The 71,842-nt window shown below is 38.7% G+C and overlaps 5 protein-coding genes across 5 annotated transcripts in view; 2 read left to right on the top strand and 3 right to left on the bottom strand.

Moving 5' to 3' along the window:
* Window positions 1-13,240, bottom strand: part of LOC134004385 (basic helix-loop-helix ARNT-like protein 2) — a 22,062-nt gene extending 8,822 nt beyond the window's left edge. Inside the window, exons 1-9 of the mRNA XM_062443630.1 lie at window positions 13,091-13,240; window positions 4,459-4,570; window positions 4,325-4,363; window positions 4,200-4,241; window positions 3,834-3,991; window positions 3,670-3,752; window positions 3,483-3,575; window positions 2,040-2,157; window positions 1,729-1,863 (exon numbers count right to left, since the gene is read on the bottom strand). Coding sequence (XP_062299614.1) covers window positions 1,729-1,863; window positions 2,040-2,157; window positions 3,483-3,575; window positions 3,670-3,752; window positions 3,834-3,991; window positions 4,200-4,241; window positions 4,325-4,363; window positions 4,459-4,570; window positions 13,091-13,133 — 823 coding nt within the window. The 5' untranslated portion in view covers window positions 13,134-13,240. The remainder of the gene's footprint in view (window positions 1-1,728; window positions 1,864-2,039; window positions 2,158-3,482; window positions 3,576-3,669; window positions 3,753-3,833; window positions 3,992-4,199; window positions 4,242-4,324; window positions 4,364-4,458; window positions 4,571-13,090) is intronic.
* A 7,106-nt stretch (window positions 13,241-20,346) lies between these two features.
* LOC134004576 (serine/threonine-protein kinase 38-like) lies at window positions 20,347-36,617 on the bottom strand. The gene is made up of 14 exons (XM_062443902.1): window positions 36,279-36,617; window positions 29,595-29,734; window positions 29,112-29,163; window positions 28,898-29,020; window positions 28,666-28,749; window positions 28,466-28,589; window positions 27,907-28,061; window positions 27,582-27,684; window positions 27,393-27,454; window positions 26,121-26,238; window positions 25,826-25,949; window positions 25,608-25,703; window positions 25,378-25,469; window positions 20,347-25,111 (listed from the first exon to the last, which is right to left on the bottom strand). Exons 2-14 carry the CDS (start codon window positions 29,720-29,722, stop codon window positions 24,987-24,989), a joined length of 1,386 nt encoding a protein of 461 aa, XP_062299886.1. The 5' UTR covers window positions 29,723-29,734; window positions 36,279-36,617; the 3' UTR covers window positions 20,347-24,986.
* Window positions 36,618-39,371: 2,754 nt separating this feature from the next.
* med21 (mediator complex subunit 21) lies at window positions 39,372-45,995 on the bottom strand. Its single transcript, XM_062443417.1, has 4 exons — window positions 45,954-45,995; window positions 45,473-45,587; window positions 42,957-43,057; window positions 39,372-40,226 (listed from the first exon to the last, which is right to left on the bottom strand). Exons 1-4 carry the CDS (start codon window positions 45,993-45,995, stop codon window positions 40,047-40,049), a joined length of 438 nt encoding a protein of 145 aa, XP_062299401.1. The 3' UTR covers window positions 39,372-40,046.
* Window positions 45,996-46,076: 81 nt separating this feature from the next.
* Window positions 46,077-51,742, top strand: fgfr1op2 (FGFR1 oncogene partner 2). The gene is made up of 6 exons (XM_062443415.1): window positions 46,077-46,334; window positions 48,420-48,556; window positions 48,762-48,879; window positions 49,043-49,185; window positions 49,291-49,404; window positions 51,224-51,742. The coding sequence occupies exons 1-6, from the start codon at window positions 46,256-46,258 to the stop codon at window positions 51,359-51,361; spliced, it is 729 nt and encodes a 242-aa protein (XP_062299399.1). The 5' UTR covers window positions 46,077-46,255; the 3' UTR covers window positions 51,362-51,742.
* A 1,443-nt stretch (window positions 51,743-53,185) lies between these two features.
* On the top strand, window positions 53,186-69,930 carry tm7sf3 (transmembrane 7 superfamily member 3). Its single transcript, XM_062443414.1, has 12 exons — window positions 53,186-53,427; window positions 57,609-57,763; window positions 62,253-62,403; window positions 62,714-62,834; window positions 64,523-64,694; window positions 64,895-65,072; window positions 65,378-65,464; window positions 67,156-67,236; window positions 67,385-67,537; window positions 67,648-67,748; window positions 68,130-68,292; window positions 68,408-69,930. Exons 1-12 carry the CDS (start codon window positions 53,358-53,360, stop codon window positions 68,659-68,661), a joined length of 1,686 nt encoding a protein of 561 aa, XP_062299398.1. The 5' UTR covers window positions 53,186-53,357; the 3' UTR covers window positions 68,662-69,930.
* The last annotated feature ends 1,912 nt before the right edge of the window (window positions 69,931-71,842 follow it).

The raw sequence follows: 71,842 nt of genomic DNA, 5'->3' as shown, positions 1-71,842 counted from the left end.
AGAACATTCTGACCCACATTGTACAAAGTTTGGAAAATGACCTTTTCCTGTGTATTTTAACAACAGATGTATTTATGTCATTACATTTTGGTCATTACTAAAAACATTGCTTTGTTTCTTCTCAATATTTAAGTAACTTTCAATGTATCAATTCATTCATTTGATTTATAGAGGCTCAAAATACATCAGATGTTTTCTTGATCTTTACTGTGGACATTCAGTCATGCCCTGGCTTAGGAATAAAGGACAAGGCTCAACTACTTATACTCAAAGCCAGCAAACCTTTGCAAACAGGTGGAGGGGGATCCAGAGCAGATCATTTGTTTGTTTCCACCTACACAGCCGCTATTTCCCTTCTTTTTTTTAGTTTGTTTTCCACTGGCTGCCTGAACACTGACCTCATTGCCTAGAAACACATTTAAATATCTTTAATTTAAATATGCATTTGTATACCTCCTCCCTCTTCTCATCTGTTTGAGCCCCACAGGTCCAGGAGTTTATGCTGAATAGATCCACCTTTTCAAGACAAACTCAATCAAGCCGTTACTCTTAGTTGAATAACCTCAATGCTCTCTTATTTGTATGTATAAAAATACCGGAGATTCTCATAATGAATCTGAATTCTTGTAGAATTTTTGTCTTTAAATAATAGAGAAATCTGAAAACTGCAGTAAAGTCCAATTCAAAAAACGATTTTGGATTTTGTGTAAACTTTCTGCCACTTGTTGTGTTGCCCTCAGCGGCACATCCCATCCATCTGGTATTCCAAGTGGAGCAAATCTGAGAATCATTTAGACATACTTACTTGATCCAGGGCTGGAAAATAGGACACAGTATGGAGCAACAACCAGATTGGAGAAACTTGTGGTCATGGGAAATGAAGGAGAGTCATGTTCTCTGTCTTTAAATATTTATCTGAAATAGAGCTTTCCTTTATAACTGAGTGGATATGGAGAAGAAGAATATTGAAGCATAGAGAGCACTGAAGTCAGATTTTATTAGCTGAATAGCACCAGTTGTTTCGTTCATGCTTTGCAATTGCTGGCTTAATCACCAGCTGTGCGGCTATCAAATGACCAGTCACGTCCAATCATATTCATGCAGGTGTAGCACGGCCATAAGGCCACATAGCCACAGAGCTATAATTGCTAAATTTCTCCACAATTGAGCCTAAATTTTAGATTGTAAAAAGTTTTCTCACCACAGTAATCTTTAGTGTCCCCTTGCCATCAGCTGTTATGTAACAGAATTTTAAGCTAGGTGTTTAGATGTTTCCTGCCAAAATTCAAGGCCACCGTACAAAATGCAACTTGGGAATTGTCGTTAATTTCTACTTCTGTGTTTTTATGTACACAGGCTTGTACTACAACATTTTGTAAAAGAAACAGATACTTTGTAACACAGTAGTCAATTTTTTAATGCCGATCCCTTTGAGTCATGTAACATAGTCTAAGCGAAATGCACAGGTTTTTTATGTAAGGGACGGGCATCAAAAATTGCTCCTCCACTTCATGAATCTTTTATTAACTGATATTTCTAACTATTATATCTTTGTTTTTACTGTTGTCTGCAACAGACTGTATAACCATTTGCTATAAATGCTCAATGAAAATGCCTCTAACTGAACTTAGTTGGATGTTATCGTCATGACATCACTAAGTGAGTATGTAAAACTGGCCGGTGAAGGTGCTTCGTAAACCTTGTAGTGTGAATCACAATCTAACCCACCTTTCTTTTTGGAAGTAGTAGGCAGCGAGCTCCCTGCCACTCGGCTATGTTTCATACGGCAGAAGAAGGATCGTCGGGCTCCAGTGGACAAGTGGGATGCCCTGACAGGGGTATCCGCCTGGACTTGGACCCCAGCTGTGCACAGATAGACCACATTCATGGGAATTAAAAACTGTTTTGGATTCTTGTCAGTTTGCCAGAATTGATAATTCAACTGATTCCCATCTTGATTAGTTGCCTTTAGCTCTTCCATATATGGTTACAGTGTCAACTGCAGTTTATAGTCAAACCTGGCATGGCAAGACACGTACTTGCAGCATCAATTAGGCGTTGGCGGGGGGACAGTTCAGAAGACGACAGCTGTTCCTTTAACTTGTTGATGTCTTTGGGATGAATTAAATCGAACAAGCTCTGCCCTGTCAAATCCACCTGTGAATGCAAATGACCCACATACATAAATTCACTTTTTTCCTATCTCCACTTTACTTTCCTGTCTATGTCAGTGTTGCAATTTCACATCTGCTATGCAAACCTGCTTGATTTGAAAAATATTTATCAGCTCAGCACACAAGAAATGTATCTGGACCATAATCGAGGGCTTTGAATAGAACCAATAAGAGAATTGTTACAGCGTTCCCAGTCATGGTTTAGTGGTAAGTCCCCAAATAACACATGCTGCCCTGCAGACGTGGAGTCAAATTTCTCTAGAAGCTTTTCACTTGTGTCTCTCCTAATCTGCATCCCTCTCCGCTGTACTTGCCTACAGTCCATCTCAAAGCTAGACAATTTGGTCAAGAATGTGGAGCAGGTGTGGTTATCATTGCAGCTGCCAAGAACTACAAACTGACTTTCAGAAAATGTATCAAATCTAAGAGATTGCAAGCCAAGCACATTTTGAAAGAATTTGACCTGGATTTCTTTATTTATAGTTTGATCAGAATTTCACCAAAGCAGAGGTCTGTAAAATGTTTTATGAGTTTCTCTTTTCTCATAGATTCTGTAGACTGACATACATTTGTGTCCACAACAATTTGTGTTGTAAAGATTTGTTTCCTCAACCCCAAAAGGATCATGTAGTAACAGCACAAACTGAGGATGTTGAGAGCAAGTGTAGTGGAGCTTTATATATGAAACCCAGGAATTGACTAAATTAAGTTATCAGATCAGTCAAAAATATGATTAAATGTATTAATAAATATTACTGTTATATAATAATTAAACTTGACTGTAAAAAGAAATGTAGTTTTATACTTTTCCTTTAATCCTCAAGTAGTCAATCAAAAATCTCATTGTGTAAATATTTTCTGAAAGCACCAATAGTTATCCATACTGTATAGTTGTAATATCAGTATACAGCATTTTGTACACTTCAACCAGCCATAATGGAAATCCTGTATCACTCTCTTTTCAATTCTCTTTTTGGTCGCCATCAATGCCTGAGGGAAACTATGTTAACCAGCAACTCAATATTATTTATTCATGTTTTGAGTTATATTGTTTAGTCATCCAGTAACCTTTTACTACATTTTGTCAGTTTCGGGGCTTCATATGTTATACCTCAAAGATTCAATGCCATTAACATTACGAATGTCATTTAATTTTGATAACAAATGCACAAAAGGTCCAATTACATTTCAATTTAATGAAGTGCAACTTAGCCAGCAAAACCAACAGGATGCACTGCACCTCTGCTTTTTAATACTTATAATTGATGACGACAGCAATATGAGTGTGTGTTGGGGACTTTAACACACCCGGCTAAAGTTGAGGACCTTGGAGACAGTCTCAGAGATGAACACGATTTTGGCCCGGTCACAACTCACAACTAAAAGGAAACCGTCTGCAGCCTGGTAGATAGAAAGATAAATACATAAATAGACTGATGCAATAGATGGATAAATAGCTGTATCATCAAATGGCACCAGTTGTTGTTGTACATACCCTGAGCAGGAGGTGTCTGAGGTCATCATGAGGCAGGATGGAAGGCTTGTGGGTGGTATCAGTAAAGGCGCTGCTCGTCCCAGCTGAGAACACACACACAAAAACACTAAATTAGATGGAGCACAATAGACATTCCCTGAAATTTTTAAAGGGTTAATAGTTACCTTTGAGGGCTTTCAGGTGTTGTACAGCCTTCCGCAGCACAGTGAGTTTGTCAAGTTTACGAGAAATGGGCTGACAGGCGGGGATCATGGCAGACAGCTCGTCAATGAGGTTGTTCATTTTGTCCCTCCTCCGCTTCTCAATCTGGCGGTGAGGTTCCCTGTAAATGCAATTTAAAACTGTAAAGGAAGAGTTGTAAAAAAACAAAATCCTACCTCCCATAGTTATTTTTGGAGGAAAATAATAAACTGAAATTCATACTGCAGCTACTCTGTGAGAGTCATTATGGTTTGAAATTGCTGATCACATCACACGCAAGCTATTCAAGAGACATATGCCACAGTAATTAGATTTTAAAATAGAATCACCTGAAGCATTTCATTTTGACTTGCTGATCTTCTCCTTCAGATCTGCAGATAAAGAGGGATCAAAATCAACATTTTCCTTGCTTTTATTTACACAGTAGGTAAATAAAGCCAAGAATTCAGTGTACCTGCTGAGGTCATCATCCATTTGGAAATCGAGGTTTTTCCTGCAAAATCAAATGGAAATATATGGAATACATTGTATGCCATGTAGTATAAAATAAGAACAGTACAGTAAACAAAAGTAAGAAGCTCCTCTTACTGTACATGGTTGTCTGACCTATCCTCCACATCTCCCTTTCGTTTCCTTGGCAGCTCGACAGCTGGCAGCGAGGAGCCTGCTTGGTTTGGGCCTTCTTCCTCTGCAGCGAGATCTGAACAGCAACAGCCAACCATACAGTGATGTGAGATTGCAAATAAATACTTCAACCTTGAGCGCCGGCTTGTCGGATGCTGTATTAATAATTCACCATGAATGAATGAATGAATAAGACTTGCTCTGCCACTGGGGTGTGTTGTGCATTCAAAGAACCACATACAAAGAAATAATCCAGAGGAGTGAAGCTGACTGGACTCTAATCAAAGACTAGTGCAATCCCTTGAAACAAACACAGAAAAACAAATCAGCAAGACCACACTTGCATTGGATAACAGAAAGCAAACAAGGACAATGGTGCACCTTCAGGCTATGAAAGATATGTTGGACAAATTACTCTCAACACCCTGCAGCCGCTCCCAAAAAACTAACAAAAATGTTATTATCATAATTGAAGCCCTGTAAATGAATCACAGAGGTAATTATAAAATGTATGCATTATGGCGTCTGGTGAAAACAGCTGGGCCCAGCAGGGCTTGTTGTTAGAGGACTACACACATACTCATACAACTGGAGTTATATCCAGGTAACTACTCTTTTATGTTGCATGTGCTCTGCCCTCTAATGGGCTTCACGGTTGGTTAAAATCTAAGGAGAAAGCTGTTGGGGACTTAGCTGTTGGGGACTTAGTATGGTGCAAACCCAGCCAAAAGAAAATACCAACAGTCCCCTGGCTGAGCGCTGCCTACCTGAGGGTCTTGCACTGGGCTGCACAAGCCAGCAAACCTGGGCTCACCTCAGTCTGATCCAGCCATGGTTCCTCCCGACAGTGCACTAGCACTGAATGGGACACAGAGTCTGCAGTGATGTCCCTGATATATGACTGTGCAAAGGTCTAAGTGGACAGCCAGGAGGTGACCAGACAGATGTCCTTCAATGAGACATCCCTGAAAAGTGCCATTAAGGACGTGACACCACTGGTGGAATGTGTCCTCAAGCACATTCTACGCTTCTCCAGCAGTTGTGTAGTCATGGCGTAGAGCAGGGGTATCTGCTGACTAGGATGTCGGATGGTGACTGGCTTAGTATGCTGGGGAAAGTGGCAGTACAGATCAGTCAGGTCTATGAATGTCATCCAGTCGCCTGGCTGGTTACACTCCAGCAGCTGTTTGAATGTAGCATATGTAAAGGGCCTCTGTGTCATGTGGCCGTCTAGGACACACAGGTCCAGTATGGGTCTCGTGCCCAACTTGGGCACGAGGGAATAACAGGAGAAGAAGCCTATCCGAGCCTCGGAGAGGGGTCTGTCACAAACACTGCTGCTTCTCCCAGGGGAGCATGAGGCAGGCGGGCCAGGAGTCGAACTCCTCCTGATACCACAGGCCAAGGCAGAAGAAACAGGACTCGTGCCTGTCTGTCTACTCTACATCATAGGTGTGGCACAGGTGAAACAGGGTTTTGTATCCAACATGATGAAACAAGTTAAAAGCTGCAAAACCGGGTGGTGGACCAAGAAATCGCAGTGTAGATCTCAAGGTGGCTGAGTAAAAAAAGGGAGGCGAGCAACGGGGGCAATGGGCCTCTATAGGTGGAAGGGTGCAGTACACATGTTACCCCCTGATTGGAAAGTCAATGAAAACAATTTTTTCTCAGGGTGCCACTGCCGCGCCTCGTAGGGGTAAACCCACAGTGAAGCCCATTAGAGAGCAGAACATGTACAATATAGAACATAATCTCACTGGACAGAGGTCTGCTCAGTTTGTCATCCTTGGTAGCCTGAAAGTTCAAGTTTGAGTTCCACCAATCGACTTGTTTCTTTTTTTTATCTAACCCTAACCCTAGCCCTGATCATAACCACTACTTGCCTAATCCTAACCCTAACCTTAACTACTGACCCATAAATCTGCTTTTTCCCAATTGAGGAGACGCATTTTGTCCCCAGTTGGACAAACTGTTCCCAATTAACTGTCCCCAAAAGTAGCCTGAGAGAACACATCACACACACACACACATACACACACACACACAGGTTTAGCTCCACCCCACTCTGTAGTCATCTGTTTCTAGGTGAACTCTCGATGCACTGGCTGAAAGTTTCCATTGAATGGCGCCAAACCTCCAGCTATGCTGGGAGTTTGTCAGTTTAGAAGGCACGTGAGAGTAAATGGGTTTGGGCTCCTAACATTTATATAATGCTGTTACACTGACCTATTTATACTCAGGACTCCCATACATCAAATTGTGACATCCATTTGGGTAAAAAAAAGTGTTGATAAAAGTGAAGAAAGCTATTCAACATCACTGTTGATGACTGTTGATGATGACTGGCCCATATTCTCCCACTGTTCCGCTGGACTCACACTTAAGAAAATACATTTATATTAATGATAATTAATTATTAACTCATATTTTTCAAGCTACTTTCATAATACAGTCAGGGACACTGTTATTTTTCAAGCATTAAAGTTCATTTCAATGTTTATCCTCAACTTTTGAACAACACTTTATTCAGAGATTTTTAAAGAAAACCTAGTAAAGTAAGGGGAGCGTGGCTGAAAGGTCAAACTGAACTGTTACACCTCACCTCACAAACAAAAACAGCACATTTTTCAACCCTGCATGTCTTCAACAGTTCGATCAGCACCGAGGGAACTTTAATTATACTGACATCATTTTCTTTAATCCCTTCAGAGGAGTTTAGTGGGTCACCACTGACGCAAAAGTGGAATGTGGGAGCAGACACTCGCCGGCTCTCCCTTCCACCCACCACATCTCTCCACCGCTGATGCTGCACAACACGCTGCCTCAAACGTCACACTGTTTTTCCTGTTTCCTCATATGTCGGAATATATTCCCTACAGGCACCAGGGTGAGCACTGCCAGCTGACTGGCTTAAACGTGCCGTCTATAAAAGCGACAGTGCCTGCTTTGTCTAGTTCTCAAAACACCTATAGGCAGTCACATTGTGAGTCACGCCTGAGCCAAAAGCTCCAGTCGTGACAAGACTGCTGACGGGAGGCCAAGCTTGCAGTGCATCAGATGACATACCTTTGGACTGAAATCCAGAAATGCAATAGAGGAGATTCAGAGGAGTGTAACTAATTCAGTATAAGCAAGAGTAAGCATGAAATGACCTACATGCACTTGTTTAATGCTGTATCTTTTCTAACAAGCAATGACTTCAAGGTATTTGGGGGCGTAAACTGGAGTATAGATGACCTGTTTTGAATTACACACAATATCACGATGCAACATCCCTAACACAGTACAACAATAAAAAGCACAAAACTGGTCCCACAATCCCATAAAAAACAAGGCCAACAAACAGCCAATAAATACAATATGGAGTCACAAATGTCCCAAAAAAACCTTCACAGATGAAAGCAAATAACTTTGTAAAGCATCGCATTATCTCTATCTGGTTGTTGACACACTTTTAAGGTAAATGACAATACTGTTACATCTGCAGAGGATGCAAGCAACTGTATTGTTGGGTTATGGGTTGTTGTTTTTTCAGTCCTGCGCTCAATTTAAAAGATCTAGCTTTTAAATTTACAAAAGCACAGCAAGTTTTGCTAACCTGATGTTTTCTGATTCCATCTCCAACACAGAGCCAAAAACGACAATAACAGATCGTTAAAGGTCAGAAAGGAATGTTAGAGTGTCCAAACAGCAGAAATTACAAAGACAGTCTGTGCTAAACACAGCAAACGTCTGGACACAAACTGGGATTAAAGTCTTGTGTACAATGGTATTGCCAGTTCACTGATGGACTGCTTTTTATTTCAAATCAGCACCCAAATGAAACTGCCAAAGAAGGTATTGCTGGTTTGAAAGTAGACACTGCAAAATGTTCATTAATGTATAAGAGCTAACCTATAAAAATGAACTCTGCATCTAAACACCATAGCAAGCAATTCAAAATGTAAATGTTGGTCATACACAGCTTTAATTCTCATAGTGAAAAATGTTCCAACAACTTGACTAATAACGACAAGTTAGTAAGTACTGGTCTTCATGAAATACTGAAGACAGTGAACAGATTACTAACAATTACCAATCAGTACTAATCTAAATTAGTATTTATTATTTAAAATTATTTTAATTGGTTTAAATGGTTTGATAATGATTTCTATTATTTGTTCTGTAAATACAAATACATTGATGCTGTTCATCTTGTACAGCAATCTTACAAAATTAATTAAAAAATATAACTAACATAAGAAGGTCAATTCTGTTTTGAAGTATACAAAAGAAAAAACGAAAAACACATTAACTTTCATAAATAGAAATAAAACTAATATTGTAATTTATCATTTATTTATACCTAGCCATTCCTGATTTTTTAAATGTCAGGGTATTTACTTCACATTGTTTACAACTGAAGCAAAAATGTTAGTGTGTAGGGCGTCCAGTGATGAATGACTGACTTCAATCGTATCATCGTATTATTATTGTAGATTGTCCTGTAGCATGACGGCGGGTGCCTCATTTGTTTTATCTTGTGTATCACCTTTTACTACATTGTAAATTCAAATAGTATGGAAATTTAGCAGCTTATATTTCAAAGCCATCAGTCATAAATTTAAACGACAATCTGAATGAACTATATTTGACCATTATTCATGACATTGTTACAGTTTGTGTTTTAACCTGGTTGTGCTTCTAGCTACTTTGCTTTGCTGACTATTTGAATAGTCTCTACATACATATATTATTGTAATATAATTACATGTATGCTCAACAGTCCATAAAGTATGTTGGACATTGCTTCATATAAACACATTTTGCATTACTTAGAAAAATAATGATCTTTATTAATTATATTAATGTCAATAAGTAATATTCAACAGAGCTACTTCCTCAAAGTGAATTAACCAAATGTTAACAATTAACTTTAATCGTATCTATGTTGTCTGCAATAGGATGTCACCCATTCTATTATTACTTTAGCTGAGACAGAGAGCATATGCATATCCAGACAAAGGAACCAGGACAAGCATATACAGTCGTAGTTACAAGTGTAAAATCGCCCTCATCTCCAACAAATGTTTTTTTATGATTTATTACCAGAACAGCCAGCCTGAATACTATGTGTGTATGCTAGCACACAAGAGCACTTCCTTTTGTTGATATTCAGCACAGATGGCTGTTTCAAGGACGCAATTTCAAGATCCCATCAGAGCCGGAATCACTTCCTTTTGAAGTGTTATTAATCCATTAGTGGCCTCAGTTCAGACCACTAGTGTGCGCCTTCACAGTGATTTGTTACTCATTCTAAATGCAACATCACATAACCTTTCTCTGAACTTTTACTTCCCTATATGGCTTTCCTACACTTTTTTTATCTGACAATGCAGCAGCTCTTGTATCATTACCCTATTCCTTTGTTGCTTTGTTTTCAGTTCATTTATCCTTGTCCTTGAGTGCTTTGAAAGTCGCCTTTAAATATAATGCATTATTATTATTATTATTATTTATAATATTGGCAGTAATAGCAGAAATAGATCAGCAATTTAGCAAAGGCCTGTCACAATAATTAAATTATTGATTTATCGTACAATAACATAATTATTTACATCATGTTTATATATCGACTTATCGTAGATACATGGACATGGCCTCGATCATTCTTTTAACTTCAATATTGCCATAGCATTGTATCAGTGGTATAAAACGATCTTCAATGACAATAATATCGTTTATCGCCATTATTTCTGAGACAATATATCGTCCAATTAAAGTAGTCATCATGACAGGTCTAATTTAGCAGACATACTTTGGCAGCATCTACTGATAGGATAATGATTTTATCTTGCGATACAATATAGATTTTATTTTTATTTTTTTATTGTATGATCCTTAAACAGTTATGATCTAATGTACAAAATGTTGAGATCACCATTTAACTCAATTATATTGTACAATTTCATGACCTGATATTTGTGCAGACAGGAACACACATAATAAAGTTTTCTTTTAGCTTTGTCCTTCATAAAGTTTTGAACTGAACTGAAAATACGTCACCGAAACGTAATTGTCGACGGGCTGCCTTAGTGTAAAGCATACGACATACAGAACACAGTCGAGTCGAAATATTTCTGTCTCTTTCACCTCATTTCAAGGTCAGAATGCTGCGATTCTTCATTGTCATCAGTGTGATCCGATCCACCTGAGACATTACTATAGTTGCATTATGCCAGAGATCACTGCCTCTGCTTGCTTGCCTTCTTGCTTGCTTTTAGGACCATAACCACTGTGTTGTGGTTTTGGATGGATGCAGAGAGAAGGCAAGCCTTAAATCCTACAGTTAGAGTACAGTATGTTCTAGGTTATTTCTGGTTTACTGACCTACAATTGCTGGAACTCCTCAAACTGGTCGATGCAAATGTTCAGGATGTTTTGTAATTAGAGACTCTTTTTTTTTAAAAACAGATAACACCATGCCTGTTCTATTTCAAAGCACATACAATTATTTTTTATGGAGGGAGCTGCATATATACATTACACCCAAGAATATAGGAGCATGAACGTTAAAGCAGTTAAAGCAGTTAAAGCAGTAAAAGCAGTAAAAGCGGAGTCTGTTACCCAGACACATGCAGTGAGCCAGAGCTTGGAACAACATTACATAGCATATATTTCTTTTAAAAACATACTATTTCTTGTGTGCTATTCAAATATATCACTTGAAATGGAGAATTGTCAACACCTTTAAAAGCATCTCTAGTTGAAATGTTACATTTAAAAGGCCAGTTATCCAGTCTTTAATGGAGGGTTAGGGTTAGAAGTGCTCCTCACTAATAGCCCTTAAATATTTCCATTCCGTCAGACATTTTTTCACTTTGTTGGCCTACATGTGAGAAGGAAATATTTCATTATTCTCCTTTATCTGGTTGCTATGGTTACAAGAGGTGTCGACTCAACAGGGAAATCAGACTGGGAATAAACACTTTGCAACTTGACTTCGACAGCAATAATTCTTGATTCTACTCACTCAAATCTCTGCTTCTGTATGTCACACATATTTGTATGCTCATTATTAGGCAACCAGTAGAAGCTGTGCATTTACCTACATTATATTTTGGCTTAAGTATTGACTGTTTTGAGCATTTTAAACATACAGATGGACAGTGGTGACAAGAGTTATGGTCTGAGAAACATTCATTAACATCTGGATCATTTTTTCCACTGTGGAATTATTTTGACTATGCGCTACATTATAGTATCAGCGACTTTCCTTACCCTTCACACAGTCAGGGTAGTGAGGTGATATTTAAGTCAAACATGTGAGAGCATAAATATTATCTACCATAACAGAAAAACAATCACCCGAATGCATTTTTGTGTTTTTGTGTATTAGATAGAGTGAGAGAAGGACAGAAAAGGCAAATCAGCTCAATAAACACACATTAAAGTATCATGCTTTGACATAAATAAACTTTAGATGATGATGTTAATAGTTTATTAAAACAGTTTGTCATGCAGTCATACGTTCACAAAATATGATACAATTAAGTTTAAACAACCAATGACACTTGAATTAGTTAAACCAGCTATAGCAAACATTTGACACTCTTAACTTTGATACTTATGTACTTTTTATTGATAAGGCATTGATACTATTATGATACATGTATATACTTCCTTTGTACCTTTATGTAGTTTATCCATCACAATTCTACATTTACTTAACTAATATGTGTGTCATAATTAAGAATAATTATTTAAATTAGTTACATTATCACACCAGGTGTTTTTAAGAGTTTTTGTTCAGAGATAGACTTGTGGAAGCTGACTTCTGAAGTTTTAACCAGGTGACTGTGATGTTTTTTTCCGGGAGCCACTATCTCCCTCTGCTGCCCGACTCAGACAGCGCTGCTCCACTGATCTACTGACCCAGTTTAAAGGCAGCTGAACGGGACCCGGCCAGACCCCGTGACAACCTAAGCTCCCGGAGGACGGTTTGGTGAAGGTTAACCAAGCAAAAATGACTCGGACAGGTTAGAGAAACGTATAGTTTCTAGTTGGAGATATTTAAAATGATATTAAGATTAAGGGAAATCGTCGTCATGGTTACAGTCATGTGGTACCATTAGGCTTGTACCCCCCTTCCTGCACATAGAGCCGAGCACGTAGTAGCTACGGAAAATAATGAATGGACAGCAGAAGTGTTTACCGGGAGTGCCTCCAGCCATCAGGTGCACTAATTAAATGCCCGCAGCTGCCACTAATAGCTGAGTAACGCGTTACTTTACACAGCACGCTATGCTATGGTCAGCTGTGTTGTCATTTCATCTTAAAATTAAGAAGTAGCCTAAACTTTGTTAAGTTGACTTGAAGTTGAACGAACAACAAAGTTAGCAGCAAACCTGTGCTTTGTTTGCAGGTCCGCTAAAAGGAGCTGAAGAAGTTTTAAAACTACTTTCTGAAATTTTATCCAGTCCCCCAAAAATAAATAAATAATAATAATAAACAAAACGTTTGTTTTCTCTGGCAGTAAAAGTAGCTTAATTCATACCACACAGCCAATACAGTATGCCACTGTTACCCCCAGAGTGACCCGTCCCACAGCTCTTACCCGCTGGCCGCTCAGCCGTCCCGTCAGAGCCGCCGGCCGACATGCCTGCAGACTGGAGCCGGTGTGCCCGGTGGAGGTTACGGAGCGCGGCAGCGCATGTGGAGCCACCAGCTGTAGTAGAGAGGAGGAGAGGAGGGAGCTGCAGGAGAGCCGGGGTGTTGTATAATTGACTTCATTTTTTTGTCTCATTTTTTTCTACAAAGGAGGCGGGGTGGGTGGTGGTGGGGGGAGAAACGTGAGGGATGGCTGAGAACGGGAACACCCATGTCCTTTAGGAAACCAGGAAAAGAGGATAGAGATCACACTCACCCCTCCTCCTTCATCACCTTTTCGGTTCATTCATGTCTGTGTTTAGCCGACAGAGCAAAGAGCAAACGCTGCTTTACCATGACAGCTGCGGTCCATTCATTTCATCTCTCCTCTGTCCTGAATCAGTATCATTTAAAATCTGAAATAAAGCAGAACAAGCATAACAAAGCCTACATCTGTGTGGATTCAACTAAGTGATATGTCTAGGTTGGTATGTAGCCTAGGCAACGGAGTGCAATTAACGCATCGTTGAAAATAATGTTTCAAAATGAACATTAATTAAAATGCATTTAGTTGTTTATGTGTTGTTTTGATGTCATTAAACATAAACATGTAGGATATGCCAATGTGAGCGCGTTTTGGCTGCAGTGAGCGCTTCTATTTAAAGCACACAGCTTGTAAAACGTGACGTGTGGTGTTTTGACAAAGAGTACATGTCCTGATGGGCAATGAGATTGTAACCTGCTAATATAATAATCATTGATTTATGTCAAACAGAGCCATGACTGGACCGATGATGGATGGATTCTTTGGTGATACCGGCATTTTTGTGATCTGAGTAGTGCGCGTCACCGATCTGACTCTGCTACTCTTTGCTTTTCTGTGAATAGAAAGGAGGGAGGGAAGATGTCTTACTCTGCCTTTATTTACACAATCACTATGATAACACTAAGTGAACTAAGGCATGAAAACAACCATATTTAAAAACATCTATACTATTAAATTAGATTGAGTTAGAATGGCCGTAGGACTATTTAAATACCCCCAGGATTGTTTTAAGACATGTTTCCTACTTCACTGTAAGTAAATTATCTGTTTATCTGTGCACAATTTTAAGTTTCCGCATTTGGACCACAATTGGTTTCCAAATTAGTTGAAATTATACTGGTGGGTACATATCTTCAACTTATTGATTTTTATCTTTTTATTGTGCTTCTATTGTGTTGTCTATTTATTGTGTTTTATCTTGTTGTGCAGCACATTGGAAAACCTTGTGTTTGTTAAAATTGTGCTTTATAAATAAAGTGGATTGGATTGGACTTTCTTTCTTAAACAGATTCATGTGGAAACAGCTTTTCAAGTGTCAAACCAGGGACAGCACGTGGTATAGATTGCATAGGCAGTCGCCCAGGGCACCAAATGAGTAGGACATGTTGTTCTTTTGAATTTTTTTTTACTGACAGGTGTGCTTGCTTTTATACAAGTTTTGGAAGTGAGTATTTGTACACATTCTTAATGTTTTTCCTTCTTTTATTCAATGAAACAAAGTAGTGTGCATGTCCATAAACCCTCAGTGCGATAGGTGCTGGATACAAAAAACAATACACTAGATGCTGAATCAGGTCTTCAGACCTTCAGCTGGTCAAAATGTCACAAATAATGAAAAGAGATATCTGAGTCAGTGTGCAGGCATTCCTTCTATCTAGTCTCCTTTATTTTTCCCCATCACCTTTGATTTTTCAAAGCTTTACTGAGCTGTTTTTGCCCAACAGCCTCTAAATTTCAAGTGTGACCTCGGGCAATGCCACCAAACACTAATTGAATGGCCTCTTGACCCCCAAGTGCCTTTTTGCCCAGAGGACTGAGAGGACATTGTCTGGGCTGGAGGTACCAGTGCTGCACTTCGTTTTAGTGTGAGTTCATATTTGAAATTCTAGGACTGGAGGTACAATTAATGCATTTTTTGGTTCTCCAACTTGAAATCTCACCAAAGGCACCAATATGGTCAAGACTGGCCCTTTGTGAAACTGCACATACATCATTTTACACAGTTAAGGTCAAGCATCTAAGTGAGGTATCATTAAGAAAAACACTTTTATGAGAGATGGGAGACTTAAAGTTTTACTGCACTGTATTCAAAATAAGAGCTTTTTATAGCTATACAATTTATATGCATATTTTCTTATGGGAGATGCAGCATTGTTTCTACATCATTTTGAGGGGGGGGGGGGGGGGGGGGGGGGGTTCCCCTCTATGGGCAATTTCTATCATACCACATCCTGCTCTAGAAGGAGGTCAAGAGTGGTGGCCAAGAAGTTGGGGAATGTGTTTTATTTAATTCAATTGTAACTAAATGACCAATAATGTAGCAAACTGTTCTAAACATACCCGTTTTGTGTATTTAGAAACTTTTATGCAGTTCAGTAAAACAACAATGTGAAAAATAACAAAACAAAAATGTCCTCAATGTAACTACTCATCATTTTAATCATGTCCTCATTTCCCCCTTGTTTAAAAAATATATAATTCGAAGTGGTGCATCACCTCCTACGGCGACGATCTTTGTTCCTCACCCTACATAGTGTAATTTGAGACCTTTGCACGAGACTTTACGTAAGACAGAAGGCTGCACGTGCTATAGAGAAACGTGTTGACCTATATATTATATAACTTGACGGTCACGTGGCGACTGTTGGCTCGTTAACCCATTTAAAGCCGGTATAGAGAAAGTAGCCTATCGTGTGCCCGGAAACACCGTAAGGGGGCAGGAAACACGAAAAATATTGACACTATAGTACCGTTATAAACTTTTAAAGGGGTGTTACGGACATTTAAGTCATTGTAATGCTGGTATGGTGTCGAAGACGGATATTACTACAAATAATCCATGCTCAGAGTAGACACACGAGTTCTTACATGGAGCGACCTCAATGTAAGACTATTGTTATTGTTAGGAGCACATGTATAAGCGCTTTAAATGAGAATATAGGCTATATATAGGCTACAATTCTGTATTTAAACATACAGTCATGGTGCTCACTCCTGCGGAGAACATTTTAGTTTAGTTTGTCACATTTGTTTATATCAGGGGCTGTGTACCAAATCTTAAACAAAGAGAAAAGGTGCTTTGTACCAAATTTAGCTACTAGATAATTTCCTGGCAGGTAACACACACCAACAGCTTTGAAACTGACCAATTGACCATCCACATCCATACACACACAAACACGCACGCACACGCACGCGCGCACACACACACACACACACGACAATCAGTCATTGGTCACTTTTGGGGACAATATACCTTAACCACAACCTGCCTTAACCTAATAGTTACCCTTAACCTTAGTCACTGACCTAAAAACCCCAACTTTTTTCCAACTGGGGACACAGGTTTCCCCAGTTGGACAAGTCATCCCCATGGTAAAAATATGGAAATATATATATGCAGGTTTCCAGATTGATTCCATGCAAATAAGCTAGCTTCTGTACTTTGACTCACAGCCCTTTTTCATATTTAAAACAATATGAGGTAGCCTATCACCAGGCTTAGTTTTTCCAGTTGGTCTAGTTCAAAGTTCAGGGGGTGATGAGTTTAAAACTTAAATGATATTAAAGACACAAATAAATCTCATTGATGAAAAGCTGATACTGTTAACACAAACGTTTGTGAATCCGTCAAATGAATTTGATGGTAATGTGTTTTGCTTATTCAAGGCTTTGGAGTTCCTTTTTGACCTTCCTGCATCAGTGAGCTCCACCCTTGGCTCTCCTGTGAGGGACGCTCAGTGTTTTTCTTACTCACGACAAAAGAATGTGACGGTCTCTCCGTGGCAGGATGCCTGCAGTTGTACAGTGAGAAAATACTTACACCTAATTAAAAGTAATTAAACATTAATCAGGTGCCCATATTAACACTGAAACAGGTATTCCCGTGACTCATTCTGGCTCCCGTCCCAAAGAGGGAATTCCATGTTTGGAACACTTTAAATTTGGACGATACATACATACTCGATTTGTCTAAATCAGATTCCTGAAGCTTCATGTTAGCCTCAAATGAATTTTGTAATATATAGTTTTTCAGAAGGCAGGCTGTGGATTTTGTCCCCCGTCACTTTCATTGATAGCTCGTTAGACAGGATCTCTTAATGAACCAGATGAAGCAAAACATGTTTTATTCTTCATAAGGAAACCTGACTATAAATATTATATTAAGAGAGACTTGAAAAGCTGTGAACTTATCCTTTAATGAATAATGTGGTGGTAATTTTTAATCTGAGTGAGGTCACGCTTTTGTAGAAAGCGCTGACATATTTTCCTCATACACCCATTATTTTTTCATTCAGGTCAGTCTAACACCCCCTCATAACTACAGTGAGACTAAAGGTTCAATAGATTAATCAATATAAGGTGCCATAGGAAGTAAACATCTGCCTGCCTTGTGTTGTCTCTTTGTAAACTGTGGCGCATGAGATGGAAAATTATTGTATTATTCATTAACCAGTGGATTAAGTGTGATCTCCCAGTTAAACCACTGTACAAAAAGACAAACAATAAAACTCAAGCATCTATTTGATGAGTAATTAAATAAAAATGAACCATAATCCCTACTGACTGGAGCACCGCAGGTCTTACAGGTGCTTTATTCTATCATTCCACTTTTTCACGACTGTCAATTAGTTACTTATGACTTCACATCATTGTTTTCTGCTTCTGTTTTAAATAGTGCTTTAAAAAAATATATACCAGTGTATTGGGTTCCTTGAGGATTCCAGTCAAAAGCATCCAATCCAGCTATGCAGTTTTAATAAATGGAACTATTTATTTATTTGTTATGTTTGTCATGGGTCCTAATTTAAAGTATCACACACTGTCAGGGTGGTAGGTACCCTCTGTCAGTCCTTTTGATTTAATATGCAAATTAACTAGTACATTTCTTAAAATAACAATGTTCTGGGTGTTATTTTTTGTTTAATTGTTGTTGTCTTTTTTAGATTAGCCTAATAAAGTTTCAATGATGCTTGTTTCTTACACTTATTTATTCTTGGGGCCCGCAGTCAATAGTCCCTGCTTGTATGTTAAACATGTTGGTAGAATGAGGGTTAGGTAAGCATTTTTATAGGTCTGGATAATATTGGGGTCATGACAGTGGAGCACATGTACCCATCACCACTGCACTAGTTGTGTTTGAAGCACGTGAGTTCACCTGCACAACCTTGATGTCAGCTCTCTGCAATAACCTGGAAACCCGGTTAACACAACTAGATATTTGCTGAGTGGAGAAACTCAAGGTTTTTCTTTTCGCTCTCTCTCTCTCTCTTTATCTAAAAAAAAAAAAAAAAAAGGTATTCACGATGATAATAATCAAATGCCTGATTAAAACTGAAATGAACTATTATGCTGTTATTCAGATATACTCACATATAAGTGCATTCAATGCTCCAACCAGAAATAAAGCCATTCATGTGTTATTGAAACATGATATGGTTCAAAATATGGTTTAGTGGAAATATAATGAATAAACGCGGTATGTGGTGGTTTATAAAAATGGGTTATTTCCCTGCACTTCCTCTAAAAGCATTTTAACAACAAGTCAGACCACTCAGCATCTTCAGTTTGTTTGTTTTACAGTTATTTGCATATTAATGTAAAGCTGCAGGCTACATGCTTTGTCTCTGAGGCTTTTCCACCTCTACGATTTGCTCTATGCTTTTAATGTAGGTCACATCATAACAGATCCCAGATATTTTTTCTATCATTTACAGGAATAAGTTTGCAGTAAACAACACAGGTTTGTCCAATGTCACTCTGCTGCCTCCACAGCATCCACAGTCTAACTTCACCTTGTGCATGTTGTTGCTGTTGTTGTTCCATGAAGGGGGTGAAAGGTGATTCTTCTTCTTATGACATGGGAGAACGTGTTGCGCAGATCCTAAAGAGTTAAGAATGTGTTGGCAGATGAACAGCACGACTCACATCTCAAGCATTTCAACAGCATATACATTAACACCTGTTGAATTGTGTTTCTCCATCCTCATGACTACAGATCTCTCTCTCGCAGTATCTCAATATCATGTAGGCTACGTGACACAAACTATAAAGACATAGAACATTGTTGCACCTCTTACATTTTCCTACATTACATTTTGGGGAACAAGCCCTTTGATAGAAATAACCAACCAAACGTGGAGATAAAACATTTATTGGTGCCCATTCATAATATTCTGCTCAGCTTTAGGCGTGCTCATGTATCAAGAGCTCCCTCTGCTGGCCTCATTGAACCACAGCAACAAAAGATCTTTTATAAATTATAAATATCTTTTTGTTTTTATATGTGGACTTTATTAACAAAAAGTATTATTATTATTATTATTATTATTATTGTTTTTAATGTGATCTGTTTAACTTTACTGCCACATACTCATTTGTTTATCCCTCTACTAATACATTGCTGTGTGAAACCCTCACACCAACTTATTTGTATATTTTCTCATTTTCAAACATGGTCATGACATGTTTCTGATTATAGAAGGAGAACCTGAAGTGGACATGTTGTTGCATCGTTACACGGCCAGACAAGGGTATAAATCTGACTATTTTACTACTTACCTAATGGTTTAAAGACACATTCTTCTATTTGATGCCTCAAGGAAACACTGCAATTAAGTTCATTGTTAGGAAAATACCAAGTTTAGTGATGGGGATGTAAAATGATAAAGGCTCCAGTCGATGTGTTTGTTACAATGCTCACTGGTAATAATGAACACAGATATATTTTAGAGTCTAAAGGGGCAATGTGGCACATTGCTGCAGAAAATAAAACATCTGGATGATCAATTTTTACTGATATATAATAAAAAGTTCCCAATCTTCCAGAAATAATAGCACAGTCCATGCTGTTCAACCGTTTTAACTGTTCAAAATCAATAAAACTGTTTCTGAATGCTAACGTTTAGACATGTTTTCTTGTTCTTTACAGATCAAGCAGAACCACAATCAAATGACATCACTATCTTTGGTTTTAAGTGATTCTGTAAATAATAAAGAGAAGAATTAAAAACACATTGTTCAAATTTGTCGGAACTTTCCACATAACTTCCTTCAGGCCTCTACAATCCATGTTTATGAGAAATGTGGTCTTAATTTAGAAAACCACTCAATATTGACATACCCACCCCATCCCCCCACCCCCAAAACAATAGAAAAGAAACCTCGGGGACTTTTAAAGTGTTTAATTTTTATTATTTTAAGCATTTTACCAACATAAAAATTCCTCAATGTGAATGAATATATTAATGAGCATTTCCTTTCGGACAGGTTCCTTCAGCTGTCTACGACAATATGTACACATCATCACACTAAATACCTCACAACATAGTCCTGGCCCGTGGAGGGGGGTTTAAACATTTTACAGGTTTGTGTTGAGACTGAATTCTTGCTTTAACGAGAGGAGGAGAGGGTGAAATAACATTAATATCCAAGTCACAGGGCTCTGAGGTTTCTGAAGCAGAGAATTAACCGCCTCTTCATAAGGATTCATACATTTTTGCTCTATAAGTTATGCAATTGTCTTCTCAAAGCGTCTTTTCATGGCGGATTATGTGATATTGATCTGGCTAACATCACACGAGGCGAGTCAGTAAGCTGGTTTGGTCCTTCCGGGGATGAATTGTCTTGCTTAGCATATGATCAAGGCGGCGTGTTTCATTAAGATTCTCTTCTTAGATCCTGAACTCTTTCTTTCTCGACCTCGTGAAGAAATGAAGTCACAATGAAGATAATTTAGCTCCCTTTAGATAAAGTGACACAGTAATGGATTTCAAGTTATCTCGTGTACATGTAGAATTGTATAGATCCAAAATAGAGTATCTAACCTTCATTTAATTAAAAAACAACATGTTTTTACTTTCATCTCCTGCAAATCTACTGAAAAAGAAATAAAAAATAAGACTAACTTTTCTATTACAACACACAACATGAGTTTGACATTGAACAAATGTGGCACATCACATCACAACAAAAAGCACTGAGTGTCTACTTTGTCAAAATGTAGATATTTTTGTCTCTTGCATTTACACACACACACACACACACACACACACATACACATACACATACACATACACATACACACACACACACACACACACACACACACACACACATACACATACACATACACATACACATACACATACACACACACACACACACACACACACACACACACACACACACACACACACACACACACACACACACACACACACACACACACACTATTTTTCCCCTCTGGGTTGCATGAACAACTGTTTGGCTGTGAATAGAGTAGTTTGGCTCTCCAGGCTGTGACAATATGTCAGCATGTTCCAGTGATTGGACACAACCAGGATCTGCAGCGGTAGCCATCCACCAAAATCCCCACATTGTTTTTTGTGGCTCTGGAGGAGATTTTTAAAGTCTGAATAAAATGACACATATGATGATATATGATGTCATCAGGGTTATGTCAGCTTCACCATCTGAACCATGGAGACTTCAGATTCACATGAAGCCTATATAACAAACCAGGGCTTTAAAGACAGAAAGCCGTTCTTGTTGCATGGGAAGTATAGTATTCACTATTTTAGGACTTTAATCACACTTAGCACTAAAAGTAATCTGGGCCTCTGTATTTTAACCATGTTAGACCCCCAGCTTTATAGAGATGCAATCAATGGAGTACCCCTTTGAATTATGGAAAACCAAATGACATTCAATTTCAATTCCAATGTCAATACACAGAATTTTAGCACAGATTTATGAATTCCTTCGAGAAAAACATGTAAAATAATAAATAATACAGAAATATACACATCAGTCGACCCTTATTTGTACATTGTGTTGCTTGCGAACAACTTTCTTGTCAGTTTCGATGGGGCGTTCGCGGCCAACAGATTTTCAGCAGGACTACCTGGATGAATGAAGCTTTAACAGATAAAACACCGGTACAGGTGTACTACAATGCAACTAATCTATCGACCTGCTAGATACATTTAATTCTTTTCAAATCCTCAAAAAAATAGCACCACTAACAGTTAAATATGGGATTTCTGTGATGGCCACAGCTGAACTTAGTCATTCTCAGTCTGTTTCTTCCTGCTTCTGTATATACATGTAGAGCATTTCTTGCATTTTGACACTGGACAGACGTGCAAATTGAGAAATATTTGTCTATGCGCACTCATTTTCTGACAGGTGTAGAAACAGAAATGGCAAATGATACCACACCCACATTTAGCTCTCTTGGAAAGGTGTTTTTTTTTTTAAATATTATATGACAGGTAGTTTCAGGTTAAGTGCAATGAGCGACGGCTACATCTGAATTTGCGTTTCAGATCACGACATGTGACGATCAGAGTTCTTTGGTAACTATTTTCAGGCTGTGTCTAGTCACAACTCTGAGCAGACAGGATCTTTAAACGGTTTGTTTTACTGACAAGGACAGGCCCTGTGTCTGATTTTTGTTTCTTTCTTTTCTTTTTAGAACGTGAAGAATGGACACTTGATTTAAAATTAACAAAGAAATGTACAAATCTCAAGGACAAAAAACATCCGTCTAAGATTTCCACCATGATAATCTATTCTCATTAGTCATTATATTGAATTTTTACTTGACAAAGTCACTTTGTTCATTGTGTTTGCTTTGACGCTATATGTTTTTATGAGCCCCTTCTTTTATTACCCACGCTATAATAAACCCGCCTTTTGTCTTTTATCAGTGTTCTCATCAGGGCTTTGTATTTGCTTGACTCTTGCTTGCTCACAAATTGACCTGTAAAGCTCAACTAGCAAGGTCACAACTACTTTATATCCTTTGTTCTTTCAGCTTTTCCCTGGTGCTACTTTTCTCCCTTTAACAGCTCCATTGTATCCACCTGAATTATAATTAACAGCCTTCTGATTAATTACTAATAACATTGATCAAATATCAGATTAAATATTTATCAGCTATTTAAAAAAAGGCACTTTGCATGTTTTGTCCATCTAAGGAGGAAGTGATTGGCCCTTGGACTGGTTGGAATTAAAATTGGGGGAAAATATCAATTACTGGCGCATTGATCTGAACAAAACAACGGGGCTTTAAAAAGGGAAGTGACACACTCGGGCAGTTTGTTTGGCAATGTGAATGGGCAGCACTCCAAGATACCGGATGTTGAGCGCAGGGTAAATTTGCATTCACATGTTTCCTGGCAACACGTTGTTCCTCTGTGAGCAGCAACTACTCAGAAGGTGTTTACCCCACTGAGCTGCCACAGAGTCGCACTGTGTAACATGAGGGTTAAAGGAGGATTCCAGCATGTTCTCAATTTTTGCTCATTTGTTTTAGATTTTTTATTAACAATTGTTGCTGTTTTTTTTTTTGTGGGGGGGGGGGGGGGTTTCTGGCTACGTTGGTCCAAAACAGCACAGAAACAGCACAGAAACTGGACACTGAATTCAATCAAGGGGCAAAAACTTCATTACACTACTACCATGAAAAAACTTTACATTTAGAAAGAACTTCCAATAAACGTTTTATATAAATACACTTCTTACAGAACTAAAGACTAAGACTCTATAGCTACGCTAGCAGCTCTATGAAGAGGTATTTGAGCACAGCACAGCATTAAATTGAGCTTAATGTTAACATCAGCTAACATGCTCAGAAGTTGATGTGTGGCAGGTATAATGTTTACCCTCTTAATTTCCAGAGTTAGCATGCTGACGTTGGCTAATTAGGACATTAGCAAAGTACAGCAGAGGCTGAAGGGAATGTCATTAATTTGGTCAAACTAGAATTTTGATGTAATGATGAGGAAGGATGAAAAGTCAGGGAAAACTTAGGATACTTTGGATAGCATTGATATTGCTACCAAATTTGATAGCATGGTATTTCAGTCTGGACAAAAGTGATAAACCAACTGACTTCCATCCCAAGAGCCATGCATCTAGCATGTGTCAACAAGCACATTTACATACACCTTCTAAACATTCCTAACACTGTCTCATATAATCTTGAAGCTAACTGAGCTTTCACTGGATCCATTAGCACTTTGCTAACAAGAACTCGGACCACCAGTATCTCCATAAGTTGTCGTTTCTAGATAATGAATAGCTGCACGTTATACCAGCTGTTAAACCAACAGATAAACCCAAACAAGACCAATCTGCCAGCTGTAGGCTAGAAATCAATTGTAACTAAAGATACATTTTTCACACATAGCTTTAAATTGCTGGGAAAAGCGTAAAGTGAGCAAAAACATTGGAAGTCATGCTGGAACTTTCCTTTAAATCCATGAAAGGAGTGCAGGTGAGAACTTGTGAAGGCTTCCTCTTCATACTTACTAATAATAATAACAACAATCCAGAGTTTGACTAACAGTGTATAGAGCGTGTCTTCAGTATTAGAGCTAATTTAGCCACCAGTGTTGAAGCTATCGATGTGAGTATGTCAGAGCAGTGATTCGTATTCAAGCCTCATTCCCCACTGATAGGAAGTGAAAATCCTCTCTGGAAGCGATATGCCGCTGTACATGCAGATATGCTGATTTAGTGTCCTAGTTTGTGAGCTGGCCTGAGAGCTATGGCTAAAGACAGCACATGTACAGTATATACGATATAAACAACCGAGGTAATGTGGTAATGCTCCTTAATATCCAAGCTCTTGGCGTTCTTGCGGCAGCTGAGCAGACCTAAATAACTTGTGATGAGGGTTAAATTTAGACTGAAAGGCTGACGACGCAGCTCTTCAGCACCAGCGGGGCTCTGCGGCCCGACCCTGTGTCCGTAAACGTCTGTTTTTTCTCTCCACAACTCTGTATGGCCCCCCCACCGCTGGAGCGTGTCAGGCCTTCCCTGCCTTCATGTATGTGGGGATGGTGCCTCGTTGAGTCAGGCCCTCGAAGCGTTTGTACGTGTAGTTGAGGAACACCCAGTCCTTTGATTTAAAGTCTGGCTCCGTCGAATTGGCTGTACACAAACACAAAAACAAAAGGGGGTATTATTACTTTAATTGCCACTTGAGGGCGTCCATGTAATATAAATGACAGGAGAGTCATCGGCAAGGAGTACAACAGCAGAGTTGTTGTTGATGAAACTTACATAAAGGACCTCCTTTCTTGTTGATAATCTATTTTGAATCAGTAAATATATTCATTGATCTAACTTGACCCAAGGCTAGTGCTCCTACTGAGGGATTTTCCTGCAGTGCTGATGGCAGAATATTTAAGACGAACCTGGCTGAAGGATGTCTGATTCGGGGAAGTCGTCAAAGTTCGAGGTGTCGTCGATACTCTTGATTTCGATGGAGATGGCTGCAGGCCGCTCCCTACGGAAGCAAAAGAGAGGGAATCATGGATGAGCACTGAAATAATAAGCATTAAGTTCCCAACATTGGTGCCTTTCTGTTAAGCTACAGAAACTGCATTATGCATAAGCTGAGTCATGTACCCTAAGCTTCATGTACCTTATGTGTTCCCAGTCCACCGACTCAAAGAACTGATGACTTTTGATCTCCTCCACAGTCACTGCTCCAACCCTGTTCTCAGCATCAGTGCAATACCTGAAACACACAGCAGACTGGTATTATAACTGTCCAATAAAACGTTTTTTATAGAACTTATTATGTTTGGCAAGTCCTATTCATGTGAGTGAGAGTTCATCTGGAACCGGATCTTTACAGACCGTAATATCAAGTCTTTGGCCCTCTCTGAAATGGGGACTTCAGGTGGAAAGACGAGGGTTTCCTTCCAGTTCATCACTTTCCTGTACGTCTCCTGTGGTGTCTCCGAGCAAAAGGGTGGATAACCTGAACAGAGACAACACAGATTTGTTTTAAAAGCTGCATAAACTAAGATTTTACATAACTGATGTTGCTATGTTGTTCATTTTTAAATATTTGTCAGTGTGTTAATCAAACAATGATGCCAATTACTGTGATTTCTCACTTCCTCTCACATACAGACAAATGCATTCTTACCGATGAGCATCTCATACATGATGACACCCAGAGACCACCAGTCACACAGCTTGTTGTATCCCGTCTGCATGAAGACTTCAGGGGCGATGTAGTCTGGTGTTCCCACGGTGGAATAAGCCTGAAAGTCACACACAGGGAAGTTTAGGGAATAAGTAAAGGAATTCAATTTAAAATTAGCACACAGATTAATATGCTGTGATGGAAAATATATTCTGGGCAATGATAAGACTTCTGATATAAACCTCTGACCATCAGATTAACAGGACATGCATAGATGGGTATTTAAGTAATGTAATCTTTATATCAAATATATGGAACATGGAGATTAATGTATGTAAGAAAAATTAAATATTATAACATGTTCTCTTCTGTATGCTGCACATAATAGTGACCATCAGCTGCTTAGAGCTGTGTATAAATTGAACACTGTACAAGCCTTACTTAACTGTTTGTTTTTATGTAAAGCACATTGAGTTGCCCCTGGGTATGAAATGTGCTATATAAATAAAGCTGCCTTGCCTTGCCTTGACTGTAAATGCATCATTTCCATGTGAAGAAAAGCAGGATCAAAGAGGTATTTTATGATGGCGAACATGCTGTGACACATGACTTGTTTTCAGTCCACAAATCAGTGCTTTCATCATTGCTGAATTATATAACTTGGACATTGATGGGGTTTTTTAATAAATACAATCGATTTATTTACATTTAATGGCCGATACATATTCTGAAAACTTTATTTCAAATGTCCATGCCAAATTCCAGTATTGTGCACTTCTCTTTCCTTCTTACTCTTGCTTCATTGATTCCAAAAATAAAATAATAAAATCTAATAATTCAAGATGCACTTTTAATGTAGTTAATAAAAAGCTGCTGGGATTTAGGATTTTTGCAGTACGAGTATTGTGTAGTACAATTGGAGACTCAGGTTAAGCTAGAAAAGCACTAGTTTAGTTCTATCATCAGACAAGCCATTCTGATTAAGTATACTGGCTCCTTTAAAATCAGCCAATTTCACTGATGTTGGACTAAATTTTATTTCATCCAGCACCTACCATAAATAATAAAATAATAATCATAATACATTTTATTTGTAGAGCACTTTTGACAACACTCAAAGAAGCTAATTCATGTATATAAATCTATTAATTCTTAGGCTGACAGCCTGCAACAGACACCATGTTTGTCCTTGAGAAAGACACTGAAGCTTTCTCCACCTGCTCAGTCACAATAAACTGCTCAGGAACAGTCAGTAAAATGCCTAAGTCGTACCAGCTGCCTCCGGTTCTTTTTCCAGGTCTCTGCTTTCCTCTTGGAGTTCATGTTTTGAAAGGCTGTCAAATGCAGAGAAGAAAAGGAGACGAACAACAAGTGATTATGTGAATGTTTACAGTAAAAGTGCATCTGGATCATGCAACATTGATGCTGAACTTTTCTCATGAATATTAGTTTTTCACTAACAGAAGTCGCTGGGCGGGTTGTGCGTCAGGTTTCTGTAAAATTCTGTGCGGTGAGCCTTCTTTAGTCCTGTACACAGACCAAAATCTGACAGCTTCACGTGTCCCTGTGAGCAAAGAAACATTTGATGAGTCAGCTGTCACACACCATGCTGTAGCTTTATCAACAGTCAGGACATGTCTTCCAGTCTGTCAGTCTGTAGTGCTTTTGTGCTTATAAAAATATATGAAACAGGAATAATGTCAGATTTCAATTTAACAGTACAAATGTGTGTGTGTGTGTGTGTGCGTGTGTGCGTGTGTGTGTGCGCGAGCGTGTGTGTCCTCACCCTGGAGTCCAGCAGCAGGTTGTCTGGTTTGATGTCTCTGTGGATGAAGCCCAGCTGGTGGATGGAGTCGATGGCCAGCACGGTCTCTGCGATGTAGAACTGGGTGGCCTCTTCCGACAGAGTGTCCTTTTTCATCAGCAGGGTCATCATGTCGCCTGGCAACCAGGGACCAAATATAAGTTTCTTACCAACACTTGCTTACAGCTAACTGATTTATACATTCATCCTGTCTACATTTTGATACATCTTTTTTTCTTGTCATTTAATATCTGGAAGCTATTTTCTGTTGCTCTTGTTTCTGTAAACTGATTGGTTACAGTAACATGTTAACTTAAAAAGGACAAAGACCACAGACAGGAGCTCAAAATTCAGGAAGTGAAAATATACAGTTCACATGTTGTCTTTGGGGAATGCAAAACACCTTTAAAATAACAATTAAGATTTGGGGTTTTCCTCGTTTCTGTTATGGTTCTGCTCTTCAACAGCAACCTCATAAAATCATTTTCCCCCTAATTTGCAGGTCAGATAATTGTATTTAACTGTGTTTCTCGTTTCTCACCTCCAGGCAGGAACTCCATGATGAGGTAGAGGTTCCTCTTGTCCTGGAAGCTGTAGAACATCTTCACCACCCAGGCACCGTCTGCCTCTACTAAAATATCCCTCTCTGCTCGGATATGAGCAACCTGCAAAGAGAGTGGACACTTATAGCATACAGCAGCTTCAAAACCTGAAGAACTGTGGTGCTGACAAATACTTCACCTGTTCCTTCTCCAGCATGTCTGCTTTCCTTAAAATCTTCATGGCGTAAATGTGCCCCGTGTCTTTTTTCTGCACCAAACGAACCTGAAAGAGACAAAATCATGTCTTTGCTCTTCACCTGAATTATTAATTTGCTTGAAGACAGGATGTGAAACTAACCCTGTGGTCACACTGTTATTAAAGTGAACACGCACCACTGAAACCACACACGTGCTCTTTTCTGTTCACATACCTCTCCGAAAGCACCTCGTCCAATGACTTTGAGGGACTCGAAGTCGTCCAATCCCAGCCGCGTCCTCTTCAGCCGCAGAAACTCTGTCTCCTTACGAGCGTGCTGCGAGCGACGCATTACTTTCTGTATAACACGGAGAGGGACACTGAGTCAGCTGAAGAAGTGAAAGAGGGAGAAATAGTTGAACTTTTAGAGGTCTGTAAATTTCCTTTACCTCCTCGTCTGGTAAACCCTCATCTTCCATGGCCTTCTCCAGCTTCTTCTGCCTAGAAATAATTAAAAAAACACAATTATAGCTTTTAAAAACATAAAAATCACATTAAGGGCTGCGAAAATAGGACAAAAAAGCATTATACTCCCACTTATTTTACACATTTATGAGTAATTCCTGAGTGGAAATAGACAAAGAAGGACTTAACAACCTATAACCTTTCAGATTGTGAACAGTAACCCCCTCACAGTTTGTGCAGGAGCTTAACCATGTGACCTGGACTAGAGATGTAACGTGAGAACACAAGAGGTAGATTATGAGATGGCCTTTGTTGATGCTCACACCTGTGATGAAACACTACAGCATTGTTACCCTGCAGCGTTGACACCTGAAGCTTTAAACAACACCTACACTTACACATGAGGTAAACCTGCAGTGGTCTCATAATCGAAAGGACGGGTCATGTAACCGCCTCAGCGAGTTTACCTCATCTCGCGCTCCTCGTGCTGGGTGAGCAGAGTGCTGTAGAAGTTTTCCAGTGTCAGCTTGGCCACGGTCACCCTCTCTCGGGTGTGGTTGCTCATGGGGAGGGAAGCTGCAGTCCCCCCCGTCATGGCCACACTATCCTGTAAGAGAAGAAAAACAAAAACATCAGGTTGTGCTCATCGGTCCAGTTACTGCTGCTACTTGAGTTGCTTGAGTTAACATCACTCTTCTCCAAGATAAAAAGGTTTGGTCCCAGATACTGTACTAATAACTACTGTGTCTATTTCAATGGACAGAATTTAAGCCAAGTAATGCTGTAATTTAGAAAGGTCTGCCTTGTAGTTCCAATTTTTCACAAACCACACACCTGTGCTACTCTTAATTTAAAAGGTGCTCCACCACTTCCCTCAACAGCTGAGTGTGATTACAGGGGAGTGGGCTTACGTTTGTCATTGCTGGACCACCTTGAACTACATCAGACTGTGATTAGAACCAATTAAAGCTATATACTCCATCTGTTGTCTCCTCTTATTGCTTCTGTTACAACCAACCGCAAATCTATGTGAAAACTACTATCTAATAATGAGGGACTGTGGTTCAAAGGTTCTGGCTGTCCATCTAGAACCTTCATCTTCTGTGTGGAGTTTGCTGGTAAGAACAAAATGCCAAAGTTCTATCTATCTTATTGGAAGATTAGCGAGGAAGGATAATTTAGATTGAACAAAATCAACCTGAAGAAATCTAAAGCAGTAAGGAGGACACCCCAAAACACCCACAGGACTCATTGGTGACTTGACAATGACAAGAACCTTAACCTCATCTAGCATATACACTGAGATGTTGCAGCATGTTTTTATGTGTCATAAAGACATTTAGATCACTTTACTTTTTGATGTGCAAAGTGACCAAGTGGAATTTAATGATGTGAAACATTCCTTTTTAATCTACAGGACAATACAGTCAATGATCTGGACTTGACATCAAATCTTTGACCACAGACCCACTGAAAGGTGCTGGAGTCAAACTCGTGGCACAAAAATATTCCAGCAAGTCTTTTCAGGGGGTCACATGGACTGTTCATGGTCTGCAGGGTTTCATTCCAGGAATTTATCAGTGACATCTCCACAGATCTTTCTTTGTGTACATTCCTGCGTGTTTTCACACAGTTGCTGATAATATCGAATCGTCAAAGAATTCAGAACAGCTGGTCAGCTGGGGACAGATCAGGTGATCTTACCGGTGAGAATAAAATAGAGGCAAGAACAATGCATGCTCACTTTTATGAAACAACCAAATTGGCAAGGACGGGGCCACATATTTGACATCTTGGGTTTTATGTGGGTGGAAGGAAAACCACAGATACATACTGAGATAAAGGATACAAAGTGTATTGTGTCGTTGGAATAAAAAAACGAAAGAATTATGCTATAAAAGAGCTCAATGAGGAAGACAGAGGATGTGTACATCATCAGATCACGTCAGCATTAAGCCATTAGACAACTACGAATGGGCTTGATCAGCTCACACCGAGATAAAAACAGCCCCTGCATCACTGAGATAGGAGCCGTGTTTTGTCTGGTCACCGGTCCTTTTCCCGGCCCGGCCCCGACAATCCCGGAACAACAAGACGCTTCCTGACTTCTCAGAAAAATCACTGACTCACTGCTGAAAACTGCTTGGATTAGGAGGTTTATGAGGCTGGAGAGATTTCAGCATACAATGGTGTAGAGTTACTGAGCTGTGTGCAATTTTTACCTGAATAACATGAAGGAAGTTCAACTAGAAGAGAAACAGAACTAATGATCACCAATAAAATTATGCATATTGATTACCATGCAGTGCGTCACATACACTAAACGCCCTATTAACAGCTGATTTATGTTGCTTAGTCACTGAAACACCTTGATCTGATCCCATTGACAATAAAGATCATCCATGATCCTCTTATTCTGATTGACCACTCAAACATATCAGACACCACTTCCTTAAGCAGCTTTTCTTCACAATATCACAATGTGACATCACATACACAAATAGATACCAACAGAAATGGTATATTTGCTGCTATCACAATGTTTAAAAGCAGGGCCGCAACTGACAGTTATCTGTTGATTCTTTTCTTGATTTTTTTGATTTCTTGATATGTCATTTGGTCTCTAAAATGTTAGAAAATGGTTAAAAATCTCACTGTCTGATCACTATCTCTACCTCTCCGATTCCGAAGAGGCAACCACTATTATGACTCTTAGTATGGATGAATTAATAATTTTTTTGATTTTCCTGTCTGATCATTTTTTACATAACCCTTCCCTCAATGAAATTACCAGCATATAAACCCACCAGCATCTAACAGACCCACCACCAAAACAAATTCTCTTCATTACAAAATAATTAAATGAAAAGATTATACAAACACAGACTCAGCACCAAAGTTTCATATATCAAGATATTATTTTTGTCAACACACTCGCTGCACTGAGCTGATACTTAACAGCAGAATAGAGGAGCATTGCAGCTGCAGCTGCAGCAGGAGAAGCACAGGTGTTCCTAATAACATTAACAACGCCTCTGCTTTATTCAAGTGTGACAGTAACAGCTGAAGTACAGCAGGCTCACAGGCAGTCTCAGTCACTGCAGAGAGTTTTGCCAAGTGATAATGTTAGTTGGATATGCAGGATGGAAACACAAGCTTTATTAACTGCTACTGAGTAATTATTAAAAAACTATTACATAATTTTTAGTTTGTACTCATTTTTTTTTTTTACACAGTTCTATGTAGTATATACCTGTTGGGAGCGCTGCATAGCTGCACATAGATCGAAAAATAAATAGTAGTAGCAAAAATAGAGATGTGCGATGCCAGCGCAGTTACACATAGGCCTATCACAATAATTACTTTTGTTGGACTATATATTGTCTCAGAAATAATAGTGATAAATTGTCATTTGAAGATCATTTTATAGCAGTGATATGGTGATGATATAATAGTATAATAATGCAAGGGGGCGGGGCTTGGATTGGAGAGTGGGTGCTACACTTCTGTAAAGACACAGACTGCCATTATGGGCTGGGACAGAGTTATTTACCTTTAATTCCATATAAGCACTATTAAGCAGTGCTGCTCGCTTCTGCAGTCTCCACTCAGGACATAAACAGTGAGGAATGGAGGACACTACTTGCTTAGCCAATGTGACATGAATAGCCTCTTAGCTGCTTATGTGAAGTGTGGCAATATTGAGGTCAAAAAATGATCACAGTCATGTCCATGTATGATAAGTCCATATATATATTATACCATAAGTCAATAATTACTGTGACAGGCCTAAGCGCAAGTGCACATGGCTTCCTTGATCAGTGTAACAGCTTCAGTTGATTATAATGAACTGCTGTGACAGACAAATTGTGCCACGTTTGTGCTCCGTGTATGTTGGCCGCAAGACATAACAGCGTGATAGCGATCAAACCTGAACAACACCAGAACCCCTGAAACTGAGACATTCATTTTGTTATTTACACCTGTGAAACGTCTAAACGTCCTCTGATGTACACACTGCTGCAGGCCTCAGTGGCTTTCGTCCCTGTTTTCCCACCAAGGTGGAAAAAATGAAGCATCACTCAAACTGTTAGGAAGTGTTGCATCACAGCTGAGCCGGCCAGGACTTTTTAAACTCAGACTGAATGGATCCAGTTTGGCTTGAAGTTAAGCAGATCCACCCCATGGCTGAACAAACAAGCCACGCTCCAAGCTCTTATAAGGAAGGCATTATTAAAGCAGACAAACTATTTACAGACTAAAGCATACAGCCTAAAATAGAGAGCAGCATCCATATCTGGTAATAAAACTAACAATTTGTAAATGGCACCAATAAAAGATGAATTATGTTCATGTCAATTTAAACGTTATCTTAGTGATTTGTTGTTAATATGCTTCTGGTAAACTGTGAACCCTCATCTGGTCTTGAAGGTGACCACGAGGTGAAAGGTATTTTTTGTTATTGGTGCTCTTTTTAACCACAGATCTAAAATATTTCCAACAATAACAGAGCGATAATACTTTACTGTATGACCAGGCAAATAACACTATATGTGTTTAGGGATATATGCTATTTGTTACATTCATTTAAAAGAAAATCAAAACAGAAGATATAGTGTAACATTTTCCCTAGATGGTGGGTTTCTCAGTTTGGTGTAAATATTCTTCTGTTGAAACACACACACACACAGAGAGAGAGAGAGAGAGAGAGAGAGAGAGAGAGAGAGAGAGAGAGAGAGAGAGAGAGAGAGAGAGAGAGAGAGAGAGAGAGAGAGAGAGAGAGAGACACACACTCCACCATTAAGGACTGTAAGTGACTGGACAGGAAAGTCTTTCCATCCTGAATGAAAGGACTCAGTCATGACGCCAAGGAGAGGACTAGGACACACACACACACATACACACATACATACACACACACACAAAGATCATAGGCTTATCAGAAAAACAACATAGATGGACTAAGGCTGAAACTAATGATTAACTTCTGTACTGATTCATCTGTACATTATTTTCTTGATGAATCAATTTGTTGTTTGGTCCATAAAATGTCAGAAAATGGTGAAAAATGTCAATATATGGAAAAAAAGACAAACTCCCACTCTCATGAAATTCAAAAACACAGTCTGTCTGCAGGGCCCAGTGTTCTAATGTTTCACCTCCCACCTACCTGAGAGAAACAACCTTTTCAATCAGATGAGAAAACTGTTCTTTATCCCCTTGTTAACTACAGATGACATCAAACGACATCGATCAAAATCTTAGGGCCTTCTTGCACTTTCTTTTGTATTTTAGCAAACCAGTCCGTTGTGTTGTGAATACCGGCTTTTATCAGTTTAGAACCACACCCAAACTTATCTGATAAAGACCTGGAAACAGTTATCCATGCTTGTATCACCTCTCAGCTTGACTACTGTAATGCCCTGTGTATAGACTTGGCCCAATCAACACATTCTTGATGCTAAATGGTTCAAAATGCAGATGCTAGACCTTTAACTCGAACAAAGAAAAGACAACACATCCCTCCTGTTCTGGCTCACTGGTTACCACGTAAACATAAAATTGATTTTAAAATCTTATTTGTTTTGAAAGCACTGAATGGATTAGCACCACAATTCATTACTGATCTGCCAATACTATATTGTGCCTCCAGGTTACTGAGGTCATCCTCAAACCAGCTCCTCTCAGTCCCCCACTCACACCTCAAAACCACAAGTGACCAGGTTTTTCTGTTGCCGCTCCCAAGCCCTGAAATAGTCTCCAGTGCCACATTAAATCCTGGTCCACCACTCACAATTCTAAATCAAATTTAAAGACCCACATCTTATCTCTTACTTTTAGTTCAGTCTGAGGTTGCCACATGGTTTTTGTCACATTCACTTCCATTATTTTAATGTACTCTTACTGCATTTTAATTCTATTGTTGGTTTTATTACGTTTCTTTTGCTTTACTCACTTTGATTTTATCATTGTGTTTTTTTGTGTGGATGTTTTTCCATTTTAGTCTTGCCTTCTATGTATCATGTATAATGTATTATATTATGTATTAATCCTTTACTTGTGTATACCTGTATAAGGGCAGATGTTAATTCATCTCCCTCAACTGGAAAGCACTTTGGATGACCCCTGCTGTTTTTAAGTGTGCTATATAAATAAAAGTGACTTGACTACCACAGGCCAAGATGACGCTCTCTGATGTCTTGTTTTGTCCGACCAACAACCCAAAGACATTTAGTTTATTATCATTATAAGACTACAGAAACCAGAATATATACATATTTGAGAAGCTGGAATCAGATAATTCGTAAATTTACCTTCTCATAACATAACTGGAAACAATTAGTCGACTATCTTAATAGCTGGCAATTAATCTAATAGCTGGCAATTAATCAAGTAATCACTGCAGCTGTATTAAAGGCTATAAACTCTTTGTGTATTCCAAACTAAATAAACACTTTCATATTGGAAAAAGCCCCATAACATTCCAGTAACAGGAACTTATATAACACTGTGTATTTGCTCTTCAGTAATAACCCTATCATAAATTATGCAGTATATTTCCTATAGGCTATGTTTTATATATTGATATTCATAGCTGTACTGTTTTTTTCTCAGTGGGACTTGAGAATAGTATTCAGAATTGGAAATAAATGACAAAATTAGAGACATATGTTTAGAGAATTTTAAATATAATTGCCAAAGCAAGTAAGGTGTAAGAGGACAAAATGAACGTGTAACATTTTTCCCTCCAAACGTTTTTTTTTCTTGTTAATGAGTAACTAATGTCAGACTGTATTTCACTTTCATTTGACAGGTAAAGCGTGGAGCTACAATCAACGTGACACTAACACACGTTTATGTTTGTAATGTTTGTGATGTTATACAGGAAACTGACACTTTTCCTGCCAACCTGTCAAAACCTCTGACTGCTCTCTGTCACAGCAGGCATGACAGCTACATTCTACTATTGACACACATACACATTTTAAATAATATGAGGGTATTTTCTTATGATAAATACTGGGTTGAGTTTGCAGCTGTAGTGTTGGCTAAAGCTAGCTCTATCTGGCAGGTTTCGTGACTGCAATAAATACAAATATGAGAGCAACGACAATATGAACAGTGTTTTAGACGTGATATTTTCCACCTACCTCCGTGTCCTGCTCCAGAGTAACTTCTTGGCTCTCCGCCAGCCCACGACCAAGGAGAAAACAAATAGACGCTGTTTTTACGGACGTTTCTGCCTGATATTAAGGCAGTGAAGGCTACAAGCTCCAGTTATTAGCTACCCTCTATAGGAACCTCTGAAGTAAACATCGTCGATATCAACGCCAAATCATAACAAAAGTCCTCTGACGCTGGCAGCAAGCTAACCCGACATTATTCAGACATATTTAACGGTCTACATTAATACCTCCTGACCTCGTAATGTAGTGAATCACCCGTTATAATCGCTATAAAGTCCCAAATAAGCAGCGCTGCTTCCTGGGAACCGTCTCTCTCATCAGACCGCTACGGCCACACGCAACGGCGTAGTATTTGAATGGCGTTAGCACGAACCAATCAGCGGTGAAGAAACTGACCTGGTGGTTTCCACTGGCCAATCATTTGCGCAATAAACGTGAGATTGACAAACGTATCAGCCAATAAGAAGACATTTAACGCCTCTCGGTGGTTGTGTTCCACCACGAGCGTTTGCGGCTATGAAAGAATAAACTGTAGCTACTGTACTTGTGAACCTTGTTACATAATTTGATAAATTATGCATAAAGCAAACCCTTGCTGAATATTTGCATATTCTTATGATAATGTTTAGTATTATATTACACAAACATTATCATTAAAACATTGGTTTCATCCTAGACAAAATAGAAAATGACATATGAACTACCAGAAAGGTCAATAAAAGGTCACTTTGAGATCAAAATACAGATTGAGGGTTTTTAATTGGCATAAATGACTAAGAGACATTTCAAGGTGGGGGGGTATATTAAGAATGTATGTTCAAATATACAAATGTGAATGCAAAACTGCAACCTCAAATTGTATTCCCCCTTGATTTTTTATCAGGCTTTGGCCAAGTCATAATATAGCTGATAAAAGCAGCAAACAATATGATAAGATACCAATGAAGCAGTCCACAACCAAACCACAAACATTCATGATGACTGCAATTTGTTTGGCTCGCTTGTCATTGTTTAAACTTGGCATTACAAACCATTTTCACACTTTCACAACATTACAATCTGGAAATTCCACGGGAAATTGACTAATTTCCTCAAGTGATCCAAGCAAGGGTGCTTAGGAATGTCTTTGCCTTTTCTCAATCCTTCATTTCCTTGTAGACTTGAGATTATATCCCAAAGCTCTTCCTCTACAAAGAGCAGGTGTATGTGGCCAAAAAAAAGAAAAAAAGACGTCAAGATAACAAAACTGTAACAGCAACACCTAATTTTTATTGACTAAAAAATACAGCAAAAAGCAGCAACGGCTGGTATATGAACTTTCTCTGCCATAAATCTCCTTATTTGGACGGGCTTGTTGCTGTTACTGTTAGAGCCATGATGTCAACATGCAGCAAGAGGTGGGTGTATCCTGCCAACACCTCTGGGTGTGGTGTCCAGCAGACAAGGCTGTTTTTATATTTCTCACATCAATGGGGCCCACTGAGCTATGACACAGTACCTAAATTTAGTTTTGGGCTGTAAACTCTCTGGCCAGCAGCCTACGCTTCGCAGAGTTCAGTCTGAAACGGGCTCAGACGGCTACACAAAATAACTGAGACTCACTGTCAGTGAGATTAACGCCGTACACAACACGACTGCTGTTTGGTGATTTTTCATTTTTTAACTAGAGGCTATAAGCGGATATTTTTTATAATCACGAGTCTTCTCTAGTCTATAAATCATCTTGTGATCGTCTGGGTCATCTCAGGCTGTTTGGGCTTAATGAAACATATACACATAAAAAAGGCTTTAGAGAGAACGTCATAAAAAAAAGTTAATGAGAGCGTTTCAAGTCATTAAAATGAAATGAATTAATCTGGGTAGTTTATAGTTTTTGCAATATAAGTCTGTTTTTTTTTTTTTCAAAAGTACAACATCCCAATGAGTAGTCTCAAATGTTTTGGTTTTTCTTGGAACATTTCTGATTTCTCACACTGAAACTTAAATTGTTCATGGTTCCTGAAATATGTATATGGTGAAATCATCTTCCCTATTTTACAGCTTCACATCTTTTTCTCATGCTATTCTCGTCCTGCTTATGAAATCTTCTGAAATATCTTGAAATACGTTAAAACAAGAGTTTAGTTCCTAAAAAACAAAGGCACGTTAGACCGCCATTAAAGACCACCATGCGTCTGCTTTACATTATATATGTATGTGGTGTTTTATATATAATAAAACTCAGCTTCTTGAATGACAGATTAACGCCTGGTCAAAAAGCGAAGAAAAAAATGAGATCATTAAAAAAAACTCTGCAAAAACAATGAGTGGTTTCATCATCATTTGTGTAACTTTTTTTTAACACAAATGAAGTCACGCTTATGTAGTTCCAACCACAAACATGATCCATTTAAAGCATATTGTACTCCACCCTAATCAACCCACCTATGGTGCAACTACAGCAAAGCACAAAGCTTCAGGTGGCATTTAATGATGTATTCAGAGTCTTGCTTAAACTTCCAAGATGGACAAGTACAAGTTATATGTCTGTTACTAAAAATGTCCCCACCTTTACTGCTGTGTTAACGATTTTAATGAACACATTTGTGGTTTGGTTAAATGAATATAAAAGAATGACATTTACTGAGCCTACACAAAGTGACACATGGTACTTCTCTTGGTTTTGATAGCATTGGAACACATGCCATATGTTTTAACCCTGTATATATGTGTACTGCCTTGTCCTTGTATTGTTATTTAATTTCTATTATGGCTTATGTTTATTTTATTGATATGGACCTGCAAATATGTCCAAAATAATCTTCTTCTACTTACTGCCTATGCTGTATAGTCAGTCCACAGGCAGTGAGAATTAAGGACTAGAACATAAACTCAAAGATGTAATTAGCCCATATGTCTATATTAGTTGTGTATGTTCTCAGTGCTTCCTTTATTGGAAAGCATTAGAATGTATAAAAATGATATTCTGTCAATCTAATAATGAATGTAAAATGTATGTCATGAAGTGTATGTTAATGCCACACTTGTGTGGCAAATCAACAAGCAAAATCCCCAAAGTGTTTATTCAAACTTTATTTAAAAAAAAAAACAAAACAAAAAAACACAAAAAGACTTGGAGTTATGCTGAGCCGAGTGATTTGACTTTTTTTTTTTTTTTAAAGGAGTGAAAATTCACCAAAACAAGAATTTGAATTGTTTCATTCATAAATATTTACAACAAACAATTAATATACAACATATACATAAACATATAAAACCTGACAAGGGTGACCAGTCTTTTTACCAGTTGAGAAGTATTTTTAACTCTTTGTATTGAGAGAAATGACATCTTCTTGTACTCTTCCAAGACCTCTGTGTATTTGTAACTTAGAACACAACACATCACCTTCATTGTTTATCTGAACATATCCATACATGTGAGAGAATCTTACTGCTCTCATCCACATGAATCTGGTAACATCTAGTGTTTCCCATTTGGACTTTTTCTGAGTGTAGACGTGTGTGTTTTGCCTTGAGACCGCTGGCTGGTGTGTGAAGATAAAACAAAGTAAGTAAATTAGCAACCGAGTGATGTCATACAAGCTTTGTTTGGCACGGACGCAGTCGGTGTGTGCTGTGAGGCTCACAGCTGGTGTCTGAGAGTACAAACCCGAAAAAAAAGGGGGTCAGAAATGAAATGAATGAAAATTGTCCAGAGTTGCATTGTGTTCCGTTGGTTTGTTTTGTTGAAGGTCAGGATTCGGCTGGCGAAGGCTGGGTGGGCGCTCCGTTGCGGGTGCGGAGCTGAGACTGGGCTATGTCGGCCAGGGCGCTCTGGATCTTCTCCAGCAGCATGTCCCCGCGGTAAACCACCTCCTCCAGGCGAGCCGCGGCGTCGTGGTTCTCCTCTTCCAGCTGCCGCAGACTGGCCGCCTGATGAGAGGTAACAGCGGGTCAGAGTCATTTAGAAGGAAAAGTTTGTTTTAATGCATCAAATAAACTGATATAAGTTATTTTGAATGCAAATGAAGTCGTGGTGCACTCTTGCCCTTAACTGCATCCCTGAGCACTGATGCCAGACATTATGAACAGCACTACTGAAATATTTTAAACCCCAAAAGATGGAGAAAATAGGTAGGGGGGAAAAATATGATGATGTACTTAAACCACAAAAACATCCCAAAAATTATTTTCTCTTTCAGCCTGAGTGAGAAAATGTGTCAAAAGTAATATGTCACTAACCTCAGCATATGAAACCAGAGCTGCGTGACCGAAAAACCCCACAATAACTAAGTGAAGAAATGTTTTGAAGGTTTGACTCTGCTGCTGTATGTTGCAGTTTGTCTCGTTCTGTTTTACTCATCAATAGTTGTGTGTCGGCCTGTCAGCTGATTTAATGTAGGACTTGGTGAAAGCTGCCAGCTAGCTGTAATTCACGACGGGTAGAGACGACTCATGATTGACTTTTGAATTGTGAGTTTTCAGAGAGAATAAAAAAAGGGAAGTTAACTGTCTCGCAGGTGTGCTCAGACTCTCCTGGGATGTGTCAATGGGTGATTTCCCCCATAAAACTCTTACCTAACAGCTGTCTGTCTGCACGCACACTACACTACAAGGTTTATGGCAACAGGAAGTCTGTCTGTGGTGTCTATGAGTGTGGACGTACTGCTCTGCAATTGGCTACATTTTTTAAGACCATCTCACCTTAACATACTACAAAATAACAAATCTACATGTTTAAATACACACAAGCGTTTATTAGTGTGGACATAAGAGAAGTTACAGCACTTCACTTAGTGAAGGTGAGATGCTCTTCTATGCTGATGACACTCTTCAAGTTTCAAGGTGGTAAAACTGCTCATGTGTGACATCTTTACAATACGAGACAATACATTGAATTTGCATCTAACCTGCACTAACTATGTACATACAGTGATATTACCAGGCATTATAATTGTGTAGATACAAGTTGTGATATGAGAGTAGTTTTTTATGTTTGTTAGTTGAGTTTTAGCGAACATTTTAGCTATTTGTGTTTTAAGGATTAGCTTTTCTTCCTGTGTTAATATCAAAAGTTGAAGCTCAGAATGCCATAAGGAAAAATATACCATGAGTATGAAAATAAATAAATAAATGAAATAAAAATAAGGGGGCACTACACTCTCTTTACAACGCGTCCGCCGAGGACTCGACCCGTCTTTCCTCTTCTATACAGTCCATCTTTTTGCCAGTGTTGGTTCAAAGTCTCTGGTTTAGTTCTTAGATAGTGAGTTATGCTTTCCATGGAGTAGATTACCTCTAACCACTGTCCTGGGCTTGCTGGGTCACGGTCAACCAGCTCCGTGAGATGGCCTTTGTTTGCAAGACAATATCAACAATTTGAAGAGATAGATTTTCTTCTTTAGGATAATGTCTTAGGTACATAGTCTGGGGGTTTCTGGGTACCTTGTAGCATAGAATCTCCTCAAGGATATGAGTAACCCTATCCCAGAATACTTGTCATTTCATACACAACCAGAAAACATGTGAGTGATTGGCATTCGTCTGCCTGCACTGTTAAGAAATTCAGAGTTTTTTCCTCTTTGAGTTGATTTTGTGATTCATGTTGTGACTTGGCTGCTGTTGCACTGTAATTTCCCACCGTGGCGAATAAAAAAATACTCATGTGTGTTGGATCTTGTGATTAGTCAACAGTTATTTGAGGATATTCATGGGTAGTATCCTCACATGCACTTCCCTAGAGAACACAAATAGTGTTGATCTGTACTATCTCTTTAGTTCAAAGTAAACCAAATAGCAGAATGAACCTCTTAGAAGTTAATAGAGGCAGAGCTGATGATGGGGAACATTTTTTTTTTAATTATGGAAATATCTTGAATGAAGTCATGATTTGAAAGGTCGTGGAAAACTGTGGTCATTTGTTGTGCGCTACTCTGTGGGGACACTTCCCATTCTTAACCTTTGCATGACGTAAACTAGAATTTACTTAATCTAACTGAAGAGGAAACATGATCATCAACCGTGTCATCCTTCTTGCAGTATAATCACATGTTTCGGAGTTTGCAGAATCGAGTGATGAAAAGAAGAGCTAAAGAAAGAAGCTATCCCATCAGCTGATATCCTGACAGTCATCCCAAATATACATCAGCACGCTCGCTTGTATCGCTTACATTATTTTACCTCACAGGGATCATTTGAGTTTGTTCTAATATAACTTTCTATTTTCAGGAGAAGAATCGGTACCGATCATCTTCTTTCCCTGAACTGAACAGGAACCTTATATTCACTGCACGTGTCACACTCGATATCAAACACTGGACGTGTCTTATTGAGTATTTTGTTCATGAGAGCAATGTATTGCATGTGCAGAGGATTTGGCTAATGGTGTAGCAAGCAGGTCAGCTGGCTCCCTCTGCTGACTGAAAGCTAGCATTCGAATCAATGTTTTTGCATGTGTGTGTTTGTGGGTGTGTGTTCAGACAAGGAATCGTTGCGTGCTTCATCTATCTGTTCAAAATAATGGCTTTTAGACAAAAATATGTTTTAGTGCTTGTCTCAAATGTGTGCGTGTGTGTGTGTGTGTGTGTGTGTGTGTGTGTGTGTGTGTGTGTGTGTGTGTGTGTGTGTGTGTGTGTGTGTGTGTGTGTGTGTGTGTGTGCTGACCTGCAGAGCTGCCGTGGACTCCTCACTTGGCAAAGAGTCGATTAGTACGTCCACATCTTTGGCTGTTCTGGCAATCAGAGCTGCAAATAGCTGAGCATATTCTAGATGGAGACAACAACAACAAAAAAACAAAAAAAGAGTTTAATCAATTTTTAAAAATAATTATTTGGGACATTTTGCTGCCTTTATTAATGTTTACATACTGTTCAGGGTCAAATTTGACCCATTTTTACATTTTGAAAGCTAAAAAAAAACACCCTATACACATTTCTTTTAGCTGGAAATTTCCTAATGTGACCCACAGTAAACAAAAATGGAAATAAAATGCATCTTTTTTTAAATGTTTGTATATACACCTTTTTATTTATGCAAATGTGACAATTTCAAAAATCTACATTTAAACATGTTGTATTCTTCATATTCTATAAAATGTTCTCCTGGATCATAAAATAGTGATTGTATATATAGTTATGGTATGGTATGGTATGGTATGTCTTTAACTACTTGGCCAATAAAGCACCTTTGACCTTTGAATGTCTTTTTTTTTCTCCATAAGATTAATCAAACGTTTATTAATGACTGACAGGGGATTTATGAATGTGAATTGGTATAGAGACTAATTATGAGTCAGTATATGAGCAGCATGTAATGGTTAAGTAGTTGATAGGAAATGGCAAGTGTGGATGTTGTGGTTTGTGTTAGGCGTCTTAAAACTTTGGTCAGTCTTAACATAATAATCATGTTAAGACTAACAGATAACAATGATGATATTAAGGGGAATAAAATACTGGAAGATAGATGGGTGTTTGAGATAAAAGGTGTGGAAAAACAGGAATACCAGAGGTGCAATTACATGTATTTTCTTTACTGGTTTAGTTCATACATCTTCTGTGTTTGTATTGCTGTTATTGGTTACTATCTTATTATCACAGCCCAAACTGGATTGAAGGAGACTGAATTTCAAGTTGCAGCTTCTTCTCTTGACACATAGATAATAGTGAATTTCATTATATCACCAGCATTAGATGCCCCATATTTTACAGATCTGCTACCTTATAAATGAGTGAGATGCTAGTTTCCCCACTTTTTAACACCCGCTGCCTACACTTGGATGGCAGTAGATGGACGTACAAGTGTTCATATGTGAGTAATAATAAGGAAGGTTTGTGACAAAGTCAAGTTGGACTACTTGTTTATAGAGACCTCACAGGTACCTCTTCTTGATGAAGAATTAAGGGGAGGTGGGAAATGTTGTGAAGGAAAAAGGTACATATCTGTATATAGAATCAGTGTACAGTGTGTGTGTTATTTTCAGCAGTCATCTTAGCAATTCCAATAGAGTACCTTTTCATAACAATAAAATATATAATATACAGTATCTACTAGACTCACACTTAACATGTACAGAAAATAACCAGCCACTGTCAAATATTGTATATAATTAATACTATATTACAGTCCTAGATAGACTGATAGATATGGTTAGGTATGAATATTTTAATTGGGAAGATCAAGACTTATAAAAAGGGAATTTAAGGGAAAATGCAGTGAACAGTTAATAAGAAATAAATATATGTAAAATGAAGGAAAGGGATGCACAAAACTGACTCCAATAATTTAAGTTAAGGTATTATAACCTGATAAGTAGAAATAAATTGCCATTTCATTTCACTTCTTACTATAGTAGTATTGAATTGTTAAATAAAAACCCAAGAAGGGGGAAGCAATTCAGAGGACTGCTATTTACCAGATATCAAGAAGTGATTGAACAGTACATCAGTACAACTTTATCTTTTTCAATTACAAAAATCTATTGACTTCACTGTTTGAAACTTATTGTGATCATTCTTTTCATGTGTGAGCTGTCATTTCATCAGTGGTACACAAACAGCCTTTATAGACTAAAGGCACATGTTTTAAATAAACTGTTGCAGAGGCTTTCACTGTTTTGGTCAAATCTGAAGATACAGTACCCTGTGGATGATCTCAGTACACTGGTACATGATTAATGTAGTACTATTAATTAGAGAAAATACACAGTATGTAACATAAAGAGACAAGATACATAAATAGGAATAGGAAGTCTTGATCACATTCTTATATTAAATGTGTCATCCCATAACCTTGTGTTTCTATTCAGTAATAATAATAATAATAATAATAATAATAATACATTCTATTTACACAACATCTATTGCATGTCTTGTTGCTCTAACTGAAGTTTCTTCCATTTTTTCAGCCATTAAAAGGTTTTAGGTAGTGTTTTCCATATTTTAATGGGGGATCTAAGGACACAGGGTGTTGTATTGCTGTACAGATTGTGTTAGGCATATTTGTGAGTTGTGTTATTGACCTGGTATGAAATATTACTGACAAGACAGCGTAAACTGCTATTGACAAAACAGAACAAACCAAATAAATCAAACATTTTCATGGACTTTACTGACTAAGAATGACTTAGTCATGTCAAGAGTAAAAAAGAAGAGAAGCTTTCTGAATAGGAACAAATAAAGTACCTTCTGTTGGGTTTGCAGGCTGATCCTTGTTGATAGCCGTCTGGATGTTATTGAAGGAGGCAGGAGGAGCACACTGCTGCAGGACTCCGATGGCGTTACAAAACTGATCCGCAAGCTGGACACAACAAAACAATATATAGCATTAATTTACACTTTGATGTGAGCGAGGGGAGGACATTCAAATGGAAGCACCAACCAGCCACTGCTTGCTATACTGTCACAATTAACTCTGATGTTTCCTACATTTTAACCCTGAAACACGGTGGAAAATGTTTCTATGTACATTCATTAATCTGAAAGTGAACATGGCTCACGATACAGGCCGTTAACACGACAGAGAGGTGGCAGTGTTAACAAGTTACTGTATTAATAGAGCTACCCCCTCTCCATAGCAACCACCTTTAAACTACACAAGAGGTACATTTGTAACTTTTAAAGAGTCTGGCTATTACATTTTTATCTATAAACTCCTCATTTTTACCGAATTGACAGCGTCTTGGAGCTGCGTTAGCCTGTCCGCCATGTCTTCTGTGATTTGACCAAATCTCACTCTTTATCGTGAGAATACTCCGGCAGCCTAAAGTTTCGCGATATTTGGGGGGAGCTTTGGACGTCACATTAGCGCTTAGGTTAGCTGTAGCCTGTTAATCAACTTTAGACTGACTTTACAGCAAAGAGGAAAGTCTTCACATCTCACCATGTCTACATATATCTTTTTGACTTTGTAATAAGGAAGAGGACCGCACCAGAGTCGCTCATTGATGGGGACTTAGCCTGTAGCTTATGTTAGCTACTAAACATCAACAGGAAGTAACGGACTATATCGTCATTTTTCCAATGTCGTGCACTTTGAATACTCCAGGTACAACCTTTTCTTTCTTTCTTTACCTTCATAACGTTATTTTGAGTCGCTAAATAAACAAGCGAGGCAAAAAATGGATTTGCATGACAGCTTTAGTGTGATTAGTTAGTCAGCTAACAGGTTAGCATACAGTCCAATGTTAATTATTGTTATTCCTGGTCAATTAACTGAGTCAGATACAGTGAGTATGCTGTTCCCTTTAACGTTACTATAACTAAACACACATGTGGTGTACTGGGAACTAAATATATATACTATGCAACAAGGTATTGCTGAAATAGCTGACACCGCACCTGTCATCCAAGGATTGACCGGGGGGGGGGGGGGGTTGTCAATTTTGGTTGCTTTAGTTTTTGTTCAGAGCATTTTATTTACTATAGTGACTCTATATGGACACCATCTAGAGATGTGCAGGTATGGGGGCCTCAACCTGTGTATAGAGTTTTGACTGATGCAGTATATCGATTAGGGTTGGGTATCAATGACCGAAATAAATTGATACCTACTAGTATCGAAACATCTCCCGTCAAACGATACCTACAATTGATCCTTTTTGGACCCAGAGCTAGAAAATATGACTATTTGCATGGACTTGCTCACAGCCAATCAACGTTAGTGTTCTTTAATGAATACATATTAATAATTTGAAGACTTTCAAAATGCATTTGTGTAAAAATCAAATCATTTAGATGTGGAGGAGTGATGGCATTTTATCAATTTAATGCTTCAATTCACGTGATGGGCATTAAATGAAGTACTAGTTACTACTAGTTAGTATCGGTATCACTTTAAGTGTTCTTGGATTGGTACTGATATCGTAATTTTTTTAACAATACCCAGCCAGTAGATAGATAGATAGATAGATAGATAGATAGATAGATAGATAGATAGATAGACAAAAATACAAGTCATTAAAAGCTCCACAGAGCAAATATAGAGTATAGAGGACATAACAGCCAGCAGTAATAAATAATCATAAAGGTCGCAGGCAGGATGGAATAAAAGACAATCTCTGTTGTTCTGTTGAGCAGCCACGCACTAAAGGAGCTGTTAAATCCACTAAAGAGATTATTGAGTGGTCGTTCTTCATGGTGACACTCGTTACTTGTCACAAGGTCGTCAAACTTCAGGTTTGATGAGACGTTATCTAGCACAATTTATTGTCTTTTAGATAAAAGCTTATTTAAAAGGCAAAGTCCAGGTGATTTGTAAATGCCAATACATAACTGACAAAACTGAGTATCACAATGTTTGATATCCATATCCAGTGTATTCTTTCTTTAACAAGATATTTACACAATAGATAAAAACTATTAGTTGACAAAGTGGAGATGAGAGGTTAAGAGATTATTGGCATTGAGAGTCAAAGCGAAGATGCTATTTAGTAAAATCTAATGTTTAATTAATCAGTCATGAGGCACCCAATTAATTTGTTTATTGCCAACGTAATATTTATTACACCATAGTGTCTAACATCTGTAAATGGAAGTATTATTAAGTTATAAATAAGGCTGGGCAATATGGACAAACTCAAATATCATGATTTCTTTGACCAAATACCTCAATATCGATATTGCAATAATATTGTAGGGATGACTATTGGTGCTTTCACAAAATATTCACACAATGCGATGTCTGATGAATAATAATCAGTAATGTGGACATAATGACTAAGTGGGTAAAGATAAATAATAGAAGAGCTAGAACAGTTTGATAAGTTTGGAAAACATCATCACTTCACTGTAATGCAGCCTTTAAAACCAGGAAAAAACAAGACTTATACCAAATCACGATATTACGATATCGATATAATATCGATATTGTGCCCAGTTCTAGTTCAGACTATGATCGGAAACTTAAAATAGCTCTTTTAATGTGGATATAAGGGGTGTAAAAGTGGGTAAAGTCCAAAATCTAAGACCATATCTAATCTCATATAACGATATCGATATAATGCTGAGCCCTAGTTATAAAGCGACTGATGGCCAGTGTTCACCTCATATATATTAACGGTTCCAACATCAAAACTAAAATGCTGTTGTCATTCAGTGTCATAGTTCCTAATGATTACTTGTATTTTCTCAGGCATGAATTGTACCTTGGAGAAAGTCCTGGCAGACGCCAAATCATTAGTGGAAAGGCTTCGGAACCATGACAACGCTGCCGAGATTTTAATCGAACAGACGACATCCCTCAACAAGCGAGTGGATGCCATGAAGCAGGTAGGGTGTTGCATGATGTTGGTTGCGATTTGTAGAAATATATAAATTATTTTTCAGGTGATTTCATGTCGAGGAATCTGGTATTGAGACCAAACTGATGAAGGAGAGACACCTGTTTTAAAGGAACTAGAGTGGAGTGACTAACATTGTAGATTGAACCCTTTTAGTTGTTCATTGGAAGGTCTGGTTGTCTCTTTTTCGACAGTACCAAGAGGAGATTGACTCATTGAACCAGGTTGCACGACATAGGCCTCGCTCCAGTCTGGTCTTGGGAATCCAACAGGAGAACCGTCAGATCAGAGACCTCCAGCAGGAAAACAAAGGTAAGCGCTTAATCTGTAATTGTTAATCCTGTTGTTGAATGATTGGGCTGATCTGTGGTCAGAAACATGTCATAGAAAATCGGGATTTTTTAAATCCGTCAAGCTGTTTTTTTGAGTTGATACAAACAGACACAAACCAAGCCTGTCTTAACTGTTTTTGCAGAGCTACGGTCGTCGTTGGAAGAACACCAGTCTGCATTAGAGCTCATCATGACCAAATACAGGGAGCAGGTGTTCAGGCTTCTCATGGCCAGCAAGAGGGACGACCCGACCATCGTGACCCAGCTGAAGGAGCAGCACACTACGGTCAGTGAGGCCTTTCAGTGGTAGAATCACAGATATTTCGATGAACCGTGTTCTTCCAATGTTTTGTATTCATACATACATTTGTTTTCCCTTTCTTTTTTATAGGAAATGCAGGCACATATAGACAAGATCAATGAAATGGCCTCTGTAATGAGGAAGGCAATAGAGGTGGATGAGGGGCGTGTATGCGAAGATGAAGAGAGAATCAAACAACTAGAGGTAAGAAACCCTATCCTATTACACATTTACTTCTAACAATCACAAATATACAAGACCCTTATAATAATCATGATAACTGAATTTATATAGCTGCTTTCATACAAAACAATGCAGTTCAAAGCGTTTTACATCAAAAGCAATAACATCCACCAAGTGCTTCACATTAAAAAGACGTAAAAACATCAATGTACATAAGATGGAAAATAAAAACCCCATATAATATTAATAAACATATGATAAAAAACAAAGAATGCGTTCATCAGTGGTGGTAATTAGTGGAGTATTAACAAGCAAAAACTCAAGTATTTCTCCGTGTGTACACAGTCTGTAAGTCAGCACTTTGGTCTCTGAAGCCATAAGCAAACAGAACCTCCCTTTTCCCAACGGACACACACTCATCACAGGTCTTGATTAATAGAAATAAGCCTCATCCAGTTTACCCCAGAACATCTTCACACAGGTTTAACCTCACTGTGCATGTTATGTGTCAGGCACAACCCCAAACCTGTAGTACACATACACCACAGAAAGTAGGTACCCAAGTGGGGGCACTATAATGCTAATGGTGGTATGACCTCTTGTCTGTGCATGCATGTGATGAATCAGCTGGTTACAACAATAGGATCATGTCTTTAGTGGCTCTAGTGCATCAACAGAAAGACTGCATCACAAACTGGAGGTCTGAACTTGAAAGATTTGCAGGCACTGAGAGTTTAACCAAACATACTATTTAGTTGCAGTATGAGAAATGTAGGATTTAGTGTTGTAGGGGTTTGAGATCATTCCTGACTATTCTTTTATTTAATCTCTCTCACAAGGACTATCTCCTAACATTATGCAAGTGTAATATTACTTTTCTAGAGTACCCCTTTTAATAGTTTCTCTATATGAGAATGAAATGTGTCTTTAATTTAGAGTTGTGTAGATTATTCAATGAGTTGATTGACAGAAAGTTAATTGCCAGCTATTTTGATGATGAAATAATCATTTTAAGTCTTTTTAAGACAAAAAGCCAAAATTCTCTGGTTTCAGCTTTTTAAATACAAATATTTTCTGCTTTCTTCTCTGTGATAGTAAACTAAATATATTTGGGTCTTGAACAGAGTTGAAACAATTATTCAATAAATAAATTAGTCGCCAACATTTTTAAATCGAATAATCATTTAGTAGTCATTTTTCAAAAGAAAAAACATCAACAGCTTCTGAAAGGTGAATATTTGCTCAATTGTATGTGTTGGAGCCATGTATTTGATTTGAGTAAAATGGTAATGTTCCTCTCAAACACCAGGGGGTACATGGTAAAGGCCCGGCTGGGCACAAGTTATTTAAATTCATGCCAGTTCTCTGCCAGTTCCTGATGATCAGAGGCAAACTGTTTTTGACTGTGTTCATGTTTAGTTGATGTAAAACGTTTATGAAAGGTACAGACAATGCATAACAAGGACATTTTGAAAATAAAATAAATGCATCATGATCATCTACTGGAAAGACAGAGTAACCTTTCATTCATGTTGTGAGTACAAGTCCAATCAATTATAGCCAGTAGCAGCTAAAGTGTATGGCTTTGTCACCACATTAGTAAACTGAATATATTTCAGTTTTTAACTGTCAGTCAGACCAAAAAAAGGAATTTGAAAATGTTAACTTTCACTTTGGGAAGATGGTCATTTTTCACCACTTCCTGATATTTTATAAACAAAATGCTTGATCAGTGGATTGAGACAGTAATCTGCAGATTAACCAGCACTGTAAATATCCATTAGTTGCAGCCATATCAATAAAATGCTAATTTGTACATTTCTGTGTGTGTGTGTCTTAGCTGGAGAACAACGGACTACGAGAGCTGCTGGGAATCAGTCGTGAGGCTTTCCTCGTTCTGAAGGGTGAAGACGCATCAGAGAGCACGTCGCTGTCGCCGCTCATGACCAGCGGCGACGTCAGTTTACGAAAGAGTTAGAGCCCAAACTGATGGCCCCCTTCTCCTCCCAACACCGCTGCCACTACTGTGTACAGTGTGTACAGTCTTTTTTTCCACATACCACTTCACCTCTCACCCCCACAGACTCTTCCAATCATCTGACCCCCCCCCCCCCCCTCCTCCTGCTGCATCTTCAGCATAACATGAGGGTCCAGAGCTGCATCATGCATCATGATTCAGATACAAGCAGTTTTTTTTGTTTGTTTGTTTGTTTGTTTGTTTGTTTTTTTCTGTTGGTACTTCTGTTATGTTTGCTAATTTTGCCAGCATGCATGAGCCTGTGGTGCCTGCAAGGTTTTAAAAGTGTGATTGAGTTAAAAATAAAAAAAAAAGGGCTTGAGTTAAAATAAATCTTTAAACATGAAATCGTCTCTGTTGGGTTCATATGGATTTTATTTCACTTTTTAATGTTTGATACAGCACAGATTTCCTTGTTTCGGGTTGAGTTTGGGTTATCTGGTTATCTTTCACAAGTCGTTATGTTATTGCAACATAATCATTGGCAGCTTAAAAACAGGAACAGAAAACACATTCACCCACATACGATCTGCTTTAACAGCCAACATCTTCTTCTGTTGAATAGTGAGAATGATTTATGATGTTTACTGTAATGTCTGATGTACATTTCTGTATATGTAACCAATCAAGAATGGCAGCTTTTTCTGCTTTAGAATATTTTTGTGCACATAAAACCATGCATGTTATTATGCCTTTTTATGTTGTGATTGGTTATGGTCTGAGAGTAGAGCTTCTATTCTGCCACTATTTCCAAGATCCACAAACATATTAGAGGTGTTTCAGAGAGACTGAATAAATTGAATACCAACTATGATGAAAAGTAAGAGCTTAAATAGTAATACCAAATTCCGCACAAGTATATTATTGTGGTTAGAGATTCTGTTCTTGAGAAATCAGCTTAACTCTAGATGTGCTTATACCATCATGCCATAATCACAAGTGCGTGGCTAAGGTTGAAGCACGTCGTTAAAGACTTAAAGGTGAGGCAATAACCTCTCAAAGTTACTAGTGTGCTATATTTTAATAGTCTAGTTATTGACGTAAGTAATACAATAAACACAGCAGTCTACCCACTGGCTATAAGTGGACATAAAACCAGACATAAGCAAAAAGGACGCTTCTAAAAATGTTGCTCATTGGTGTTAACTTGAGATGAGGTGATTAAGTGCCAAAAATATTAAAGGACAGTTTCACATTTTGCTATATGAACACTGAAAGAGGTCTTCCTTGCTGTAGTTAGTCCTCCTGTTCAATGCACTTTCAGTATAAGTGATGCAAAATCCACAGTCATTTTGTGCCATAAATGAATTTAAAAGTTAATCTGAAGCTTAAATGAGGCTTCAGCAGTCTGGGTTAGTCATACCAAGTGGATATCTGATACATTTACAGTCTTTTTAGCATCAAATTCCCTCCTTCTGTTTCCCTGTTGAGCTGTGGTGGAAATATAGTAACAAAAAGAGGGACTGTAGCACTAAAAAGATTGTACTTGATTTGACTCATTTGGATGGCTGAAGCTTCATATTTCAGGTAAGAAAATGTAATGCTATTTTGCACAGAAGGAGAACTGTAGATTTTCTCCCCTATTACATATATTGTAAGTGCATTATAAAGTAATCTTCTAATGGCAATTGGAAACGGAGGAAACAGAAAGAAAAACCTATTTCAATGTTCATTTAGACGCGTGACTTGACATGAAAAAGTGTGAACTTTAACGACACAACCTGCGTATGGAGGGCGGGAACTATCGCGATATACTACGAGATCCTCGCCGGAGCTTCGTTGTGCGGTTCGAGCAGCAGAGGGAGAAATCTATCCCGCTAAACCTTCCCGTTTTAGTCAAGCATGTCGCTTTTGCGTTTGCAGGGAGTCTTACTACCCAAACACCGGAGAATGCGAGGCTACCAATGACTTCACTGACCGACAGTTTGAAACATTTTGTCGTCCTGTAAAGAGGAAAATGTCTCGCTGGGTTTGCTGTCCGCTGCTGCTGCTGCTGCTGCTGTGTGGAGTTCATGCTCAAGTGGAAAGTGAGTTACAATTTAAGTGATGTGCTTTCACTTCTCAGCTACAGTAACGTTATTTAACATGCTCAGTCTTTGTTACAGGTTAATATGGCTTTATATATGTGCTAATTTAGTTATGAGATAGATACGTTACTGTAATGTTATACTGTATCAGTGTTGAGTAGCTTCAGCTGCTTTAATATTATTTACTTTCTCACAGACTTTCAAATGTTTAATTAACCAAGTTTATATATGTATGTCTAAACTCCACATCTTCACTGTACTGACTTAAATTACACTATCTATAAGGTCAGTGGTTCTTAAAGTAGGTCCCCTTTAGTGGTAATTGAGTGGGTTTCAGTGTGTTCAAAAAGAGGAATAACCCTTTTTTTTGGTGTAATTTCATCCATAAGTAACACAATGACACACTATTTTGGTCGTGGTTTTCATACACTTTCTGTAATAAAACATCTCAAATTAAAAATCTAATCCTATTGGGGACCCTTACACCATATCTTATCAAATGGGGGTCCAATTTGTGTCAGTTTAGGGGTCTTTGAATTAAAAAAGTTTGTGGACCTCTGTTTTAGACTGTGTTACAGTGTTATTACATTACATCAATTATTGATCATTTATGTACAGTTGTGTGTGAAGTGATTTAGCTGCTTAAATCTGAATGGAAAATTCACAGTTCAACTTACACCGTTCACAGTCTGACACCTGAAAACCAAAGCAAAAACGCTGGGTGTTGGAAGGAAGTGCTACAGTGAAAGCTGGTGGAGTTTGCGCCGATTGGTGAACAAATTGTGATATCAACAGCAAGCTGATATATGACTGATAAGACTCGATGCTCCACCATGTCTCTGATAAAGTATGTCAGCATGTAGAAAGTCACAGACTGCAGCATTAGACTCAAGTCATCACTCATTTATTCATTTATTTATTTGTGTTGCCAGGATTCAATTATTTTGAATTTGATCTAGTTTTCAGTGTTTCCACTCCGAATTTTCTGTTTTATCAGGGTAGAAAATTCTCTGAAATAGCATTTAGACTCATCATGGGACACAGACAAATTCATTTAGTGTCAGCGACATTTAGATGCACCCAAAACAGAGGGTAACTATCTATAAATAATCATAAATGAATAACAATAAGAAAAACAATTACTGAACAGTTAAATGAATAATTAAATAGAGGACATTGACCGATTGACATTCAAACATTTTCAAGATGAGTTTATATTGTTTACAATAAAAGAAACTATGACTTGTGGTTTCTACATCACACCATCCTCCACATTTTCACACTTGTTCACATGTCTAATCGAGGAGGCAGGTCGGACGTGAGCCGGAGTCTGACCTGCAAACACTCAGCGTGGATAAGGCAGCACGCGTAAACAGCACAAATCTACAGAGCATTAGTCCTCATTCTTGACATTTTTCCTCTTTATTAAAGAGACAAAGATATGCCAGAAAATATACAACAAAACCATGCAGGATAGCAGATATTTGTAAGATTTGACTTGTCAAGTAATCATTGGACACAAACTGAAACACAAAAACTAAAAGTTACAAGTTGGTCACAGGAAATTGCATGTGAACAAATAGGTTCCGGGTATTTAGGGAAGGTTATAGGTCACAATCGGCTTGTTGCTGATAAACTTTAAAAGCTATCAGGGTTAAAACCTCAAACTTTAGAGGCTATGAAATCAATGAGAGTGATCAGTAATAAAGATTAACAGTGAGGTTCACGTGGCCATAAGTTGAGTTAAAGAGTAACATACAGATAGCATAAGGATTAAATGGTTTGTTGTGAAAGCAGTTATTGCAAAATACTTTCCATAGAAGTTTTTTAATTTTTATTTTAATTTGTCAGATCTGATTGAGAGATCATTGCTGCTTTGGTCAATTGAAGTGGTCACGGATAGTTTCACCCAACAAATCGAGAGTCAAGTGTTTCTCCACACATCCTGCTCAGATACGGCTGACACTTGATGCTTATTTAAGAGCCTATATATCCGAAGTTAATGAATTATTACTGTTTTATTCCAATAGAAAGATCATGAGTAAGAAAAAAAAACCCAGCCATGACGTAAGCAGATGATCAGAGGCACATACGCTTTGCTTGATACCAGCCAGTCCAAAAGTCTAGCAGGTTAAAGTTGAAGATAGGTTGAAAGTGTGTAAGAGTGACCAATGTATTACAGAAATGTTTCAGCCAATAAGAAACATCCAAAATGGACAGCTTAACAGCATATTACAGTGTGGGCAGCCCATGTGAACCAATAAACTGATGCTGATGGTATGTCATTATGTCAGTGAGGTCCCTCAGAACACTTCCTCATTCAGCTTTAATGCAATACCCCTCACCAATGTGCTACTGACCTGGTCCTCATTGGCTTCATACCAGCAGGCAGAGCTGCTATCCGTTATGTCAGAGAATTTACAGTAGACTGTATATTGCCTTGTGTCCGATACAATCAGCCATTGTTCGTCCTTGATGTAACTTAAGTGAACCGATACGGAAAACAAACGTAATCACTTTAACTTAATATTGCGTACGTCTAAACGCTGAGTAGTGGTGTGACATGCAATGTAATGTGAAGGAAGCATTAAAAGTTAAAGTTATAACAGGGGAGTCAATGTGAGGTTCATCTTCAATTTTGCCTCTAATTAAATTCAACATTCATTCAAAAATAACTTGTCTACTCTACTTTTACTGCTTAAAAGTTTAATTTTCCATGTGCCAGTCATACTATATGTTTCCATGTCATCAGTGTGCTAGTGACTTAGTTATTACATTATCTAAAATGTCCCACTCACTGTCATCGGTCTCTGTTGGAGCAAAGATGCAGAAAACTGTCTGTAAAACCCGACTTCAATGTGAGGTTATTTCAAGCAGTAGTTCATACTTGTACATGTAAAGCTTTATTTTATTTGTTAGCAATGTTACATATGAGTCAGTATCAACCAACTAACTTATGGCGCTTTTCCACTACACCGTTCCAGCACGACTCGCCTCGACTCGCCTCGGTTCTTTTTGCGTTTCCACTAGGGAAAGTACCTGGTACCTGATACTTTTTTATAGTACCTGCTCTGGTGAGGTTCTAAAATGTGACGTCGACACACTGCTGGCCGCTGATTGGTAGTTGTCGCTGGAAGCGTCACGAGCCGTCCCACACAAGAATCAAACCCGGCATTTTTAAATACCGGCAGCAGCGTTACAACCATAGTTACAGCCATACGGCTCAATTTTCTTGCTTTGTGTGTGACAAAAAGCCTCATACAACAGCAAGTACACCACTGCCTCAATGTCCTCCATTGTTTATGTGTTTTGTGTCGCGTATAAAACGAAGTCACGGCAGTTTCGCGGAGTCGTGCTATGACGACCCCGCCCACGTTGAGTAGGTACTTTATTTGTAATGGAAAAGGTCTGTTCTGGAACCGTACCGTGTCGAGGCGAGCCGAGGCGAGTCGTGCTGGAACTGTGTAGTGGAAAGGCGCCATTAACTACTTGACTATCTCAATGTTTTTTTAGCATTAAATAGTTAACTCACCTTAAAGAGCAGATTTTTAGCACCCATCGCGGTCTAAACTAGGACTGGACAATATATCGTTATTATATCGATATTGTGATACAAGACTAGATGTCGTAATATTGTGATATGCTGTAAGTGTTGTTTTTTCATGGTTTTAAAGGTGCATTACAGTAAAACAATGTAATTTTTCCCAACTTATCAGACTGTTCTAGCTCTTCTATTATTTGCGTTTACTCACTTAGTCATTATATCCACATTACTGATGATTATTTATCAAAAATCTCATTGTGTAAATATTTTGTGAAAGCACCAATAGTCATCCCCACAATGTTGTCGCAATATATATCGATATTGAGGTATTTGATCAAAATTATCGTGATATTTGATTTGTCAATATCACCCAGCCCTTGTCTAAATGCTTACAGAAGCTTGTTTGGTATTATATTGTTGGCTCAAAAATGTATGAGCTTATTTGCTTCTAAGCTTTGAATTTAAAGAATCAGCAATTAATATATCTAAGATAGCCTGAGCCTATACAGCTCAGGGTATATGGTGATGCTGTAACAGAACAGTTTACAGCACACTACACTCAATCTACTGCAGTACAATCACAATCACAATCACGTGATTCATGGGAATAAATCTGTCTTTTCCCTCTCTGCCATAGACCGGGTCATTTTCCTGCCGGGAACCTTCCAGAATGTGAACGTCTCTCAGAATGAGACGGTGCAGGTGGTGGTGTCCAGGATCTCCTCGGATGTCGCTTTCGTCACCTTGCAGTTCCACACGCAGCACCGCAACGCAACGCTCTCCTACACCACGGTGAGAAAGTGCCGACCTGCCTTAACAGTTTGAGACATGATTTCACGACGGTAAACTTGCAGCGACAGTGTGTAGGTCACTATGTGGACGGATTGTGAATATTACACCTACACTTTTCTGCTCGTGTTCTGTTCTGTGACAAAAAACTAGCAGACAAATTTCCCCCTTTTATCTGGGGAGACTTTAGACAAGATGCACGGATTAACAATCAATTAGTTAATCTATAAAATCAAACTTCTTTTTGGAGCCAGTGGAGTTGCCTCCTGATGGCCATTATTGAGAATTCAGGTTTAAGGCACTTCCACATTGGCTTCACTTTTCAGATCCGAAAACTACCTGCTTGGCACGTACTGTGCCGGTTTTTCCACCAACACAAGTCCAAGATGTCACACAGCTAAGATGGTTGTTACATTAAAGGGAAAATCCACGTGGACTGAGTTTACTACTATACTTTTTTAGCCTCTCACAAATCCACATCATGCTAAAACACATGAATCTTTCCTTTATATTGGTTTGACTACTTCCATCAACTTCACAGTACAGACATTAGTGAGGTCTATAATAGAAGATGAAAGTTCATAGATGGTAAAAGTTTAAGATGTGTTATTTTCTGCTAAATCAGCAAGTCAAATTGTTTTCTTTAGTTTTTCCCACCGTCCTTAATTGAGTGATTCTATTAGCAGCACGCTCATGTGAAGCAGTAAAAACGCAAAGCAAACTATGAAATTGTAGGTATGCTTCGTAGCGTACGAGCAGGCGGTCACATCTACTTCCGATTAATGAATGAGGCTTTGTAAGCGAGATTGTCTGATTCTCTGAGTAAGAAGTTGCAGTCAGCTGACATACAGTCCAATGGTCATGAGCAGCAGACAGGGCAGCACCCGAGGGGGGAAAACCTCCTGGCGTCAGTCCCAGAAGTCTCAAGGGAGCAGCCGGTTGAGGGTCTGGGCTGCACCGATGGCTTAATTTAGCCCGGCTTGATTTTTTCAACAGAAAACAAACACATCTCAGTAGCAGAAAAACATCACTCCCTGGGAAAAGAAGAGTCAGCGTGACGCAAATGAACGTCAAAGCTCGACACAACGGGAGATGAGCTACCAAAACTACCAAAACTCAAAAGGAAATTCAGAGAAAAAAGCGGAAGGTTAATAAAGCGGAAGGTTAATAAAGAGTCAACACACACACTTCAGTTTATATTGTTATCTCTCTGTCACTAATTTCCTTTTTTGCCTTTTTATTAGTCTCACTCTCGTTCACTCAAAGCGGTACACCACAAGATCTCCTTTTTATGTTTATGTTATTTATTTTCTCTGGGTACTCATCACTTTCTTTTTATATAGATCAGTCAACTTCAGCATGTGTGAGAACTGTTGGTGTATTACGAACTAGGTGGACCCACTTTTGTGTGTGTTTCCTGTTGCTGACTAATGAGTATATAATAATAGCATGTGTACATGTGTGTAACGCTGTAAATCTTTTACACAGCCGTGGTTGAAATGGTTCGACGCTGCGCTGCCGCTGTGGAGCATCAGATAAATTCAGTAGAAACCAGATCGAATGGAGTATCGCTACCCACTCCAGCACTGTCTGAACAACACTGGCTTCATACAAAGGAGTTATTGTATTTAAGCAGCGGGGCTGAGAGTCATATTATGTTGGCACAGAGCTCAGATACTGCCAGGCTCCTCACACAACAGGAATTCAGCTTTGCTCGCTGAAAATATGCAAAATATCTGAAGATGTTTCCTGGTTAATGCTACCTTACTCTTTACTGTCTGCATCACCATATCGCGTTTGTTATCTGACTTCCTTACTCTTCACCGTCTGCATCACCATATCGCGCTTGTTATCTGACTTCAATACCAATTCTAAATGTTATCTCAAAATTTGAATGAAATTTTCCTTTTACAGCCATGTCCATGGCTCACACCCAGCAGAGATCTTTTTTCTTTCTTTTTTATTATTATTTATTTTTGGATTGCAGATTGTAATACATACATTCATCAAACCGATAGTATCATCTCTTCTGCTATCCATACATTTTCATGATTTATTAACTTTATACCGTTTGGGAGAGATTAAGTGTGTGCATAAGAGCCATAAAAGGAGTGAGTCCAGGAGAGGTATGAAAATATTAAATAAAAATACATATTTAAAAGAAAAGATGGGGTACCAAAACAAATCTATATAAAATAAAATCAGAGGCAGGAAAACAAGAGCTTTACATATGGTCGTAGGTGTTTTACATATTTGACTCACTTAGTCCATCACTTCCTAGATACAGTTTTCTTGAGACAGAGAGAGAAAGTAATACTTTCCATAACATAAATATAATTTACCATATTTATCCATTCTTGTATTGGAGGGGGTTCAGGAAGCAGCCAGCGTCTTGTAAGCGCTTTTTTACAAGCAGATATTAAAATACCAAACCAAGCAGACATCTTTGACAGTAAATCACCCCACCCCCCATCTCCCAAATCTTTCCTTTATGTGGCGAAAAAAGCAAACAAACTATTAATCAGTGTGTTTTAAGCTCAGGTTAGATTGGGTGTTCACGTAATTAGATATATCAATGGAAATCAACATATGTAATTAAGTGTTTGGTTGTGATACTAAAATGCCACTGCTATATTTCTTAATGAGGCTCTGTTAACCTACTGACAAAAGTGTCTTGCTGTAGCCCACATGATAAATGCTTTTTACATCTACAGCTGTCAGTTGAGACCTGGGTCTTGATCGTTTCTCCCACTCAGCATCACACATCCTGTTGTTGTTCGCTAACTAGTTCATTTGAAGCGGGAGTTTAGCGGTTCAGGATGTGATGGGCTGTGTGACACTCTCGAAGGTGTTAAAAACACACAAATACCGTCAGTCGAATCAGTGAACTTTGATCAAGCCTGATCTGAATTTAATGCAATTTGTGTAAATATGTGTTTTGGACTTATCTATTGTTAGTTTAATATCATATTAATGTTATTTAAAGTTCACCTCCAGTCAAAAAATGTTCTTGTTGAAACTAGACTGATTTTGCTGAAGGAGGAAAGTTTCTGTGCTCAATGAAAATCTGAGTTTAAGGCGTGTAATGTGCATTGTAGTTTTTAGCTAATGTTAAAAAAAAAAAGGAGGAAATATTGGATTTGTTATGGACTACTTTCAAATGTGGATTAATACACAGTTGGTTACTTGCGAGTATAGTACAGGACAGTGTGTTCATCTTAATGAGAAACATGTCAGTGTCAGTGCAACAGTCAGATTAGGCAATACCAGCATCAATTAATTGTTAGTTTTTGGATTTGTCGGCAATAAATCAAATCTAGGAGATCACCAGACTTTATTCTTTGAACTAGATCCATCTGAACTAGTTTGAACCTGTCAGCTGCCCTGCCACTGACAAAATAAATTCAATTTCATTGCATGAGTTATTCAGTAACTAATAGAATTTGCTTATTCAGGACATTTTGTAGAGGTGAAGGGGGCTATTTTCCAGAGAGTCCACGTATGATTTTCTGTTGACCTTTTGGTGACTAGGGGCAGGGTTGCATTAGCTTCATCACAAGTTCAGCTATTTTAAAAAATGTCACTGTCCTAGTCGATATTAAACCGCAGTGACTCCTTTATCATCAGTGAGGGCCGTGGAAGTTAATAACAGTAATCTGTTAAACAAAGAAATGACTGTAGTGATGTTTTCACAGCAGGAAATATTCCTGTCATTCATTGCTTTGAAAAGATTGTTTCATCCATAGTCTGTGTGGTACTGATGACACTTTGTATCACTTGTTTGTTTCCTGGCACACTATTTATTTTAGAGTTTAGTCAATCATCTACATTTTTAGGGACGTGTGGTTATTTAGACCTGTCATGATAACTACTTGTATTGGACGATATATTCTCTCGGAAATAATCGGGATAAACAATATTATTGTCATTTGAAAATCATTTCATACCACTGATATAATGATAATATAATAGCATAATAATACAGGGGGGGGCAGGAGGTGGGATTGGAGAGTGGGCGTTACACTTCCATAAAAACACTGACTGCTATTATGGGTCAGGACAGAGTTATTTACCTTTAATTCCATATAAGCAGCGCTGCTCGCTTCTGCAGTCTCCACTCAGGACGTACACAGTGAGGAATGGAGGACATTACTCGCTTAGCCAATGTGACATGAATAGCCTCTTAGCTGCTAATGTGAAGTTTGGCAATATTGAGGTAAAAAAAAGAGCAAGGACATGTCCATGTATCGTATGATAAGAGTTATTGTACGATAAGTCAATGATGTAATAATTGTGACAGTCCTATGGTTATTGTTTCATTCTTAACTTGTTTTCATTGGTTAGTAATCTAAGTAGGTTTTACTCCTAAACGTACCGGATTGCAAAGGGTTATTAGATGATTATTTGAGGTGTTTTTGATCATACTGTATATTTGCTTTTGCATATTGTTTCTACATCTGTTTACATAATGTTTTTTTTCTGCTTGGATCAGATGCCTGGCACAGGTCTCTCTCTGACAGCGGTGGACTCGGGCCTCCTGTCAGCTCTCCAGCCGGGCCAGACGTCCCTCTCCTTGTTCCTGTTCTCTCCCGACGGTGAGACAGTGGCAGGCACCGGGGTCATCCTGCCGTACTCCAGCACAGGTAAACCCTCCTTTTGCCACTCTGACCGATTAGTTTTTCCTCTCAACTCAGTTTTGCATGAGACCTGTGAAACGAGGAAGTTGCACATCACTGCTTGTGAAAAACTGCTTCTGCAAAATTCAAAAAAGGGACTTCTTTCCCCACAAATGTCAGTTTGTCGTGATTGTGTGACTTGAGGAGCCACGAGTGACAACTGGTCTTGATTGTGCGTGGTCATCACACAGTAAGTCATCCTGACTCTGCAGGATGTCACTAAGCCTCAAGTGATACAAAGTCTAATAAAATCCATCATCATCTCCCCCTGTTTTAGACCCGGTGCCCGGAGCTTGTAACATAGAGTTTAACCTGGAAATCGACCCGAACGTCTATCTCCACTACAACCTCTACGAGACCACCATCCGCTTTGCACCGGCAAACTTAGGATACGAGAGGTAACACACTTCACCGACAGGCATAGTCAGTCTGCCCTACTTCCTGTTCAGCCTACTCAGCTCTTGGCAGCAAAAACCCTGTGCACAAGTCACATCTGTACGGACCTGTCGTCCAACCGCCTAACATGTTTGTTTACTTTGAAACAATCTTCTGACCTCTGTCTCTCACAGCTCCTCCTCCTCTTCCTCCTCCTCCGCTCTAGCCGATAGTATTCATTCCACTTTCTCAAGAATGTCTGTTATGTGTTACAAAGCAGACCTGATTCACTTGTTAAATCACTTGATGTTGTTACGTGCGCCTTGTGTAAGCACAGCCTACACTATCTCAACTTGTTTATTTGAGCGGTTGCTGCTTTTGAGGAAGAGTAGTTTTCAGCATGTTTGCTGTTAATTTTCAGTTCCTTATCCCAGTGGCTGTTGTGGTTTTGCTTACAATAAATATACAGATGTATTGTTTCTTTATAGCCACGTGGTCACAGAGCCCGCTGCCCCATGAATGCCACTTATTCTCCACTGACTCAATTACTAGTTGTCAGACACTGATGCGCCTTTTTGTGCACTTTTTTTGGAAATCCTAAACAGCATAAACAGCGTATAATGCAGCAAATGTTGTTTTCAGCTCGTTACTAACGGTCCGTTTGGATAAATACTGGAGGCTTTGTTAACCGTCTCCGGCCGCAGCTGAAGCGTTTAAGAGTGGACTTGTTTGACGTGTCTGACTGGTGTCATTTATTATTATCTGTTGAGTCCACTGCATGACCACACCTACCTACCAGTATAAGCTGGTGTACTACATGCTGGTTCACTACATTGTCATTTTGTCACTTTTCATGAACACACCATATGCTAAAAGAGCTGCTTAGCATTTGCAATGTAGAAATAAAGGAACTACTGTCAGCTGGGAGAATGAAAACAAACTGTAGAAGCCCTCCTCTCTTTATTTAACAAATCATTTGAGAGTCTAACTCGCTTAACTGGATCTGTTTGCTGTTATAAATGAATGCGCCCCCATATTAAACTATAGGTAACCATGGTAACAGTACTGAAGCTTCAGCTCCTAGTGGTTTAGCAAAGGGGCTTTTATTGAAGCTGCTTATTTACCACAAACAACTCAACACTCAACAAAGAAGTAAACACCAGAATGGAGGAATTGAACTTCTCCTTAAATCTTCAAGAGTCAGGTAGTTTTTAGCCTCCACAGCATCCACTGCAAGACTGGAACTTAAAACTTGTCAATATTATTATTTATTATGTATGCTATACTATGTGCAGATTAGTGCAGCGTAAAGGCTGTCTGTGATAAAAAGGTTACCACACCACTAAAATGTCATGATTGAGTTTGCTGTGAGACCCACTGATACAGCACATGCAGGGGCGCATGCAACTGTTTCCACAGGTTATTCACTGGCTGTCAGCATTTTAACCACAGTTGTAGTTCATACACCTCATTGATAAACCACTGAATTACAGAGAATGGTATTATTTAAGTGCTATGTGAAGTGAAGTTTCAGTTTTAGTCATTTCCTCTTCTCACTTACTCATTGATTTTGGTGTGCCAATTTAATGACATTCAAACATAAGTAGATTTAAATCAAGTTTAGATGTATTTATTTTTTAGTTAAACTGAAGCAAAGTTCAGACTTAATAAGCAGTGGGTTGAATTGTCCTAATTGTGCATGCTGTTTTAGGGGTGAGACTCCACCAGCCTGCGACACGTCGACAGAAAGCAACACACGCTGGCGGCTGCAGTATGACGTGTACCAGTACTTCCTGCCTGAGAACGACCTATCTGAGCGCAACCTGTTCAGTGGCATTCAGGCCATGGCAGACATCCAGGGCCTGATGAAGAACGGCAAACGGGTGGGCAGCAGAAAAATGAACACAATGATTTACCTTATTCAGTTTTACTCAAATTGTGCTGCATTTGTATCTGTTGGTGGGGGGTAGAGTGATGAGGAAAGTGCTGATTAATGTTTAGCTAGCAAGATATTAATAAAATGAAACATTAACATTGACATTCCTTTTGATTCTATTCAAACTCTTCATCTCTCTCCCTTCAGGTCATGACGCTGACATCAACAGAGAAGAGCATGGCGGTGTTCAACTCCATCCCCGGCCAGGGCGTCATCTTCTCAATCATTGTCAGAGACCCGGTGTTAAACACCACTGCCTCGTACATCCCCGTCCACACGTACGCCTGCAGCTTTGCTTCCACTCTTGACAGCTGTCAGACACTCGGTGAGCCTCCCAAACCTCTTACTGGTTTGTTATTAATGTGTTGTTGCTGCCTTTGACAAGGTTGTGCAAATTAAAAACAACTTCTAGGCTGGCTCTTCACTATTCCACTTTGAAAACTTGTTTTGACTTGTCAAACAAAAGCAGCTTCAATATTAAAAATAAGAGAAGTTGTGGTAGGTTGTAAATAAAACACTGTGTTATTAATTCAGAAATCACATTACAGCTTATTGAAGGTGCACAATGAGAGAAGGTTTGACCTTTAGCTAATAGTTAATGATTTATGTTTATCTTTTCCTAATTTTCAGGAAAGCCTTCAACAAAGGTTTTCTTCACCATCGTTGGCCTGGCAGGCCTGTTCGTCTGCTTCTTTGGGCACCGATTCTTCAAATGTGGTGAGTGGTTAGACACATCTATAGAGTGTATAGTGATTTGTCTTAACATAAGACATGTTTGTGAATTTCAAGTTACAAGATTCCTTTTCTAAATGTAGGAATACATGTGTTGTACTGCATGAAGCATTTAAAGTTACACAAAACATAACAAACAAGTAAAAGTCACCACTGACAGTAGGGGCGCCTGGATAAATTAGATGGAAATAAAATTAAGCATGACTGCAGAAACAACACAGCCATGTGCCGTAAGTTGCTATGGTGATACAAACAACATTTGTACTAAGGTAACACAGGAATCCCTCAGCTATGAACTTTGTGTTTGACACGGAGAAGGTTCTAATGACCAGAACTGAAAACAGCCCAACACATTTAACCCAAACAGAAAGCAGATTAAAAGTTCACACTGACAGAGTATCAACATACCAGAGTATGAACACACAAGTCCACTAAACAACCCCAAAACTGACTAAGCAAGTCCCACGTTGCACTCTGTGTAAAGTTGAGAGCAGTGTTCCCTATTCAGATCTCTTTTCCACTGTCATAAACAGAGTTAAACCTCAGCGTCTGAAACAGGAAATAAAAACAGTCAAATTTAAAAGACACAATTGATCAACTAACTATAAAAAAGCTAATAGCAAGACAACATACATTATTAACACCTATTAACACCATCAGATTCACAATTCTGAGTTTCTTGTACCGGTGTGAATTCTTTCTTCTGTACCGCACCAGTGATTTCAGCCACTCCATTATCCCTGTTAGACAAGCTGCCGGCAAGACAATATACATCATTAACATTATGTGTCCATTCTTGTTTGTAGTGTTCAGCTTTGAGCTCAGTTTCCCTCATGATACTAAACCCAGGGTGACTCAAGCTAACACACTCTTTCTTATTTTACATACATGTACGGCACCAGTGATTTCAGCCACTCCATTATCCTGTTAGACTTTGTGGATGTGTTTTATTAATGATGTCCACACTTTCTTGTCCAGCTGGAGTGTGACTTTCTTTTTATGAGCTAAGAAGTCCAAGAATCCAGCCCTTAGTCTCACATCCTAGTCCTGCTTTAGAAGAACTTATTTCTGAATGTAAACATCAGGTTCACCTTCAAGTCAACACAATGTATGAGTTCATGTTTTTAAGTCTTCATTGAAACTACAAAATGACTCCAATAGAAGCAAAGCTGTGGTGTAGTGGACACACATTTGGCTTCCATTAGTAGGTATACATACACACACAGTATATAAGGTGTATAATACATTTCACAAAGCTCTTTGGCTCTGGTGGTGTTCTGCCTCTCATGTGGTCTCCCTCACATGTGATGCACAAATGTATTTGTTCCAAACTGAACCCATGACTGTGATCTGGCTCTGCAGTCTCTCATCAGTCTGACGGTGGTGACGGAGTTAGAAGATATGATACAGTATGTCTGCTGGAGCATGTGCTTTTCATCCTGTTCCAGCTGCTGAATTTACAGAAGAGTTATTAATAGTTTTCAAAGATCGATCAGGCCTGTGTGTGTGTGTGTGTGTGTGTGTGTGTGTGTGTGTGTGTGTGTGTGTGTGTGAGTGTGAGTGTGAGTGTGTGTGTGTGCTGCTTCTTGAGTTGTATTGTAATCCTGCTCCTGTTTCTTTTTTATCTTTTTCATTCTTTTTCTTCTCTTCTGTCACTTTCTCTCTATGTCCTGCAGAGTTGTTCTGCATGGGGTTCAGCTTTGCAGCGTTTTTCTTCTTCGTGCTGATCACAAGGACCACAGACCTGGACTATAACAGTGAGTGTTTTTTCACTTTCACATGACTCAAACCACTAGATTTCTAACTGTTGCGCCCCCTAAAAGCATCAAAAAGAGATACAACATTTAATATCTCGTGTGTAGATTTTGCTGACAGTGAACATGTGCGTATGCGTCTTTTCTACAGTCCGTCTGGCCTTGTCGGCAGTGATCGGCGTGGTGGGCGGGGTCCTCCTGGTGATGAGCTGGTGGCGTTTCGGCTCAGTTATGGCCTGCGTCGTGGTGGTCGGACTGATGCTCGGCTTCCTCATCGCCTCCACTGTTATGTTCACTCCTCTCGGTATGAAAAAACACGTGTAGAAAACACAGTGAAGAAGAAATGGTGTATACATATATATATATATATATATATAAGTACATGTATTTATGTGTATTGTGGTTCCTCTTCAGGTGACCTTGATGTGTTTCGGCATTCAGAGGTTGTTTTCTGGGTGACGTTCTGCTCGATCATGATTGTCGTCCCGCTCTTTTTCGTGCGTTGGCCCAGAGAGGTAAGAGACAGGTAGTTCCTTACTTTGGGACCATTTAGTGGTCGTATGAAGAATGACGCTGTGACACACACACGCTGTAACTTTTGACCAACTTGGACAGAACAAGACAAACAGACAAAAATAAATAAAGTAAGCACATTGAACCCAGAGATTAGCAAAGGAAAGCAAAATAAACAAGAAACACAACACAACTGACAAATACACAGTCACAAAAACTGATCTTTTTGTTGCAGGTATGAACAGAAAACTCAAAATAAAAACAAATTCAAGATATTGTTTCATTATTTAACTTTCCAGTATTCCAGCTTTTAGTGATGTTTTAAATAAATGTGTTTTTCATGTAATCAGAGTTACTGATGTTTTCTGTTTCTTCCATATCAGGGAAACATCACCACATGCGGCGTTGTGGGTGCTTACGCTGTGATTCTGGCTATCAATGCCTACATCTACACCAGCCTGTCCTACATCACCCTGAACATCCTCAAACGCTTCCTCAACAACAACTTCAGCTCAGTGTTCACAGACGTGCCGTTCCAAACCATCGGTGAGTGCACAAAAATCAGCTTTAAATGTTGAACTGAAAGCAAACAGGCTGAAATATCACTTGAGATTATTAAACTCTCTGAAAATGTCTTCATGTGTTCTTTACTCTCACCCAGACTACGTAATGATCACGGTGTGGGTGGTGCTCGGCGTCTGCGGTATCGTCCTGCAGCTGTACCGCGAGCGCTCGCGGCCGTTCTTCCCGCCCAGCCCGTACCTCATGTGGCTGCAGGAACGGGAGCGCCGCAAGACCAACGTCCTCGACCCGAGCCACCACTTCCCCTCGCTGCCCAGCCGCCTCCTGGCCAGAGCGCGGCAGCTCACCAGGCGAGAGGAGCCGGCAGGAGAACACACACCTCTGCTCCTGTAAAACCGTGGATGCCCTCGCCATGTTCGTCTAAAGGCTCTTCAGTGTGAACTAGAACGGGAGCGATCACTGTCACGCAGTTTGGACGTGTGCAGCTTCAGACTGCCAAGAGACAAGGAATGCAGCATGATTCTGGTGATCAGGAGCAATGTTACTCACGTTTGGTGCTGACAGAGGGATTATATCACTGACACTCTTCAAGTGGATTTCAATTTTTAAAGTTTTGTACAGAGACTGGGAGCATTTCTTCCTGACAACTAATGCCACTTGTATTAAACACTTAAAGTTATCTTTAACAATCACTGAAAGTGGTCAAGGGTTAGGGGACTAAAAAAAAAATCACAAATGGTGACATCAGATTGCTTTCAAATGTTTTATGATAACTAAAATGTAGCTGTGGATGCTTCATAATGCCTCTCTCTTCTGCACATTTCTGTTTGCACTGAATCATAAACTACTACAAATTTCCACAGCAAGACATTTGATCTGCGGACACTTTGAGTGATGATACCAGCATGGTTTAATCCACCTGGCATCCAAAACAAAACATGTCTACTCAGAAATTCTTTTTTTGTAGTTTGGTTTTAAACTACACAGACAGGACAGACATTTAATAGACATAGACGTCTTAAACTTGATTTTCAAATTTGGAAGACAAACTTTAGGTATTGATTTTATGTTTGAGGCTAAATCTAAACGTGGCATTTGTCCCCTTTACATTTGAGGTTCAGCCAGCAGTAATGAGGGGGTCATGAGGTCAGTAAACTGAAGATGCAGTTCACAAACCAAAAGGCAAAAACTGACAAAGTAAATGAACACAAGGTTGCACAATTTTAACAATTTCGCCTTCACACAAAATAAGTGTTTCTCCTTCTCTCTGTTTGCTCTTTAGAAACCGATGTTTTAACCTTTAATCTTTTTGTAATTTGCACACTGGATTTTAATGTGTTTCCCTGTGGCCTTATTGGTGCCGATTGATCGATTGAACTAAATCTGTTAATCCTTGTCACCCATGTGCCATGACTTCTCTCAGGGTTTCACGCTTTTAGACCACGACGCACCAAGACGACTGATGAAACCTTGGATTTGGTCTTTAAGCCTGTAAATGTCTGTCAGAATTTTATTTAGCTACTGAGATGAAATTTCTGGTCTTTTTTTCTTTTCTTTTTTTCTTCTTACCAAAAACAATATGCAGACAGTATTTGAAAAATTTGGTCAACTATACTTTGTAATTTAACATGTTTTGATATTTAATAAATGCCTACAGGTGAAGGCTTGCCTCCTGTTCTTTCCTCAGATATTTACAATTGTAAAAGAGATACTTTCTTTTGATGCTGCACCTTACTCAAAGATGCTCCACAGCAAAAAAATGTTGATGAAAAGCAAACATTTCAATTTATATGTTAACATTCAATGAAGATAAAATAATCAGTGATATTAAAGACAAAGACCATTTTACAAAGCAAAGAGAAAGAAGTGTTACTGTAAAACCAAAGAGTTAGGACATAAAACACTACAGCTTGTGATGGGTCATTGGCCACGAGACCAATTTCCTGTTTGGTGAGGTTGTTAGGATCTGGAGATTGATGGCTGACAGCTGGGTTGATGTGATTAATCACATAGGCAACAGGTGAGTGAGCAGTTACTTGGTTTGCTTGGACTTTGATTGATTTGTGTTTACTTACACTTTTACATGTTCACATATCCACACGCTACAGAGAAACTGACTTCATACTCAATTTAGCCTTTTTAAATAAATGTATTGTACTTTAAAGGTGCAATATGTAAGATTTGGCCAGAATTATAGTCAAAAAGGGACTTATACACTGCCCCCTATTTGTTTGGTGCAGGTGGTCAAATGTCTCCACATTTTGTCTTTCCCTTGAGCCAGGTTGTGACCTGCAGTCATATGTTCTGTGTAGTGAATGTTGGCTTCCAGTTATGTCCCGTATGACTGTAAACTAATTGGCTCTGGGCCTCAGTAAACTAATCTACACAGTTAATAACAGCTGAATCCAGTTAAACTGACATTCCTTGTCTGGATCTCTGCTGTGGTGCATGAACCAAACAGAAATGGAAAGTATGGAAAAGTGTTTATTTGCAGTCATAAAAAAAACAAAGTGAGAATATACAATGACTACAAAACACAAGAGAAAAAATAGTGTAATTCAGATTGGAAAATGAAAAAAAGAAAAAAAAACTTTTAGCAACTGTTTTTGTAACTGTATTTGAATCTCTTGGAAGGAGGTTAAGAGAATTTGGTGAGTGAGGTTAACATTTTAAACTTTTACCCTCCTGTTGTTAATGATGTGACCCATTTTCAAATGTATCAGAAATATGAGTTTCTTTCATCTATTTGCCTTAAAATAACATGGATGCTCCCATACTACACTTATCACTCCTCATTAAACTGTGAGTGTTCAAATGTATTGCATCTGTGGTATCCCTGGGTCAAATATGATGCAGCCACCACTAGATGGTGCACTGGGCCAATGGGTCACACTATTGTGCTTTCCAGCAGATGAACACACACCAACACAAGTTTACACAGCTATCCTTGTTAGGACAGTGCGTTGGCTTCCATTCATTGTGGAGAGCCTAACCCAAACCCTAACAATAACCAATTAACACCTTACTTCTTACCTTAACCAGGACCACAGAAACAACGTTTTGCCTCGTTAGCGCTGGGCTTTGGTCCCCATAAACACTACTGGTCCTGACAAGGTTGGTGTTTGCACCTGAAAAGGTCCCCATAAAGTAACACAAACACGCACAACTTCAGAGCTACAGGTGTGTAAACCCGATTTCATCACAACCTTTGATGTGCCTTTCCCTACATGTTTTTACTCAAAAATTGAATATAATTTCAAGTAAATGAGGTTTATTGACCATAAATTGCAAAAATAAGTATAAAACTTGCAGTTTTGATCTGGAATGACATTGGCTAAAAAGGTGTGTCCATTTTGGTGTCTTTTCTGCCACTCTGGAGTTGCAGAAACAAGCTCTAAACAAAACACTTATATACAAAATAATTGTATCATTTTATTATAATGAATGTAAATCCAATTTGCTCTTCTTATAGCTTTGTTTTGGTCTATATCCTCTCCTGAGGAAATATCTTACCTTAGCTGTTAAAGCTGCAGTTGGTAAGTCTTATAAAAGTAACTTTTTGTCATATTTGCTA

This window comes from Scomber scombrus, chromosome 22 (assembly GCF_963691925.1).
Source record: "Scomber scombrus chromosome 22, fScoSco1.1, whole genome shotgun sequence".
NCBI classification, from domain to species: domain Eukaryota; kingdom Metazoa; phylum Chordata; class Actinopteri; order Scombriformes; family Scombridae; genus Scomber; species Scomber scombrus.
The sequence above is the reverse complement of the archived record's forward strand: the minus strand, read 5'-3'. Positions and strand labels throughout refer to the sequence as shown.

Bases quoted from the DNA above. Each gene is read 5' to 3' on its own strand.
- tm7sf3 (XM_062443414.1), top strand. From the start codon at position 53,358: ATGTCTCGCTGGGTTTGCTGTCCGCTGCTGCTGCTGCTGCTGCTGTGT. The intron at 64,695-64,894 runs GTGGGCAGCAGA...CTCTCCCTTCAG, and splicing joins TGATGAAGAACGGCAAACGG to GTCATGACGCTGACATCAAC. The intron at 67,237-67,384 runs GTGAGTGTTTTT...TCTTTTCTACAG, and splicing joins CACAGACCTGGACTATAACA to TCCGTCTGGCCTTGTCGGCA.
- LOC134004576 (XM_062443902.1), bottom strand. From the start codon at position 29,722: ATGACGGGGGGGACTGCAGCTTCCCTCCCCATGAGCAACCACACCCGA. The intron at 28,062-28,465 runs GTGAGAAACGAG...CCTGGTTGCCAG, and splicing joins CATGGAGTTCCTGCCTGGAG to GCGACATGATGACCCTGCTG. The intron at 27,685-27,906 runs GTGAGGACACAC...CTTTGCTCACAG, and splicing joins ACCTGCTGCTGGACTCCAGG to GGACACGTGAAGCTGTCAGA.
- med21 (XM_062443417.1), bottom strand. From the start codon at position 45,995: ATGGCGGACAGGCTAACGCAGCTCCAAGACGCTGTCAATTCG. The intron at 45,588-45,953 runs GTAAAAATGAGG...TGTTGTGTCCAG, and splicing joins TCCAAGACGCTGTCAATTCG to CTTGCGGATCAGTTTTGTAA. The intron at 43,058-45,472 runs GTACTTTATTTG...GTCTCCATCTAG, and splicing joins GCCTGCAAACCCAACAGAAG to AATATGCTCAGCTATTTGCA.
- fgfr1op2 (XM_062443415.1), top strand. From the start codon at position 46,256: ATGTTAGCTACTAAACATCAACAGGAAGTAACGGACTATATCGTCATT. The intron at 46,335-48,419 runs GTACAACCTTTT...GTATTTTCTCAG, and splicing joins GTGCACTTTGAATACTCCAG to GCATGAATTGTACCTTGGAG. The intron at 48,557-48,761 runs GTAGGGTGTTGC...CTTTTTCGACAG, and splicing joins GAGTGGATGCCATGAAGCAG to TACCAAGAGGAGATTGACTC.